This window comes from Bos mutus, chromosome 13 (genome assembly GCF_027580195.1).
Source record: "Bos mutus isolate GX-2022 chromosome 13, NWIPB_WYAK_1.1, whole genome shotgun sequence".
Taxonomy (NCBI): Eukaryota; Metazoa; Chordata; class Mammalia; order Artiodactyla; family Bovidae; genus Bos; species Bos mutus.
In genome coordinates, this window is record NC_091629.1 from 4080750 (window position 1) to 4152838 (window position 72089).

The following is a 72089-nucleotide window of genomic DNA, read 5'->3' on the forward strand; positions in this document are numbered from 1 at the left end:
CTTTTATCTTGTTACTTTCTTATTCATAAACCTCCCATGACTCTCTATTTTCTCCCACTCCTAAACTAAACCTTCTTCTTTTCAAGACACAGCGTTCATTGGTTTCACACTCCTTTCCAAATCTTAAATTCCCAACTACTCCCATCAGCGTTTCTCCTTTTATTTCTTCATTGATGTCTTAAATTGCTCCACTGCACCCCTCTTCTTCCCCTTAAATGCCCAATAAAGTAGATATAAAGGCACTGTCACCAAGCGCCCTTGTCTTAAAGTTCAGTATGGGATTTAAAACAGGCTGAAGTTAATGTTTAGATGACTCATCCTGCCAAGGAAATTATATGCTGTGTTTTTACGCTTGAGACAGAATGAAGAATACCCATGGAGGTGAAGGAAAGTTAACACCCATGTTCCCTGGAACCACCTTTGCATACCCGATTTTGCTGACCCAGCTGTGGTGATTCTTGTTAACTTCAAAGGCTGCTCATGCCAAGGACATACAAGGAACAGGAAACAGGGGAGAATGATGCTCTGGGAGAACTGAGCCCAGGGAAGGTGATGAATACTGAAAACACGATTTTTTAACAAATGACGAAAATTTTTCTGATTTTTATTGACCAAAAAAAAAAATTAACCAAAGTGCACCTCCCTTGCCTGAGTGGCCCCTCATCTCAGGGAAAGACAGCCAAGATCCATGAAATGTGTACTAATAATATCATGAAGCTCACCACTTGAGCACTTTGTGATCTGAACATTTCTCAGGAAAACAGAAGTGATGAGCTGTTGGGAATTCATTTTACAGATCACTACTATCCCACCGATTGCCTCTGGACTGCTCCTCCTAGGAGGAAGAAGTTTCCAGAATGGCAGTTCTCACTGAGTTTCTGCAGAAAGAAAACTCCTCCAGTAGGGATGGTACACCGCATGGTATGTGACGCCTAGCAACATGAAATTACACCTCAGCCCAGCGCCTTAGGAAAAGGGCACGGATCGCTCCCCAGGGTTGACTGACTGTATTTTCATTTTCAGTCTGGGGCCTGTCAGGGTGTGCAGCGCAGGCAAACGATGAACTCCTTGTCATGTCAGATCTTTGTAGAATGTTTGTTCCCTTTTGATATCAAATCATCCAGGGTTGTATGCGGCTGTTTCTATTAATAAAATGTCTTCTGCTGAGTTTGGGGATATATTTCTTTTCATTATTTTCAAAAGGAATATTGAATTGCTTTTCTGGAGCACGGTTTTCCATCCCCCCTGTGTTTTTCTCGTGTGCACACTATTGTCATTGAGGTTACAGAGCTGGGGAGAAAAAAAGCTAATTTCAAGAACAGAAGTGAGAGTCATGCTATGAACAAATATATACAGTGATTTTTTTTTTTTACCTCCAGAAAGCAGCTTTTCCTGTCACCTGCCACATTTTAGAGCCCACCCTCTCGGATGCTTTGCCACCTTCCCCAGCCCAGTCGTAGCTTCTTTTATGCCGTGTTGCCATGTCCATCCAGGTTGGTCTCTCTCCCATCAGATGTGTGTCTCCTTTAAGATACGCACTGTGTTGCTCGTCTCTGTGTCTTCATTGCCTAGGACAGTGCTCCATAAATATGTGGAATGAACCAGAGATGGAATCATGTGCTTTTAACACATAAAGAAATTGGAAGACATGTTTACATAAGGACTAAAGACAATATAGAACTATGGTAAAATGGAAAGAAGAGCCTGGAAATAGTTATAGGAAATTTAGAGAATTTTTTTAATGGCTCAGAAGGATCCATGCAAGAAAAACTGATACGAGGACTTCTCTGGTGGTCTAGTGGTTAAGCATCCACCTGCCAATACAGGGGACATGGATTTGATCCGTGGTCAGGGAAGATCCCACATGCCTCAGCAGCGAAGCCCATGCACCAGAATTGCTGAAGCGCATGCACCCTAGAGCCTGTGCTCACAACGAGAGAAGCCACCGCCATGAGGAGTCCAAGCTCGGCAACTAGAGCGTAGCCCCAGCCTACTGCAGCTAGAGAAAGCACACGCATGGCCACAAAGACCCAGCACAGCCAAAAATAAGTAAAAAGTTTCAAAGTAGTCTATATAAAAAAAGAAAAGAAAAACTGACAGCCTGTGGGACAGGCTCAGACCTGAGGCTGATGGATTTTGATGCATGCTTAGTGACCTTTCTCTGGAGGCACTTTGGGGACAACTGTGAAAAAAGACCTGAGTGTCTCCAATCATGGGAGGCAATTATTATAAGGAGTGAACTAGTGAAAACAATTGAAAAAGAAAAGTGGAAGGATTATGATTCTTATTGGAATATAATGTGCATGTTGAAGTTTGTCTATGGGCAAATTTGGGGTTTAACTGAGATGAAATAAAATAGACTAAATCTAATGAACTTTTTGGCACCAGAAATGAATACTGTGGTGGCATTTGAAAATAGGTATGGCTGGACACACTCAAATGGAGAGATGTTCCTTGCAAGAGCCACCTTAGAATGCCCCCTTCAGAATACTGGTTTGGAAGTATCTAGGATTAGCTTTGCATCATTTTTGAGGGTTACAAACTCTGGAGTCAGACAACTTACATTCTGGGCCAGATCTGTGTCTTACTAGCTGTGGGACTTTGTGACTTTCTTAACATTTCTGTACCCAGTTAATTCAAATGATATGTGTAGTTTTATCTCATTTACGAGATTTGGGTAAGGATTCCATAAGATGACACATAGCAAGCAGTCAATAGATATTGGTTCTTTTTTTAAGATTTTTTGGGGACCATTTTAAAGTCTTCATTAAATTGTATTACAACATTGCCTCTGTTGTTTATGTTGGCTGTGAAGCATCTGGGATCTCAGCGCCCCTAACAGGGATTGAACCTGCACGCCCTGCATTGGAAGGTGAAGTCTCAACCACTGGACTACCTGGCAAGTCCCGATATTGGTTCTCATTGTAACACTCTTCCTATTTAATGCTGTTGCAATTTATATTCTACAGAAGACCATGAGATACTATTTGATAGATCCATGACGAGACTATTGATAAAGAAGAAAATCTTGTCATCTGTGGCCCTTTAAGACTGACATGCATACAAGTCTCAGGTCTTCCCAAAGATGTCTTGGATGTTTGAAAGTAAGAGGTCTGATGGAGCATAAATCTGATTCATCTGATAACGAACTGGTTTCCTTAAGTACTCATATTATTTTTATGCAAAATGTAAAATTTCAGAACAATAAAGGAAAGTAAAGAATTAAAATGTAATAAACCAAATTAACTAATGTCATCTCTGGAGAGAGAAACAATATGTGACTTTTTCTTTATTCTTTATGCTTTTTAAATATTTGCCATTTTTGTCAAAATGTGATCTTGATAAGAAAATGAACTAACTTCAAACTATCTAGCTTATCTAATAGAAGTTTGATTATTCTTCTTCATTGATTATCCTTTTTCCCCCCATTACTTACTAGATTTTACAGCTGTTATTTTTATAAGAACAAATCCTCATACTTTATGTGTTAGACATCAAAATTCACCAACAATCAAATTGCCAACTTCATAAGGAAGATCTACTTAGAATACACCCCTAAAGTGTTCACTTATCCACTTGGAAAAATCATTGAGTTTCTCTATACAGCCTTGGAGCAGGTTGTGATATTCTTTGTGGTATCTGGACATGATCACATTTATATCTGGCTGGTACTTTGCAGGAAGAAACCTATCTGAGATAGTCAATTAAAAAGAGAGAAATTCAGATTGCATATTTGAGACTCAAAAATGTCATTGAGAACTTTTAAAGACCTGGTAAAAACCTATTAAGTCTTTTTATAAAGTTCTATATCAGGTAAGGAATACTTGTTGGTAGAATCATCTTAGGTTCCCATGCTCTGGATAGTAAAGACCACTTTCATAGTTCTGTTACCCAAGTAATTTGATCCATACAAGTCACAGCTCTCTTAGATGTCCTTGCCAGTCCTCCAGTAGTCCTTAGTTTTCTGTTTCACATGATTCACATTTGTAAAATGTGTCTCTATCATTGTTCTGATGTGCATCAATAACATACTTTTACACAATAAAAATTTAGGCATATTTAATTTCTAACTTAACAGCATTTATTCTATTTATTCGAGGAGCATTCCCCCCACCACCACTCCACCCCACACACACACACCCCAGTGAAAAGTACAAATGCATGTTTGTGAGTCCAAGATGAACTATGGGCACAAAAGGAAAACACATGAGGACTGCTGACATACAAAGAAACCCAACTGAAAGAGTTCATTTTTCTGTGATGGTGTGGCTCAATGGCAACCCACTCCAGTACTCTTGCCTGGAGAATCCCAGGGACGGGGGAGCCTGGTGGGCTTCAGTCTATGGGGTCGCACAGAGTCAGACACAACTGAAGTGACTTAGCAGCAGAAGCAGCAGCAGTGGCTCTAAAGAGTAATCAAACGGGAACTTTGGTATTTGAACTAACAGGTTCTCTCCAAGAAGGGTGGCAATTTTTCTAGCACCAGAAGCAGCCAGGACCAAGAATTAGACACACCACCTGAGGTGGAGCAGCCACTGGGGAAGCAGGGCCAAAATCAGGTGCTGGAAGAAAGTCTGATCCAACACGCACAACATGATGTATGGCGAGAGCTAGAATTAACCACAGATGGGAATTCATACTGTCATTCTTGGGGATCTAGAAGTAGGGAGAGTGGTGGCATATTCAGAGGGAGGGCAGGGAGAAAAGAATAACAGGAAGTGGAGGAAAGGACATGCAGATGGAGAACATCAGCAAGGAAAAGACATACTTGGAGGTGCCAATTTGGGCATTAATTGGAGTTGGGAGCAAGCAGCAAAAGCCATTAGCTTCACAGCTACATGTACTATTTAAAGAGTTACAATAAAAGCACAATTTTCTTGCAACATGTATCAGGCATAAGTGAATCCTGTGCATTAGCTCACAGACCCTTTGCAATAAGTTATTGAGTAGCTACTATTATTACCATTTTGCAGGTTGGAAAACCTGAGGTTCAGAGGGATTACTAGGTGATATGCCCTAGGTTAGCACCAGGGCTGGGAGAAGGCAACGGCACCACACTCCAGTACTCTTGCCTGGAAAATCCCATGGACGGAGGAGCCTGGTAGGCTGCAGTCCATGGGGTCACAAAGAGTCGGACACGACTGAGAGACTTCACTTTCACTTTTCACTTTCATGCATTGGAGAAGGAAATGGCAACCCACTCCAGTGTTCTTGCCTGATGAATCCCAGGGATGGCGGAGCCTGGTGGGCTGCCGTCTATGGGGTCACACAGAGTCAGACACAACTGAAGAGACTTAGCAGCAGCAGCAGCAGCAGCACCAGGGCCAGGCTTCAAAACCCCAGCATCTTGGCTTCTGAGTCCTGTTCTTGGCCACTTCGCTGCATTAGCTGGCTGGGGCTTGAGTACTGCCTGCCTATTTATGGAATATTTTCAAGAGAAATATTTTTCCTGAGAGCTGATGCCTCTCCTGCAACCCTGCTCCCGGCTCAGCAGGAAACAATCAGGTAGGTTTTCCCTTTCTAAGCTGCATTGAAAGGCACATCGCAGTTTCAGAATTGCATTTTGTTTCCACTATTTCAAGCATATAGAAGAAAGATAGAAGAGCACAAGGAAAGGAAGAAATGGGAAGAAACATCATCTTGCTTTCAATATTTCCTCTATGAATAAGATATTTTGACTGAATAAAAGAAAAAAACTGAAAGAGAACAGAAACAACCCAATGTGGTATGGAAATGCCAGTTTTGCTAAGTAAAGCTAAAATGAAAATAAAAAAGCCAAGTTAATCCAAGGAGAGAAGTAGGCAATAGTCCTAAAAACAGAGCCATCCTCCAAAGTAACAAAGAGTTTAACCTCTGAAGAAACTTTCCTTTTGCCAGTAGAGAAAAAGGCCAAACTCGAAAGTGAGAGAAAAAGAGGAAAAACAAAGCAAAACAATTTCTGATTTAAAAAAAAAAAACAAAACTAGGGTTGGGGAAGGTGAAGTAAGGCCAGGTTCAAGTAAGACACTGATGCATGACTCCAAAGAAAACTGAAACAATATAATGATGCTGAACTGGCTGCGTGTATGTTTAATCTGGGGGTTCCCAGGTGGCGCTAGTGGTAACAAACCTGCCTACCACAGCAGGAAAATGTAAGAGACGCGAGTTCGTTCTCTGGGTCAGGAAGATCCCCTGGAGGAAGACAGGACAACCTATTCCAGTACAGTCCATGGAGTCACAAAGAGTCGGACACGACTGACACAGAACATTATATATTTTATTGCATACATATGTATATAAATCCAGAGGTTTGCAACGATACCTGAATTTTTTAAAGGACCAGGACCATGTCTCAGCTGGACCAGCACTTTGAGCCATTTCAGATATCTGTATAGATCACCACAGATCGGTTCTACAAAGGCAATCAGCATCAAGACAAGTGACTGCACTGGTTCTGCGGGAACCTGCTATGGAAGTTAAATATATTGACAGGATATAGCCTGAATAATTAATTTACTGGATCAGTTATAATTTAGAAATATAGAGCAGGACGATAAACAGAAACCTCACAAGAATATACAAAGTACCATATTGAATCAGCCCAAGGATTCACTGAAGCCAGGAACAGCATTATCCCACCTCCTGAAACATGTCGGGTGGAGGGGACGCACTCTCCTTCCAAACCCCGTAACTAGCTCAGCGGTCCATGCTCCCATCTGGAGGCTCCATAAATCAGGCTGAGGAGCATCTCCACCTTACAGCAGCCACGTTGCACAGCATCGTACTTCTTGGCATACTGAGCCCAGAGACTCGTACTTAATCATGCTAAACAGATACTTTGTTCATAAACATGTGAGTGAAGGAAGCTTTTTAGTATCTCTTATGGATTCTCATCTACTAGGAGACAAGTTCCTCAGCCTCATCGGGAAAATAGCCAGTTCTTATTTCTCATAATAACAATTTTGTTTTTTCTTTTTGCATTTTGAGATCAGGAAGAGCATCAAAACCAGCTTCAAACAAAGAACCACTTCCCACAGCCTCTGATCATCTTCCAGCCCAATTTGCAGAAAGACAACCTGAGGCTCATAGAGGTCATACAAACCCAGAGGTCACCAATCTGAGATCCTCTTTGAAGCTCTTCAGATATAATCAATGATATGCTGACCATCAATTTACATTTGAACCAAGAACAAAGAAGATCAGCATATACAGCACAGGGAGCTCAGTTCAGTGACCTGTGAAGACCTAGAGGGGTGGAATGGAGAGGTGAGGGAAGAGGGAGGCTCAAAAGGATGGGATATATATACACACACATAACTGATTCACTTCATTGTACAGCAGAAACTAATACAACATTATAAAGCAATTATACTCCAATTAAAAAATAATTTTTTTTAATTTAGGAAGGTCTGTATATAAAATATAATTCATTGCTATAATTAGACCTCTCTAGAGAGGAATAATACTTTCCCCCAACTTTGCTATACACAGACTATATTCACTTATTTACTCTGCCTCATTACACAAACATTTTGACAAAGTTTATCGTTTGACAGTTTCCACAGATAGAACAAAAAAACAAACAAATAGTAAAATCTTACCAGCCCCAGAAATCCTCCCTAGGGTCCTGATGCCATGGATATTTATCCAGCTTGCCCTATTCATCCCAAATGACCCTGTTTGCAATGATGGAAATCCCCCTTAGCTTTTTTCTGCAGAAGTAAAGTTTCCATCCTTGTTCTCCTCAAACAGGTGAAGAAAGAGAGGGTGGGGGGAATTTCCATGGAAATACCTTGAGACATAATCAGAACCAGATGCCAAACTTTCTGAATCAGGTGGACTCATATGCCATAAAAATGAGTGATTTATTTATGATAGTCCTCTAATTAGTAAAATATGGTTGTAACATACAACCAACAGAGCATATTTCACTGTATCCCTGTAAAACACAGCTGGCAAATTGGAAGTAACATAATAGCTAAATCACTGCAATTTTCACCACGTGAAGAAGACCCAGCTTGTGCTTTGCACGACATCAACCTCACATCAACCATCCAAGGAGCCAAGTCCAACATTTATTCAACATTTAGTGCCTAAGTCACTGAACAAAAACTTTCAAGTCTATACCGTAGGCAAAACTAATGTAGAATCATTGGAAATAAAAACTAGACTCTACTCATAGAACAGATTTCAGCATATGGGATCTAATTCCCCAACAGGGATCAAACCTGTGCCCCCTGCATTGGAAGTATACAGTCTTAATGACTGGACCGCCAGGAATTCCCAGACATGCTTTTATATCTTAACAACTTTGTTTACAATTTTGTCAAATGACCGTTTTGTAAATTAACGTACTAGAATGACGGTTTGGGTTCAGAGGATAGACAGGATCTCCTGGGGCCACATGGTTCCTAAATTGTCCCTTTAGAGAGTCTGACTAATTATAACAAAGCAGAGCTGCTTAAATGCGGCTTCTATGCTCGTCATTCCCTTCTTAACACTGTCATCATTATGTTACCACTTACGGATGCTAAAGATGATTATGACAAGCATTGTAAATGCTACCAGTCCTTCATCTTCTGACTTCACTGATAACTGATTGATAGCTGGGCTTTTTAGTTTTTTCATGACTGGCAAGTGTATTTTCATAAAGCCCAGATCTAAAGAGAGAGGAAGGTCTTAACTGGGCACTGTGGTCCACAATCTCTCTACGCAGCATCAGAAGGGTAGCTCTGGGACCTGGCAGTGTCACCTCCTTCTCTGTGTCTTGGGGGCAGGGGGTAGCAGCTGCACCACCCACAAGCATAGTGAGAAACAGCTGCCTGCCTCTGCCGACCAAGCTGAACTGTGTGCTGACAAAGAATGAAAGATCACTGCCATTCAGCACAAGGACTGCCGCGCAGAGGACGGGCTCCCAGTATTGGAAAGGCCTGCAGCCCCAGGAAGATCGAGGCTGATGAACAGGTCAAATAAAATCGTGTTTCTGGGGTCACTCTTGGTTTTGAACCAGAAAATGTCCTGATTACATCAAATTAACCACCTGCAGGCCTGCTGCGTTTTCTCTGCTATGAAAATGCAGGTGTGACCACACCAAGAAGCTGGTTGCACGAGGAGGTTGCTCTCAAAGCCCTGTGTCTGGGACTAAGGCCCCACATATTTGCAGCCCCACACCCCTAGCATCGCCTCCCCCTGTTTCTCAAGCCCCTCGTGGTGTGTGGAGTGGAATAAACAAGGCTTGATTGGGAAGAAACCAAGTTCTCCTTGAGTACATTCACTCCTAGAGAGGGGTGAGCATCTCTCCTGAGATCAGCACTGACAATGCCCTTTATCACCCAACATGCCTGAAAGCAGAGCATGACTCTAGAAGGAGCTTCCTGGTGCTAAAGGCAACAAGGGTAAGAATTCTCTTAATCTGCAAAAATGCACTCATTCAAATGGGAGCTGTGGAAGGCTAGAAAACTCGTCAGGCTGTGCTAATACCACAGTCTAACCAACAGTAGGATGTGAACACTAAGTATCCATTAGTACTCAGATATGGACTTCCCTGGTGATCCAGTGGCTAATACTCGGTGCTCCTGATGCTAAGGGCTGGGGTTCAATCCCTGAATCAGGAAACTGGAACCTGCATGCCACAGCTAAGATCCCACATGCTGCAAATGGCTTCCTAGGTGACACAAGTGGTAAAGAACTTGCCTGCCAATGCAGGAGACGTAAGAGACGCAGGTTTGATCCCTGGATCGGGAAGATCCCTTGGAGGAGGCATGGGAAACCACTTCAGTGTTCTGGCCTAGAGAATCCCATGGACAGAGAAGCCTGGTGGGCAACAGTCCAAAGGGTAGCAAAGAATCAGACATGACTAAAGCAACTTAGCATGCATGCATGCTGCAACTAAGAGCTGGAGCAGCCAAATAAATAAATATTTAAAAAAAAATACTCCAAGAATCAATTAGTATCAACTGATCGATACTTATTAAGCGTCTATTCTGTGCCCAGAATATTATTTGGTGCCGGAAAGGGGTGAAAGATGAATGTAGACATATCCCTACACATTCTATAGTCAAAGAATACATAACTCACTTCCTGAAAACTGAAGTATATACTATAGGCAAAACTAACATATACAGGATCGTTGGAAATAAAAGCTGGATTCTATCTGCAGATCAAATTTCAGACATGCTTTTAAATCATCCTTTAAATCTCCAAACAAATGTAATCTCTTTTCCTTTTTTCCATATGAGACACATTCAAATATTTAAAGATAAAATGAGTATGTCTTATTTCTTCAGGCTAAAAATTTTTTTAACCACTCCCCACAGGACAAGATTTTTTAAATTATTCCCCATCTTAATTGCTTCTTTCTAAATACTCTCCCTTGTTAAGCATCTCGGCACATACACTCGATTACGAAATTTCGTCTTCTTATCTGCAAAATGGCAGAGCCGGGCTAGGTTAATACGATTGTGTCCTCCCACCATTAAAGGAGCTGACTTGAACTTCCTCGCCCATAGCTCTGTTCATCTAGGGGGCCTCCAGGGAATAGCCACAGAAAGAACAGCCATCAGATCAAACATGTAGAAAAGGGGCCAGGATTGTGTGGCAACCATGGCAAAGGATGTGCTTTCCAGGAGATCTGTCAAGGACCGAGGTCTTGGGTCATGGACTCTGACCTGGAGACTGGCTCAGCTACAAGGCCACCGAGGGTATGATCTTCGGAGCCTCTTAGAGCTTGGTCTTTTCAGGGAGTAGGAAACCGAGTCTAGGTGAGGAGGGAAGTGATGAGGAGCTACTGGGTGCGGCAGACTGCGTTTTTCAAAAATGTCAGCAGAGCACTTCTGACCCCAGCTGGTCATTCAGGACCTAGTCACATCTCCCTTAAGGAATAGGACCTATTTCCTGTCTCCTAGTGATGGCTTTGAGGTGGAGAATGCTCAAATGCTTCTGTACATTTCTCTGTGTGTGTGTGTGTGTGTGTGTGTGTGTCTCTATCCATCTATCTATCCATCTACCCTCACATATCTATCTTATCTACCTATTGTCTGTCTAATATGTCTATTTATCCAGCCATCACATCTATCAATCTATCTAACATCTATTTGTCTATCCACTACATCTATCTATCTATCTAGCAGGAGAAGAAGGGGACAACAGAGGATGAGATGGTTGAATGGCATCACCAACTCAATGGACATGAGTTTGAGCAAGCTCTGGGAGCTGGTGATGGACAGGGAAGCCTGGTGTGCTGCAATCTATGGGGTTGCAAAGAGTCGGACACGACTGAGCGACTGAACTGAACTGATCTATCTATCTCTATCTCCATCTCTCCAAACACCTTTGGAGGCCTGAACTACCACATAATAATTTTGGTTTTCCCAAAGCCAACACGCTGGAGAGACCAAAGAAAGACATCTGAGAATCTCCGCTGTCCAGCGGTTGTCTGTGTTGCCCCAGCTCAGAGTCAAACACAGAAGTGACAGAGCTTTCCCATGAGATTCTCCCAGGGGAGAGCCACCTAGCGGAGCCCAGAATCATCAGACATAATCCTAACGTAGTTATTTTATGCCATTAGGTTTGGAGCCAGTCTGTTACCCAGAGACAGGTAACTGGGACACTGTGTCCTTCAAGAGGGCAGGGAGACCCTGTCTTCCATCTGGGTAGCCCATTTCCTTTCCCTAGAGTTACCTCGATGTGTGATGATAATAGAGCTCAATCAGGCAGAGACTCCAAAGGAGAAATTCGCTTTGGAAAGTGATGAGATCAAATCCCTAATCCAGGTCCTTCACCACCTGTGGCTTCCCCCTTTCCCGACCACTTGTACGTGGAGTCCTGTTTCAGCAGACCTTAGGAAGAGGTGGTACATGTCACCAGGCACAACTGGGCAAAGCTGAGGATTGTACCACAAACAGTGAGCTCTTGAGCTCAGCAGAGAGAAACAGGGGCCAATGAACCTGGACTCCGCAGAGGGCTCTCTTTCCAGATGGATGGCCTTGGGCGACTGTGTAAATCTTTCAGTCTGTCTTTTCACCTATAGATGGGAATCATGCTTCCCTCTCAGTGTGTGTAAAAATGAGTGTGAATAATAGATGTAAAAACCTGCCACCACCTAGAGCTCCAACAAGCATCCTTGTCAATGTTTTCACTGTAACCAGTTTGTGTAATTCTGATACATTCATTCATTCCCAATAATGAGTGTTATGAAAAATGAAATCGAACATAATCCCCACACATTGAACTCATAATTTCAGTAGGAAGGGCAGGCAGAGTAATCATTAAGTGCTTATGCAAAAAAAGTGATGCTCTGAAGAAACTGTCCTAGATAATAATACGTAGTCCTTCAAAATGAAATTAGCTTTCTGGGGTTTCTGGGAAAACTTACTAGAGAAATTTTACAGATTTGATAAAATAATCTTGTCACCCTATTACTGATTGAAACCTAGCTAAAATCAGTACTTCCCTGGTGGCTCAGACAGTAAAGAATCTGCCTGCAATGCGAGAGACCCAGGTTTGATTCCTGGGTCAGGAAGATCCCCTGGAGAAGGGAATGGCTACCCACTCCAGTATTCTGGCCTGGAGAATCCCATGGACGGAAGAGCCTGGCAGACTAAAGGCCATGGGGTCACAAAGACATGGCTGAAGGACTAACACTTTAACTTTCACTTTTTTCAGGTAAAATCAAGCAAAAAATCAGAAGGAGCTTGAGCAAAAATAAGGAGTTTTTGTTCTTTTCATTTTTAAAGATTTCCTGGAAATGCTGGTTAGTGGGGAAATTGAGAGACAGTATTGATTGCTGATGGAATATTCTTAGCAGCCCATGTGGGTCATGATAGCTGCACACAATTGTCTGAGAGCAGAGGAAAAGGGTAGAAAAGGAGAAGCCAGTCTTCAGAGCAAATGATTGTGGTCCTAACCATCCTCAGTGGATAAATGTCTGGGGAGAAAGGGTAAAAAGTAATTCTGGGAAAACAGGAGCCTGATGATGGAGCTTATTAAAAGCTCATTTTTAACTGATTGCCAATAATTCTACACCAAAAAATTGTGGGAGATAATTTCTCTTTAATAAGATGACTAGACCTCCTTGCCCCCTAAATCTGGCACTAAGAAGATAATATTCTGGTGAACAGAGGTGTGTCCAGGACTAGAAAAGACAGTCCTTCATAAGCAACCCTGGTCTTGAGACACCACGCCTTGTGGTCCCTCTATTGAAACATGACTTGCAGTATTTATATTTCTGGGAAGGGACACGAGCCACAGGGACTTACCGGAGAACTTATTCTCTGGCTGCCAGACATACCAGTCTTCTGTTTCTCATTGAGAAACAGACTGAGGTTATGAGAAAAAAAAAAAGTCAGGAGACCTAGATCTTGTTTGTGACCGAACAAAATCAGCTATGTGACTCTGGGCTAGTCTTTCTGAATTCTTCATCTGAAAATGTCCTCACTGGGCTCAAAGACTCTCCAATTGTATCTGAAGCCTTCCGTGACATGAATTCAAGATGTCTTTTCCTTTTCTTTTAGCTTTAGTTTTCCTCAAATGTAAAATGTACTTGATTGTTGTCGTTTAGTGGCTGAGTTGTGTCTGACTCTTTGGTGACCCCATGGACTACAGCCTGCCAGGCTCCTCTGTCCATGGGATTCTCCAGGCAAGAATACTGGAGTGGGTTGTCATTCCCTTCTCCAGGGGATCTTCCTGACCCAGGGATCAAACCCACGTCTCCTGCGTTGGCAGGCAGATTCTTTACCACTGAGTCACCTAGGAAACCTAAAATTTACTTGGGAGCCCCCAGATCGCTCCAAGGAATATCCCTTTTAAATCTAAAGAGTGTCTGCTGGCTGCTGCATTTCTGAGAACTTTTCCCCTTTAGCACTCCGGGTCCTTCTCCACATGTGATCCATGAGCACCCTGGGTGGCTCCCTGCACTGCCCATGACCTTGAAAGGTGCTGCAGCCATGACCAAGTCGGCTGCCCCGCGTACACCTAAGTCCGTCCATACCGCAGCCAGCCGAGCAGAACAGTAGGCGGGAGTCTGACTTGAGACTGGGATTCCCTCTGGGGCTGGGGAGTTAACCAGCCCAGGAAGGGGTGACTTTCCCCAGCATGAGGCTGCACCCAAGCTCTGGAGTTGTCACACCACCAAGCTCCAGGAGGAGGAGCGCTGGAGGCTGGAGAGAGAGAGTCAGGGGCTTTGCAGTGAGGAAAGGAAAGATTACGAGAGTATTTTTAGGAGGAGGCAAAGAAGATTTGAGTGTGGTGAGGAGTGCATGGGAAGGAGGCTATCAGAAAAGGCAAAGTCAGAAAGTGATAATGAGGCAGAAAATTAAGAGATTAAAGACTTGACCCTGATCGGGAAAGCGAAACTAAAATAGAAAAGGAAAAGTGGAGCTGATGGGGAGAGAGAGGAGAGGAAGTGGACAGGGAAAGAAAAACAAGAGAAAGAAACAGATACAGTCTATCGTAAAAAGAAGGATGAACATGATGGAGAAAGAGAGAGACAGAGAGGAAGAGAGGAGGGAAAGGGAGACAGACAAAGAGGGACTTCCCTGGGGGTCCAGTGGTTAAGACTCTGCACTCCCACTGCAGAGAGCTACCAGTTCGATCCCTGGTTGGGGAACTAAGATCCCACATGCCACATATTGCGGCCTTAAAAAAGGTAGAAAGAAAGAAAGCATTGCTTAAAACAAAAAGTTAGAGACAAAGAGATACAGTCCAGGCTGGTGTTTGGCCAAACAACAGTCAGACAGTGAAAGTGTTAGTCACTCAGTTGGGTCCAACGCTTTGCCACCCCACAGACTGTAGTCTGCCAGGCTCCTCTGTCCATGAAACTCTCCAGGCAGGAATACTGGAGTGAGTAGCCATTCCCTTCTTCAAGGGATCTTCCCAACCCAGGGATCAAACCCAGGTCTCCTGCATTACAGGCAGATTCTTTGCCATCTGAGGCACCAGGGAAGCCCAGAGTCTATTCAAGTTGATACATAAAATTAACCATTAAATGTGCTGTGTGTGAAGATGCCTTAAACAGAGCAGGGACCGCACAGAGCTCTCACTCCCTCTGGCTCTTCATCTTCTCTCTCTCTTTCCTTTTAGATGTAATTAACACATTAATAAATCATAGAGTTTGAGTAAAGTAGATTATCCTCCCAAATGTAGGTGAGCCAGTTAGTAAAAAGTCTTAACAGCAAAGATGGAGGTGGCCCTGGGGAGAAGAAATCCTGCCTCCTGCTGGCAACCTGGAAACCCTGTCCAAGGTTCCATTCCAGCTTCCAGTCCTACCAGCTTCAGACTTGCCAGCCTCCATCTTCACATGAGCTAATGCCTTAAAATAAATGTCTCTACATGTGGGACTCCCTGTGGCTCAGATGGTAAAGAATCTGCCTGCAATGCAGGAGACCCCAGTTTGATCCCTGAGTAAGGAAGATTCCCTGGAGAAGGGAATGGATACCCACCCCAGTATTCTTGCCTGGAGAATCCCACGGACAGAGGAGCCTGGCAGTCTGTAGTCTATGGGGTCGCACAGAGCAAACAGCACCACTGAGCAACTGACACTTTCACATTTCAATTCACATGTACCACCTATCAGCTCTGTGTCTCTGGAGAATCCTGACTAATCCAGTACCCAAAGTACTGTTCACAACTGACCATTAAGAAAGGCATATTGGACTCCCATCTGACAGATAAGAAAGCTTCAGCAACTTTGGCATCCCCAGGGACGCCCCGGGGACTACTTACCTCTATAACTTCCCCCACGGACTTTCATCTAGAAAGGAATGGACACTTAATCAAATCTAGGTCATCTTTACCTCCAGATCCACTGAGTCCTAAGCCTGGCTGAGGCTTTTAGAAGCCATTTCATCTCCTCTGAAGCATCTGAAGTTTTGTAGGAATGTCATTTGGCAACATCTGACCAGAGGGGCCGACAGAATTCCTTTCTACAATTCCATGACACTGGTGATTATGTGGCCCTGTTTCTAAGGTGGCTTGGCCTGTGGGGTTCAGAAAGAAGCCTTGGCATGCAGGATCTTAATCACAAATGCCAAGACCTAGAAAAAAACTGCCTTTCTAATGATGGCTTACCCACACTCAGGCCATGCTGTAGCTAAAAGTCCATTTTCTCCTCCTCGTTTCCTGCTCCAACTGGTATGAATTCTTTCATTTGGTCCATCCTCAGCATCTCATACTCAGGGGCAAGCCAACTCGTATGCGGAGATGAATTCTAGATTTATATGCGGATGCAAAACCATCCCACCGGGGGTTTTGTTCTTTTCTCAACTTACTGGCTTATCCCAGAGGCTGTGCACCAAGCACAGTATTAGTGAACTTGAGCACATTTGCAACCCAAGGTATCAGCCAGGTGTCTCACAGGAACCAGGAGAAGGGCAGGAGGTTAACCACCAACGGAAGCTGGAGTTCAGCCTTTATTAACCCCACAAGTGAGTCTAACCACCACCCTCAGGATACAGCAAGGGACCCGGTTTCCCTCGCCTCTCAAGTACCACAGGGCTGATATTTAGGGAGGAAAAACTGTTAGGACACCTGTAGGTGTCTCGTGTGGCTTTTGCTACCTACCAGTGTAATCAAAGTAATCACTTTTTCTCTTGATTTTTTTTTTTCTGCCAGAAGTAAGTGATTTCTCTCTGCTCAGAGCTATTTCTTAAAATTTCAAGAGTCTATATTCAATCTTTTACCCATCAAGTTACCAACCAGCCTTTTTTTTTTTCAGACCTCCAAAGGATGAGAAGTGCAAAAATTTGATGAGGTAAACAAGCCTGGTACCCTGAAAAGATGGGGGATGGGCCTGGAAAGCAGGAGATGCAGCATAAGAAGTCAATTGCTTCGCCTCTTTAAGTTCCATTCAGCTTGGTCAATATTTAGGAGTTTGGTTGATGCAGATCAACTCTTTTCCATGCACTGGGCACTAAGTTGAGCACTAGAGATGGAAGGACAAATAAGCTACTGCCTTGCCTCCAGAGACCTAAGTTCTAGGCAGGAGATGGTTATGTACATTGCAATCCAGGGTGAGCCATACCTCAGCAGAGGGACGGATGGTGTATTAGCAAATACTAGATGGAATGACTCATCCTTCCAGGGTGAGTTTAGGGATCATTTCTCAAGGAACAGGACACCTCAGCAGAACCTCAGGCCAGGAATGAAGAAGCTTTCCACGTCTCTCCCAGACTTCTTGCAGTTCTGAAATTCAGTAATTTCATGGATAAATCCAAGAAATCCTGAAAGCCTGGAACATCCATGAGCAGGAGGCTTGTGAGGGGACTGGGAGTTCGTGGGACTGGGGAGCTCACAAGCCAATGCTCGCTGAGAGCCGAGCTGCATAGCAGAGCCCCAAGATGGGGAGCTGTCCCTCTCAAACCCTGGCTCTCCCCAAAGACAGGAGTCCACATCCACCTCTGACCAGGGTACAGAGACCTCCCTGCAGACTATGTGCAGGAGGAGAAAGCAGGGCAAATTCTCTCTGCAACCGAGGAGCCCATAGCCTGACGGAGGAGAAAGGGCCAAGAGAAAGACGGAGAAGCTCTGACCACAATCCCAGACACAAAATAGGGGGCAGCGAGAGGGGCAGACAAGGCATTAATGAAAGGGAGGAAAATGTTTGTTTTCAGAAGAATCAGAAAAAGACTTCATGACATACAAACTTCCAACATAAAAGACTATCAAAGGGCAGAGAGAGAAAGGGCATTCTACACAGAACATACTACATGAGAAAATGTGGGGAAAAGGCATTTCAGAAAATGATAAGCTGAATCAGACTGGAGCAATGAATTTAATAATACTTGTTATTATATTATTATAAATATTACTTGCTGAGTGCCTAGTGTGCCAAGAATTCAAATGTCCTGGTACAGCAGTCCCCAACCCTTTTGGCACCAGGGACCAGTTTTGTGGAAGACAATTTTTCTGTGGACCTAGGGTAGGGGTGATGTTTTGGGGATGATCCAGCACATTTATTGTGCATTTTATTTCTATTATCACACCAGCTCTACCTCAGATCATTAGGCATTAGATCCCAGAGTTTGGGGACCCCTGTCCTAATCTACCCTTTACTGCCAGCAGAGGTATGAGAATCATCCCCATTTTACAGATGAGAAAACTGAGGCTTAACTGGCCAAGCTGGGATTTTTAACACTGGTCATTTCAGATTCCTCAGTCCACATCCTTAACAACTCTGCTTGTTTGGGATGTGACATTTGACACCTTGTTTGGAAACAGATGCTTCGTCTAAGAGGCAAGAGAAATGGTGTCACTTTTAAGGAAAGGACAAATAGAAAACAGCAGGTAAGTGTGACTGCCATGTGGAAAGTGATCAAGAGCAGGGAGAGACTGGAAAAAAAGGAGATCTTTGACCTGAATGCCATTGGAATGACATTTATGCAAGAGTCACAAAGTGTCCTGGAGTGACGCAATAGCAGGTTGAAAAAGAAAGAAGAGAAAGATACATAAGAAACACATGATGAAGATAGAATCGCCAGGACCCAGCTAGTAGTTAGAAAGAGATGATAAAGAGAAGGCAGAATAAGGAGCTTGGAGAGTGTTTGATCCCTGGGGACCACTCCTAGGTCAGAGTTCATCCAGCTTCCCAGATCCACAAGAAAGGGAAGGTGAGTTTTCTTGGTATACAGGCAACAGTCAATTACTATTTTTGTAAAGTCCCAAACATTTTGCGAAAGAAGGTTTATTATCTGAAATGTGGATAGGCAAAATTTTCCTTTATAGAAAGTCTGTCCCGATCACCTATTTCTGGAGAACATTGCATATAACAGATGCTTATGTTTTAAAAAGTAAAAGTGTTAGTTGTTCAGTTGTGTCTGACTTTTTGCAACCCCAAGGACTGTAGCCCACCAGGCTCCTCTGTTCATGGAATTCTCCAGGCAGGAATAGTGGGTAGCCATTCCTTTCTCCAGGGGTTCTTCCCGACCCAGGGATCAAACCTGGGTCTCCCACATGGCAGGCAGACTCTTTACCATCTGCGCCACCAGGGAAGCCCATATTTTAAATAAATAAGTAAATAAACCAGAAGGAGTTTCAACTTCTTTCTCCTTGTGAGGATTTTCCCTATACTCTTCTTTTACATCAGAACTCCAGAATCAACAGTTAAGAAAAGCAATAAAAGGACCCCTCATAGTCCAGGGGTCTAAGACTTCACCTTCCTATATAGGAGGCTTCCCTGATAGCTCAGTTTGTAAAGAATCGGCCTGCAATGCAGGAGACCCCAGTTCAACTCCTGGGTCGGGAGGATCCACTGGAGAAGGGAAGGGCTACCTGTTCCAATATTCTGGCCTGGAGAATTCCATGAACTGTATAATCCATGGGGTCGCAAAGAGTCAGACACGACTGAGCGACTTTCACTTTCTCTTTCCTATGCCGGGGATGGTGCAGGTTCAATCTCTGGTCGGCAAGCTAAGCTTCCACATGCGTTTAGGACAAAAAAAGAGAAAAATGTGAAACAGAATCAATATTATAACAAATTCAATAAAGACTTTAAAAATGGTTCACGTTTAAAAAAAAAAAAAACACACACAGAAAGAAAAGCAATAAGGGACCTGAGGACATAGGAAGGGAGTAATGCAGGATGTGAGGTCAGTGATCTAAGAAGAGGGTTCTGTCTTCTGATACTTGCAGCGGCTCCTGACTCATGGTAAGACTTCCATAAGCCTTTGTTGAATGAGTAGAGGAAGGAATGAATCAGATCATCTAAACTGAGAGATCTTCGTAGCACATTTTTGAATGCGGGAGTTTGTGCAGCCACCAGTCCCATTAACCTTAGCTGCCGATGTGATTAATGTGACTTTTTCCAGAAGTCTTTGGCCTGAAAAACTCAAAGCTGAACACCTGAAGAAAAAAAAAAAAAAGCCCATTGGCAAACTTTCTTTTCACAGTGGGAGACTCCCAGTCACCTTGCCAATATCCTGGGGCCCAATACCTTTCTGACTTTGCAGTAACTCCCGAGCCAAACAAATTGCCAAAGAGTTATAAGCTTCTTATTAGTTGGATGGGTTCCTGCAGTCGTTCTGCTGGCTTCACTTTCCCCGCACACATGTTGGTGAGTTGCATGGGTAATTCGTGTGCCTGCAAGTCTGCTCTTCGACGGAGGAGCGCTGGCATTTCTGGGTGAGCATCTGCTCTGTGATCTATGATCTACAATCTCCACTCCCTCCTGCCTTTGCTTTGAACTGAAGTGAAGCAACCCCACTACCCACCACCGAGCAAGCCGAGACCTGAGCCTCGATGAGTGTTACGACACTTGCGTGTTATCCCAGGCCAGCCAGTCACACCAGTATTCAAACTGCGGTGTGATGACAATCACCGTGAACTGAATGAGATGACCGTGGTGGCCAGGGTTGGGCTAGACACTGGAAATCACAGAGGTTTTGAAGAGGAGAGGCACTGGGGAAACCCCATGAAAACCTAAACTAGAGAATTAACATTTTGCTTGTGGCCCTGAACTTATATAGCAGACACTAAACTAGAGAGCTGGCAGCGAAACAGTACTTGTCACCCAGGTCAAGATCAATTGGATCCTTTAGGGTAATTTATTCATGACTACTGTATACCACATAGTAGCCAAAACTTTACTGATTTTTATGGACAGGATCTCTATTAGGGTAAAAGCCCACTTTAGAAATCAAACTGTCCTTCTCAGTTAACAGCCTTAATTCACAAGTTCATACCCAATCCTCATCTCATTGTGTTGTTGTTCAGTCATCAAGCCATGTCCGACTCTTTACAACCCCCTAGACTGCAGCATGCCAGGCTTCCCCATCTTTCACTATGTCTCAGAGTTTGCTCAAACTCATGTCCATCGAGTCAGTGATGCTATCTCATTTTGAGTTGAGCAAAAGTTTGCTACCGTACCAACTTCTGTTTTTGTATGGATTTCTATAGGATATGAGACGGGTGTGATAATTACATGACACAGTGTGAAATGAGAATGCTCTGTCAAAATGTATTCAATGAAAGCTCCTTGAAAGGAATGGTAAGTTGAGATTTCTGTTTTGTTTTCCTTTGAAAAACATGCAAGTCTACAGTACACTGGTTCCGCTCTTCTCCTGGATGAGACACAGTTTGTGATGAGGGACCACAAGGTTGATTTCCATACTCTATTCCTATTGATTTAAGCCTCCTCCCCAGGATTAGAAGAGACAATCATTTTATTAACTACAGCCAAGCAGTTATGGGGACTTTCCTGGTGGTTCAGATGGTAAAGCATCTGTCTGCAATGCAGGAGACCCAGGTTTGATCCTTGGGTCAGGAAAAGATCCCCCAGAGAAGGAAATGGCAACCCACTCCAGTACTCTTGCCTGGAAAATTCCATGGACAGAGGAGCCTGGTAGGCTACAGTCCACGGGGTCACAAAGAGTCGGACACAACTGAGCAACTTCCCTTTCACTATTTTCAAGCAGTTATGGAGAAAATCTGAGCCCACTGGACATCCATGATTCCATCTTTCCTCCCTAGTGGCGTTCTCTTATTGCACCTAGAGTTTTTCACTTAGACATACAAAAAAGATCTTTCAGAGGGAAGCGCTGAGGAGTGGAAAGGCAGAAGAAGAGGAGAGAAAGGGGAGGGACAATGCATCTGCACAAAGTGTGAACAAGCTGGCAAATCCCACCCCCAGGTCTCTGACACACAGGACCTGGGTCTGAAACAGAGAAGGACCTCATGGTGAAATGGAGCATGCTCATGACCCAAGCGCTTCCTGAAAACTTTTCTCTTCTGGTCCTAAAAAGCAGTATCACGTGGTGAAAGAGACAATTCTTTGACAACGGCCATCTCTCGCCTGTGCCTTTATTTCAGCAGCTTCAAGATGACCAAGAGGGACTTCCCTGGTGGTCAAGGGTATAAGACTCCACACTTCCATTGCAGTGTCCCCAGGTCCAATCCAAGGTTGGAACTAAGATCCCACATGTCTCAGGGCCAAAAAGAAGACAACAACCGAGACATGCATGACTTTCTTATCTAATCACAGCAGAGAGGACCTTCCCAGTTCAGTCCTTTCCAATTCCTTGTAATCACTTTATTAGCCGAATAAATCTGCCACCCAGGGTTTTCTAAAGGCTTCATGACTGATACTTCCTCATCAAGAAATAGATCATGATAAACCAATATTATTTATAAGCATTGTGTACTAGACTTCTCGGGTAGCATTAGTGGTAAAGAACCCGCCTGCCAATGCAGGAAATGTTAAGAGAAGTGGGTTCGATCCCTGGGTTGAGAAGATCCCCTGGAGGAGGGCATGGCAACCCCCTCTAGTATTCTTGCCTGGAGAATCCCATGGACAGAGGAGCCTGGCAGTCTGTAGTCTATGGGGTCACAAAGAGTCGGACACAACTGACTAACACACACACACACTGAAGAAAATCACTGAAGATTTTTCAGAAAGTAGAGATGACTTAATCCATCAATGTTACCCTAGATCTAAAAGCAGGAGAGGCCTTCCCAGTGGCTCAGTGGTAAAGTATCTGCCTGCCAATGCAGGAGACCCAAGAGATATGGGTTCAGTCCCTGGGTCAGGAAGATCCTCTGGAGAAGGAAACGGCAACCCACTTCAGTATTCTTGCCTGGGAAACCCCATGGACAGAGGAGCCTGGCAAGCTCCCACAACAATAAAAGCAGAGAGGCAGATAAGGTTTGGTCTAATTCCTACTTGCTCTTCTTTAAGAAAATCATCTCCTTGTTATACACCAGTTTGGCCATATGAAAATAAACTTGAATACAGAATTTTACTTCTTAAAATGATGCAGAGAAAACTCTAGTTGGAAATGATTAAGCAATTGATGAAATACTAAGTATCTTATTTATTCTCAACATTACTGTGATCAGAAAGCAAATCTGTGGTTCCCTTTGGAGTAGAAAGGGAAATGAACTCTGAAAACGGGGTAAAAGTTCCAAAGTCATGTAATATGCTGATACCAGAGGAAACTCGGTGAAGGTTAGACCAGAACCCTGCATTATCCACTCACCTTTTCCCTAAACCTAAACTGTTTTCACAATAATAATGTATTGAAAAGGAATGGGGTGAACTGGGGAGACAAGAAGACTAAACTCAGAGCTGCAGATGCATCAAGGAGCTTGTTCATAAATTCTGGTCTTAAATGGCTGATAAAAACCAGAGCAAGCCCCACCTGAGATGTGCAGAGGACCCATCCTTTTGGTAACATAGATCACCCATCTCTAGATTGTTCTGATCTCCAGAGAACAGAATCCTCAACACCTTCTCTGGGCAGAGAACACCACAGTCATTTTGCACCTAGCAGCCAGTCTCCAGCATCTGCAAGGTATCATTTTATTCAGATATTTTCCTGAGCTTTTTCATGTGTACACGGTGCTTTGACAAACCATTTCTTCCTTCAACAAACACAGCTTGGGTGTGGAATCAAGTCCCAGAAGTTCCAGTGAGCAAAGATACACAATATTTATTAATCTCCTGAGTATATGTGCATGTATTTTAACCTGCTATTTAAATTGTAAGGCTTTCTGGGGAGATGAAAAAAAAAAAAAAGACTAAAAGTGGGAAAGGCAGTGATATCAGTTCTATGCAAACAAAGTTAATGTGGTTAGTGCACGCCAAGATTAAATGTGATCAAGTGCTTCTGTACAAGGGGAAAAGCCCAGACTGAAAAATAGAAAACTGCCTCCGTCCTTCTTTGCCAGCTTTCTTAAAATAACTACCATTGTGTTGGATTAACAGGCATTTGCTGAAGATTTGGTGAAGAATTAAGCGTATTTGTTATTCTTTCAAAACAGAAACAAGAATAAAAGGAAAGCTGTTAGCCAACATTCTCTTAGAAGATAAAGCTTTCAAGATAGCAGAGTATCTGGGTCAGTGGGGAACCTCTGCAAATGTTCTCTTGATTGGCAGCTCTTCAGACTTTGAGCTGCACACTTGACACTTCCTCCTCCACCCCCAGTCCAGAGGCTCGGCAGACTTGATCACTGAGAAGTGGTCTGTTCAAGTGTCCTGTGGATGAGGGTGTCAACCCTGCCCAATGGTTAAACCTTCATCTCGCCAGTATAGAACTTGGGGACCAGAGAGAAAAAAAAGTCACATTTGACAAGCAGAGAGAAAGGAACTCCAGAATGTCACTCTTAATAGCTTTGTTGCTATGTTTGATGGCTCTTCTTCCATGCCTCCGTGACAAAAGAAAATAAAATTTCAGGATATTTTCCTAGAGATGAGCCCCAGTCCAGACACCCAACATAGGTATGGAAAAAGCAGCCTGTTCTGGAACAAGCCAGAGGTTCTGCAGTCAGGGGAGCCTGGGAAAGCAGCTTCGACAACACCCCGAACATGTGGGTCTGATCTGGAGCCCTCGATAGCGCCCCCTTGAGATGAAAGGAAGAAGGAGGGCAGCGTAGACACAGCTACACTTTGGGGGTTCATTCTGCCCCTCGACTGGGATTCATGAAGACTGGGAGCGCTTTCCTCAAATATCAGCAACACGGCGTGGCACCAACAATCTCTGTGCTTTCAACTGACTCTTTGTATCAAAGACAATCCCAGTGTGGACATCACTCTTGAACAGTGATTCTCCAGTGGGGTGACTCCCCCACACCCCCCACCCCACAGGACATGTGCCAGTGTCAACAAACATTTCTGGTTGTCACATCTGCCACTGGCATCTCACGGATAAATTCCTATGGCGCACAGACCACCCTTCTCAACCAGGAATGATCTGGACGGAAGGGCAATTTTTCCGACGTTGAGAAACTCTGCCCTAGAGGATGGAATGAAAATTAGTTTCTACCTTTTTTTTTTTCCCCATAAAAGAATGTTTTTGGTAAGTTTTTAAAACTCCACAAGAGAGCGTCCCAGGGTTTACACTTTTCCTATTTCTGTTCTCCTACCATATACACCAAGATTTTCACAAGCTGCTCAAACAAAACGACTAGGAAACAATCTCTGGTGGCAAGAAAAAGATATTCTGAATATACAGCACAACTTGTTTCTCTGCATATGCTTATCAGTGGACCCAGAAAACATATTGGATGCCTATCACATTCAAGCCACTGCTGGTTACAATAGGCACGCATATACACTCAGTCATGTCCGACTCTGTAACCCCATGGACTGTAGCCTGCCAGGCTCCTCTGTTCATGGGATTTCCCAGGCAAGAATACTGGAATGGGTTGCCATTTCTTTCTCCAGGGGATCTTCCTGACTCAGGGACTGAACCCACGTCTCCCTAATCGGCAGACAGATTCTTTACCACTGAGCCACCTGGGAAGCTCTTTCAATAGGTATGACAGGTAAAGAGGTGTCAGAAGCAATTAGAATAAAAACAGAGAGAGGAACATACTTGTAGAAGATTAAACTACAATATAGAAAGCATTAATAAGAAAACCTAATAAAGCATACATCTAGCTAAGTATTAAAATTAGAAGTTAATATTGATGTTCTATGTAACTATGTTAAGGAAATTAAAACTTTAATGACATATAACAAGTTTAATACCTGCTGACTAATTTGCTTTGGGGGAGGATTATTAAGCCAGTGAATGCCTATCAGTATTATTTTTAACTTTCAAATTCTATAAATGAGATTCTTTTTTCAACACCACTAGAAAGCCACTAGGAGATTGAATTGGCCCAACATTGCTTAAAAACAAAGTGCTTATTCCAGGGCAAGACTGGGAAAAAGAACTGACCGAGCTCAGGCTAAATTGGCATACATCATTCTTCATGAAATCAAAGATTGGTAATTTCACAAGAAAGAAGTATAGAGCGAGGCGACAAAAAGGGAAGTCTTTCAAAGTAAACACACAAAACCCTCTTTTTAGCTTCATTTTGCTCAAGAAATGAAAAAGGAAACTTTGGATCACCTGAATTTAAAATAGTGAGAGAAGTCAAAAATAAAAATAAGAGGAGAACATCCATTTGAGTGAAAAGGAATTTCCCACGGCCTAAGAAACGCACTGAACACACTAAACACTCAGCTAGAACAGCACTTAGCAATTTACAACTGACTCTTTTCCTTCTGGGTTATTAAATCCAGACCTACAGTGACTCTGTGCTTCCAAGGTGGCGCAGCAGGTAAAGAATCAGCCTGCCACACGGGAGATCTGGGTTTGATCCCTGGGCTGGGAAGACCCTCTGGAGAAGGGCATGGCAACCCACTCCAGTATTCTTGCCTGGAGAATCCCAAGGACTACAATCCAGAGGGACACAAAAAGTCGGACACAACTGAAATGACTGAGCACACACAAGCACATAAGGACTATGCGATCAGAAGTAAGAACTTCACAGCAGATAGAGCCTGCAGTCAGGTGGCATGGAGCTGCTCCCTCCCTTGGGAAAACCTCTGAGCCAGCAAAGACAAGCCCGGCTGCCCCACAGAGGCTCCACTTCAGATGTGACGCTGAAGGACAGGATCGGGGAGTCAGTTTGTGACTCCCCATTTGTCCCAGCACTCAGCAGTTGAGTGAAAGAGATACATCACACCCAAGTTCTAGGAGCTATACAACCATGTTGGAACAACGAAAGGGATTTGGGGTCCATCATCCATGGGTCCCCATCCATCAGGCAGATTTGGGGGTCCATCATCCATGGGTCCCCATCCATCAGGCAGAAGAGGATTAAAAACTTGACGACTCTGGGAAGAGTAAGTCTTGAGGCTGAAGTTAGCACCCCTTCTTTTGCTTCTTAAATTGTCTACTGTTGGTTCAAGTCGAGAGGGGTCCTTATACTGCATCTCCACCAAATCAGCATCTCACAGGCGGATGTCAGCATCTCACTGCTGTCTGGAGCAATGTTCCTTCTTGTTTGCACATTTACACTTTGCTTGAAATCTAGAATGTCATGACCTGGCATGACAACCAATGCTGTGAGTAGCTGCACTGTTTATTGCAGTTTACTGGTCAATTTTGATACCCACTGCTGCCTGCTTCCACAAAATCTTTCATCGGTTGCAAGGGGCACAAGTCAGGGCCTTAATAAAAATACTTTTAACTACTTAATGTTCCACTTACCAAAATTTTACATCTTTCAGATCAGTTCATCAGCATTGAGAAAAAAAAAAAAAAAATGCTCTGACCCACATAGAGAATCAGATATACAAGCCTTGATCTCCTAAACTTGAACCTCTCACCCTCAAAACCAACCAGCTAGAAACTTCAGACAACTATTACCCCTTCGTTAAGACCCCTTCGTTAAGGAATATGCATACCCTCATATTCCTTGGAGCACGTGGAAATGTGTTGACTAGACAGCACACTGCACTTTTGCCTTTGAAGGATGCCTAATGGTCCTACCGTCAATTCTGTGATGACCATATAGACAAACTAACATACTTCCTTCTGCTTAGAAGCACTGAACCTTAGAAAGGAAGCCCTTTACAAGGCTGGTGAATATCACCCTCCGTGGAATACGTGAATTCTCATGACAACACCCCAAAGTATTGACCTGAGAATCTGCTGGAGTACCTGCAGGTGATGAGGACTTCAAAGACTTAAACTGGCACCTAATCTGTACGTGGACATGGCTAGTATTTACTCAGTTATTTCTACCATCAAGCTAAGCTAAAATAGGTTTTCCTAATAGTTCTTCCTATTAGTCATAGTTTTAGCCTCTGGATATCCTCAGAGGTGCTGGGCTCCAGTGAAAGTTCTTGCAATTCCATCTCCGCAGGATGCCACGCCTGTTATCAAGAAGTGGCCACTGGGAACAAGGAATATCTTTGGATCCCAGTCCTGAAAAAAGTGAAAGTGTTAGTCGCTCAATCCTACCTGGAGCAAACTCTTGTTGAGACCTGCAAAGAATGACTCTTCAAAGCAAACCCAGAGTCCCTAACAACTTATAAGCCATAGTTTGTTTAGCGATAAGAACAAAGTTGAGTGATGAGCCACAGCATTTTTAAAAGAGCAAGAAAAAAAAAAAAAGAGAGACTGATTACATATAATCACATATGTTGAACTCTTTCTAGCCTAGATATAATCTGAATATAATGAGTATTGTTACAAGAGATCAAGATAACAATAATAACAATAATTTTATTTATAAACCATTTTCCAGCCAACGTGCTTCAGGCATTGCATGATCATTTACAATGATTAAAACGCTATTAAAAACACAAGTGAATAAAACACAAGCTCTTCTTCAGATACAAAATGAAGTAATGTTAAGAGAATAAGAGGGTAATCCTAGAAGTACAGAAAAATGACACCAGGTCATGGGAAATATCACAGAATGATCTTTATGTTTTTCCACTCTACTTACTCAGGGAAAAAAAATCTTTTAATTTTCTTCACCATGTCTTCTAATATGTTTGTTTCTTAAGTACCACCTTCCTCTTAGTTCCTGTTCTTTATATTAAAATGTCTCTTTCCTTAGGTCAACATCTAGTTTCTACATCCATTCAATCAAATTTACGTAACTAATGGGTTTATTTTTTTAAGTAAATAAATAAAAACAAAAATATTAGAGTGATTTGGCCATTTTTTAAAAATATTGGCCTTTTTTGGGTGTCCGTCACGTATTTTGGGCAGATGACCAACGCCATTTAAAAATGAAACATGGTCAGTGACTGAGAGCAAAGCCCACATGACTAATTTCCAACATTTTAGCCATCATGACACGCTTTCATTCTGAGTTTTGCAATAACCACTAACTCCCTCCTCCCTTCAAAAAAGATGAGGATGGTGTGAAAACACTGCTGGTGACCTACACCACAATCGTTTCCTCCCTCTCCCCACTTTCTTCCTTGCCAAAAGAACACTATTTTTGTCCAAGTATCAGGGGGTCATATGGAAAGTGGTCCCCTCCCCAAGTCCAGGGAGAAAATGTGGGCTCTAAGAGTTCAATGACCTCTTTGCCAGCAGCAAGCTTGGTACCAACTATGCCCATGAAGCTCTGGTCAAAGGACACAACAGAAAGCCTGATTGGAGCATCCCAAGAGAGGTTGTCCTCCCTGCGTGCCTCAAACTCTGTGTAGATGTGATCTTTACAACCAGAGCAACTATTGTGGGACCACAAGATGCAGAACCGAAAGACCAAGATAGCACAGTGGAGTGGAAAGATGGAAAGACACTCGTCCCTGAGGAATTCATGAAACCAAAGTGGCAACCACCCTACACTGCATTTTTTCTTATATAAGATAATCTTTCCTCTTTGTGTGTGTGTGTGTATGCTAAATTGCTTCAGTCATGTCTGACTCTTTGTGACCCTAAGGACTTGTTTAAATCCATTTAATTGAGCATCCTCCCACTTGCAGCTAAACAGTTTAACCAACTCAAAAGGCATCATTTTTTTTAATATAATTGAAGTAAATTAAATACTACAGGGATTCATAATTTTAGGAGACACTATCACACAACTGAAAGCACCTGGAATCTTTTAAAACAATTTGAATATCCACAGGCAACATATACATGCTGTAAGGTAGGTATTAATCTACCAAGCATATTAACAGATATTGTATTTTTTAATTCTTATAATTCAATGTCATATAAGTATCATTTCTTTGTACAGATAAGAAGAAACAGAGAGGCCAAATAATTTGCCAAAGATCACACAATTTGGAAGTGTTAGAGCCGGAATTCAGAGTCAGATTTTCAGAGTCAAAGCCCAGATCACTTTCCACGACATTTTCTGCTACGTTGACTGGATTCTCATGTTCTTAGACTGACTCTGGACAATGATCTTAACCAACTTTAGGTTACCGTTGACTGACTGTGAAGTCATATCAGAACCTTGGTTGAAATACTCTACTTAACGTGAAGTGCTTTTTGTTTTGTTTTGTTTTGTTTTTGTTTTTATCTTTGATGAACTTCAGGATCCTGTAACAATTTGGGTTCAACTTTTACTGACAAAAGCTAAAAACGCATTGCCCACAGTTGATACACTTTTCACTAACCAAAAAAATTAAAAAGGCAACTCAAGGAGATGCCAAGGGTCAAGACATATAGATCCATGCTCTTGTGAACCTTATATGATTCTAAGGTAAGTGGACAGCAAACAAGTAAGTAGGTAAATAAAAAATGGTTTCGATTAAGAAAACAAAATAGGAGAAACAACATTGTAAGTCAACTATACTTCAATTAAAAAAAAGAGAGAGAGAGAAAGAAGGAAGAAAAGAAGAAAAGAAAGAAAGGAAAAAGAAAACAGGAGAAAGAAGGACCAACCTTAGATAAGGTGATTGTGAAAGACCTCTTACTTCAAAAGCTGACGTTTGAACTATTACATTCATGAAACAGGTGACTTTGAAGATATGGGAGAAAATATTTGGCTCAGAGGGAACAAGAAGGGCAAAAGGTCCAAAGCATCAATAAGATGCCCATCTTCTAGGATGAGCATTGACGTCACTAATCCAACCTGCTCTATCCAGTTGCTCCTCAGCCTCTCCACTAGATGTATAAGATATATTTTTTTAACTCATTAGATTTTTTTTTCTGGGTGCCTGATGTCCTCTGCCAGCATTCAGAAGTTGTTCTGTGGATTTTACTCAGCGTTGATGAATTTGTGGGGGAGAAAGTGGTCTCCCCGTCCTATTCGTCTGCCATCTTAGGACCCTAGATTTTTTTAAATTCATTTTATCTAGTTATTTATTTGGATGTGTGAGATCTTAGTTACAGCACACAGGATACTTGTTGCAGCCTAAGGAATCTTTCCTTGTGGCACATAGACTCTCTAGTTGCAGCAAACGGGTTTAGTTAACTCCACGGCATGCGGGATTTTAATTCCCCAAATAGGGATCAAACCCACATCCCCTGAACTCCAAGGCACAGTCTTAACCACTGGACCACCAGGGAAGTCCCTAAGGTATTTCAAATGTTATGTGTCAAAACCTGAACTCCTCCCCTCCACACCGGACCCTGACATCTTCTCCTCTGCAGTCATCTCTCTCCCAGATCTCAGCAACTCCATGATTTCTCAGGTCAAAGCCCTGAAAGTCATCTTTGATGCCTCTTTCTCCCACTCACCTCCTGTGATCAGTCCAGATCTGTTCTCACCACCTCCAGGGCTGCTACCCAGTGGAAACAACTGCTTTACCTGTAACCCAGATTATTACAAAGGACTGGGAGGAGGATACGGCCAGTTCTGCATGTAGGGTACAAAATTTAAGGAAGTACTTAGTCTCAGGGTCATTCGTCTGTTAATGGACTGAGTAAGAGAGAAAAGCAGATTCTGAGTAGATTAGTATCTTAGTCCAGGTAATATGTGATATACTTGGATTGAGTGCCAACTTGCTTCAGTCGTGTCCAACTCTGCTCTATGGACAGTAGCTTGCCAAGCTCCTCTGTCCAAAGGGATTCTCCCGGCAAGAATATTGGAGTGGGTTGCCAGGCCCCCTTCCAGGGAATCTTCCTGAGTCAGGGATCAAACCTGCATCTCTTACATTTCCTGCACTGGCAAGCCGGTTCTTTACCACTAGTGCCACCTGGGAAGCCATGCTTGGATTTTTTAAAAGATGGATATTTAAAAAGTTGAGCCAACAGAGTTGCTGGTGAATTATAGGTAGAAATTGCCTCAAAGGGAGGAAGGCTGATGTGGTAGGAAATGGTAGAAGGTTTGTGGGAGACTGGGTTAAACAAGTTTTCAATGAAGATGGAACAAAAAGATCTATTTTTGTAAATGTTAACATGTTTATTTGAACATTCACTGGAATGAGTGAAACTGAAGCCCCAGTATTTTGATCATCGGATACGCACAGGCAACTCATTGGAAAAGTCCCTGATGCTGGGAACGATCAAGGGCAGAAGGAGAAGAGGGCGTCAGAGGATGAGATGGCTGGACGGCATCCGTGAGGCAGAGAACATGAACTTGGGCAAACTTCGGGAGATGGTGAGGGATAGGAGGTCTGACACACTGCGGTCCATGGGGTCGCAAAGAGTTGGACACGACTGAGTGATTGAAACAATAACAAGATGTTTATTAGATATCCAAGTGGAAATATAAGAGAATAGTTCAAGAAGCATGGAGTACAGGAAAGAGACCAAACTGGAGGCAAAAAGTCATGAGTCCTCAGCATAAAGAAGCCGTGAGCCCAGGTGAGTTCACCGGAGAAAACTACATGTGGCGAAGAGAAATGCCGATACCCAGCAGCGAAGGTGGAAAACATAAACACCAGTCTGGGAGACCCCCTCACAGAGAAGGCTTCCCACTCTCTGACACCTTTGGGTTCCACCTACTTCCAAAAATCTACATCTCTCTGGCCTCTTTCTATATATTTGCAGTCATTTTTCATTCCCTCCCTTGACGATTATTTCCTCCAGTACCTCCACTAATCCGCAGCCTTGGCTTTCTAGACCTAAAACCATTCTCAAAAGTCTTTAAACTCAGACAATTTGTCCGTAACTTCATTGTGACATATACATGAAAATAATTATGTAAATTGAAAGAGGATTTATTGGCTAAACTCAAAATTATGTTTTATCTCCTTTTCTTTCTGACTGAAGACAATGGTGCTTGTGCCAGTGAGAGACAAGGAAAACCACCAGCAGTTTACTCTTTTAAAATTATCCTGGGTGCTTGATGACTCACTGGCACACGCAGGCTATCTTTTTTAATTGAAGTATAGTTGATTTACAATGTTGTAAATTTCAAGTGTACAGCTAAGTGATTCAATTATATATATTCTTTTTTCAGATTCTTTAGTATAGATTATTACATGGTATTGAATAGAGTTCCCCATGCTCTAGAGTAGGACTTTGCTGTTAATCTATTTTATATATAATAGTGTGTACTGTTAATCCCAAACTCCTAATTTAGCCCTCCTCTCCCTTCACCTTTGGTAACCATAAGATTATTTTGCAAATAAGTTCATTTGTATCGTTTTTTGAGCTTTCACAAATAAGTGATATTATATGATATTTATCTTTGCATTTTAACCTCACATCACAGAAGTGGCCCCGAATCCTATTCCTAGAACAGCCAAGCAGTGTTTTGGTGACCTCTGATAGTTTGTTTCTACAAAACAGAAATAGACTCACAGACAGAGAACACAACTGTGGTTACCCAGGGGGAGGCGAGGAGGGGGAGGGATGGATTGGGAGTTTGAGATTAGCAGATGCAGACTACTGTATCAATACATAGGATGGATAAACAACAAGGTCTTACCATATGGCGCAGGGAACTAAACTCAACAGCCTGTAACTGAAAAGAATATGAAAAAGAATGTATATATGTATAACTGAATCACTTTGCTGTATAGCAGAACATCACATTGTAAATCAATTATATTTCAATAAAAAAATTTTTTAAAAAGGAAAACAAAAGAAGATGGAAGAGGAGGTGAAGGTGAGTGATTCCAAGGGGGAAGGTGGACTTGTTAACTCACTTTATTTATCCATCAACTATATCTCACACAACCTACATGTGCCCAGAGGAAGCCTAGAATTCTGCTCCAAAGTTCTAACCCCTGAGCCACACGCTGTTTCCTCCTGAATGGTCGGAAGCCCTCGGGGTCATCCACAGACCCCTCTCCCGGGGCGTGGCTCCTCCAGCCAACGGCAGGTCATCTGCTCCTAAAGGGTCTTTCCACTGTTTGTTTTCTCTCGCCCTTATCACAGAGGTGGATGGTATTAGATATGTTTCTTTTTAGCAAGTATGAGGTAAGCAGAGGTCACCTCAGTGTCAAACAGAGATGTAGAAAAGCAGATATCGTTACAGTGCAAACCCGCCAGCCCGAAGTACAAACAAAAGAATTCTTTCAGCGACACTTCAAAACCAATTGAAACCATAGTGAGGCTCTGGGGGCCACTTTCTAGACAGAAGTAAAGCCAAAACCTTCAGGCTCAAGGGCTCTTCTGTCCTGAGCTGATACAGGGAGGCAGACATGTCCCTTCATTTTCTCCAGCTCAGACCCAGTGATGGGGGTCACCCTGGTGACTGTTTTAGCAGGCAATTCAAAGTGACAGAGACTGCAAACAAAACCTAGAAAACCCTATGCTGTACAGCCTGTAATCCTTTAGTGCTCAGTCTATGCCAACCCCTAAGGTGGGAGAAAGCCCACTTCCTCAGAGCTGCCATCGACTCAAGCCAAGAGGAGAACGCGAGAACACAGGATGTTACTCTGCATTGATCACCTCACCTCTGAGCTCCAAGATAGCAATTACCTTACCTTTCTTTTCTTCAACATTCAAACTTTCAGGGCTTTGCACAGAGTAGGAACTCAGTAGCTCCTTGGGGATCAAATTCCCTGTCTTTTAAATCTCAGGATCTAAAGTCTTTGTATTTTCTTCTCCACCTTTTTTTTTTTTTTTTTTTAACAGATTTTCTTTTGATGTGGACCATTTTTAAAGTCTTTATTGAATTTGTTAGAATGCTGTTTCTGTTTTACGTTTTGGATTTTTGACCATGAGGCACGTAGGATCTTAAGCTCCCTGACCGGGGATCAAACCCACACTCACTGCATTGGAAGGTGAAGTCTTAGCTTCTGGATCACCAGGGAAGTCCCTGTATTTTCAAGTTACAGTTCAGGATGCCTCTAGATCCAAAAGAATCTCTCGCTCTATTCTCATTTACTTTCCATCCATTTAATTTTGGTTAATCCTAATCTTACTAGTTATCCCTTTCTGTTTTCTGTTTTTTCACAAGCCCTGAGTCTTTTTAAGGATCCTTTTCCCCCAGATCAAGCCCGCAACTTGCTCTTTTCTTCCTCCTGCACACCCACCGCCTTTTTCGCTGGCTATTCCTCCTGCTCTGTCATATATTTTATTTTGTTATCACCCCCACCAGTTGCTGTCAGGCTCAAGCTTCTCTACCTCCGCAAGGTGACCCGTGAAGAAATCAAATCATCCATCAGTCTTTGAGTCATAACATGATAAAAGGTGCTGTATGAGCTACTCTGAGAAACAATATAATCCAACCATTGCTCAGGGGCTATTTCCAGTCTGTCACAAGTTTTTACTGGTTTACAACACTCTACCACCAAAAGCACTCATGCCCTATACTCTAAGAATTTAATAAGCTTAATGTTGGCAGACTGAATTACAGCCTCAGAGTGAACAATACAATTTGTTCTTCATTTCACTGTTATAATAAATGGATGAGAACATGTAACCAAAATTATTATTAATTATTTCATAAACACACTTTATAAAGCTTAAATACACTGTAGAAATTTTAGGTACTTTACTGTTAAGAGTTAAGTAGTACTGGTTCCATGATAAAGCATTAACTAGCTCTGCAACTTTGGGCTCATTGTTTAATGTCCTGGGTCTTAGGTTTGTGCTCAGTCACTCAATCATGTTCGACTCTTTGTGACCTCATGGACTGTAGCCTGCCAGGATCCCCTGTCCCCGGGATTTTCTAGGCAAGAATACTGGAATGGGTTGCCATTTCTTCCTTCAAGGGATTTTCCCCACCCAGGGATAGAACCTGAGTCTTCTGCGTCTCCTACATTGGCAGGCAGATTCTTTACCACTGAGCCACCAGGGAAGCCCTGGGTCTTAGGTAGTATATGCAAAAAAAAAGAAACAAAAAACTCAGGATAACAATATTTTCACCTGAGACTCCTACCTACCTATCTTTCTAATTTGGTCTTAAGTGAAACCACTTCCAAGATATAAGCATCAATCTGATAAGTCGACAGCAAACCCAGCCCATTTCATGGCCTGTGAATGTTAATTATTCACAGTGAAACCCACCATCTCTCATTACTTTCGTGAAGGTTCAACACACTAAGAAATGTAAAAGCACTTTGAAAAATTATAAAGCAGTATGCAAATGTAATGGATTATTTTTTTTTAAGTTTTTTTGATGTCACCATTTTTTTTAAAGTCTTTATTGAATTTGTTACAATATTGCTTCTGTTCTATGTTTTGATTTTTTGGCCCAGAGGCATGTGGCATCTTAGCTCCCTGACCAGGGACTGAGCCCACATCCCCTGCATTGGAAGTCTAAGTCTAAACCACTGGGCCATCAGCGAAGTTCCTCAAATGTAATGGATTAGTATTACAGAATATGAAGAACTCCTTCAACGTGCTGGCTAATTACATAAAGAACTAAGTAAGGTTCAAACAAGAAGTGCTATAGAATTTCAGCAGAGACCAACATGGATCAAAATTGAGGGGAGAACATGGATTCATTTGTGTAAAGATCTATTGTGGCATAACAAAGCAGACTATAGTATCTGCTATATCTCCATCAAATTCAATGACATTTGTATTCAAGAACCAATTTTACATAACTAAAATAAAAGCCTTAGTTACAGTGGGAGAAAAAAAAATCAATAATGCAGGGGTTTAAGTAACAGAGAGGTTGATGTCTCTCTCATGTTATAACCCAGAGCAGCAGGGAGAACAGGTCTACTGTACCTGGTCATTCATGGACTCAACTTTCTTCTAGAAGATGTCTTTGTAATCTTAGAGGAGATTGGCGTCATCTCTAGGATCAAAGCTGGTGATCAGCTTATCAGTGCTCCAGCTCAAAGGAAAACAGCATGAAAAGCATGTTTTCTGGCTTAAGCCGGAGGTGGTAGACATCACTAGGAGTTATATTCCACCGGCCAGAACTTAGTTCCATGACTTAACAGATTTTGGTGGAATATCAGCCATCGAACTAGAAGACTTTGTAAAGAATATGGAACTTGAGACAAGCATTGAAAGATATTTACGGTAACAGCAGAAAGTCTAGAAAGACCTATAATTATAAATGGTAATTTCCTAGGTCCCTTCTTTGCTGCTACCCAAGATCCTATTTCTTACCTTAGTCCATGAAATTTTTTCAAACAAATTCTGGAGAAAGAATAAGGGAGCACTGTTTCCCCCTACCTAAAAAAAAAAAAAAAATATATATATATATATATATACACATTAGCAGGCACAGTGGTAAAGAATCTGCCTGCCAATGCAGGAGACATTGGAAACTCGGGTTTGATCCCCGGGTTTGGAAGATCCCCTGGAGGAGGAAATGGCAACCCACTCCAATATTCTTGCTTGGAAAATTTCATGGACAGTAGAGCCTAGAGGGCTATAGTCCAGGGGGGTGCAAACAGTTGGAAACAACTTAATGCACACATATGTAATGTAACACACACACACATATGTATAGTAGACCTTTGAAACAATGTGTAAGACCTTTATAATAATGTTTAAAACAATAATGTGCACAGCACAATTTCCCCTCAGAATAATCAGGCATATAAGAATGCACCTATGAACAAAATTTACCAATATTACAAATGTTTATAGAGATAAAGATTAATTTATAGGAAAAAAAATGAGCAGTGGTTTTTCACTGTAACAATTTCTAACCAAGGCTCTCTAAACGGTAAATATAATTCAGGTGACAAAAGCAACACCAATTTAAAAAAAATTAAGAAAGTGAATTTTCAAAATTTTAAAAATGACAGGCGGAGTTGGAAGGGGTGCAGCAGGAAGTCTAAATATTCTGTAATTAGAGAAGATATCACAGAGGTTGTAATGAGCTAGCTCGGAAGGATCGCTTGGAGCTCTCCAGATGGGAAAGAGCAGAAAGGTTTCCTCTCCATTTTTCTCTTACAGTTGGGTAAATCCTCAAGCAAATGTTCATTCGCCTCTGGCTCAGCTTAGATTCTCATCCCGTTTAGAACCCGTTGGACCCAGGTTCTCCACCCAGGGAAGTAGAATATTTAACTCAATTATTGTTGTGAAAGCAATAATAAGATGAGAAATCTCCCTTCTGGCATTAGGAGATGAATACCTGTCAGCTCTCACCTCTGGGGCCAAAGTGATCTTCAGATGGAATTTACCCACAGCCACCCATAATGGCTCACTCAATCTGAAGGCTTCTGTTTGTAAATGCAGCCTCCCTTGAAGGAACACAGTCTTCATTTACAGGAGCCTGGGCCTGGGAAGCCCTTATTTATGCTACTGCAGGACAAACAAAACATCACACGGCAAAAGAGGGGGAAAAAAAAGTAAATAAAGTTCCTAATAGTATCTCCCAAGATTTGGCCCCATTTTGACAAAGGATGGTGTCCTTGTTTCTACAAGCTTTGTTCTAACACCAGGACTGGGCTGAGATCTTGGGTTTAGATGAAAGATCAAAACTGATAGCATTTGGCTTGTCTGCCTCCAGGGCAGCTTAGAAAAGGGACCTGGTGGGTTGTTAAGTTGTTGACATTTTCAATACTAACTGTGCTATTGACTAAACAAGAAGTAATTACTCCAGCTACTTGGAGCATACATTGTCAAAAAATCACCCAGCTTGGTGGCAGTTCTCAGAGTTAGGGGTGGGGCTTTGAAATCCAGAGGAACACATGCCATTCTGGAAATTAAAAATCACAGCCGAGAAAATAGTGAGCACTTCTCAGAGAGTAATAGCAACAGTTTCTAACGATAGAGTAGCAATCAAACGCTTTGTCTCAAGTCATTCAGCACCAAAAGCTTTGTTCTAGAACCTCAAAACGATGTAAGCTTCATGTTATAAAGAAGCAAAATATAACCCAGAGAAGTAAAATGCCACAGAAATAAAACATAGCTTGGAAATGATAGGATAGATTTTTCTGACTGTTCCTTGGGGGCTGTAAGTGACCGTGGCCTTAATTTAAGATCAAGATGTGATTCTGACATAGTCAAGAGTTCTGCATAGAGCTGATGGAACACAATATTTAGGACTGGGATGGTCCCAGTAATCCTGCATCACCAAAACTCGACCTTATACTTTGCTGTAAAAACTTGGAACCAAGCCCGGGACACAGTGCCCTTCCAGAAGCTTTTCCTCTGGGACACACAGAGTTGTGTTCCACACCCAGTCCCTCTTTTGGAAGCACCCCCTGATCCTAGTCTAGCCCCTCAGCTTCATACTTTTCCCAAATCTAATTTTGGTTCAGAGCTTGCTTTTGCCACAAAACCCTTGTCTTAACCCTTCTAAATGAAGAAGTCTCCTAGGTTGGAATGACAAAAGTTCTTTGCTTATTTTTGTGCTGGTTTTGTTCTTGAGCCCATTGCCTAAAATAACCAGCAGGAAGTCACCGCTGTGCTTCTGCATGTGAACACATTTGTCACCATCAGAACCCTTGACCCATAAGAAACAATGATTCCTTTATTACAATAGCTATGATGCTTGGTAACATTTTCCCCTGAAAGAGGTCTATGTATTTAGTTAGCTTCACTGGCCATCTAAAGACCTCTGCCTCTTCCATGAAGGGCACCTCATTTCTATAGTTTAATTTTTATTTCTCTAGGCTGGGTAAATAAGTTAGACTGATGTGCAAAAATTGGGTAAGAATTAGATACTTACTTTAGGTATGTTCAGATCAGATCAGTCGCTCAGTCGTGTCCTACTCTTTGTGACCCCATGAATCGCAGCACACCAGGCCTCCCCGTCCATCACCAACTCCCAGAGTTCACTGAGACTCACGTCCATCAAGTCAGTGATGCCATCCAGCCATTTCATCCTCTGTCGTCCCCTTCTCCTCTTGCCCCCAATCCCTCCCAGCATCAGAGTCTTTTCCAATGAGTCAACTCTTTGCATGAGGTGGCCAAAGTACTGCTGTTTCAGCTTTAGCATCATTCCTTCCAAAGAAATCCCAGGGCTGATCTCCTTCAGAATGGACTGGTTGGATCTCCTTGCAGTCCAAGGGACTCTCAAGAGTCTTCTCCGACACCACAGTTCAAAAGCATCAATTCTTCGGTGCTCAGCCTTCTTCACAGTCCAACTCTCACATCCATACATGACCACAGGAAAAACCATAGCCTTGACTAAACGAACCTTTGTTGGCAAAGTAATGTCTCTGCTTTTGAATATGCTATCTAGGTTGGTCATAACTTTCCTTCCAAGGAGTAAGCGTCTTTTAATTTCATGGCTGCAGTCACCATCTGTAGTGATTTTGGAGCCCAGAAAAATAAAGTCTGACACTGTTTCCACTGTTTCCCCATCTATTTCCCATGAAGTGATGGGACCGGATGCCATGATCTTCGTTTTCTGAATGTTGAGCTTTAAGCCAACTTTTTCACTAATAAACCAATAATTCTACAAGAAGGAAGGGGAAAATGTGAAAACACATCACATTATCAGATGGTCTTATAGCATGGTCCCTTGTGTTTCTCAAGCTGACAAAATTTTGGTATAAATTGTGGGATTTATATATTACATAGCTATATAATCAGACTTCCTTGGTGGCTCAGCAGTAAAGAATCCACTTGCTAATGCAGGAGAGTCACGTTCAGTCCCTGGGTTGGGAAGATCCCCTAGAGAAGGAAGTAACAACCCCCTCCAGTATTCTTGCCTGGGAAATCCTATGGACAGAGGAACCTGGCAGGCTACAGTCTATGGGGTCGCAAAGAGTTGGCCATGACTGAGAGACTAAAGAACAAGAGGCTATGTAATTAACTCTACTGAAGGTTAGTACAAACTTCTGTAATTACTGGAGGACAAGGGTTAAAAATCACATTGGTTCATCATTTTCCCAAGTGTGCTACAAGGAACATTAATGAAGTGGAAAGATGGTTTCCCTGGACAAATAATTCGGGTAAGTAATAGATCAAAGAAAATAAATAGATTTCTTAAGTATTCTTCTCAGGGCTTTATTATGTGAATATTGTTATAATATTCACCAAGAGGTAGACCAACACCCACTGTCTTCCCATCTTAGCTGCCCACGACTTTCTTTTTCAGTGACTATCTATCTCACGGGACTAATGCTCTTCAGATTAATAATAATAATAAACACTGCTGACCACATTTGCATGCTCACTCTGTATCAGGCATTGTGCTAAGCTCATCATATCCCATCTCATGTAACTTTGCAGGGACTCTCAATCATAGGTCACATTAAATCCTCATTTTACAGAAGACATGAGTTCAGAGAAGTCAAGCAGCAAGTCTAAACTCACACAGCTGGCAAGCTGCAGAACCAGAACTCATGTCATTCTGACCCCAGAATGTATCCCCTTGATGCAGATCCCCTTATTGTGAATCTGTCCTCCTACATCAAATGAGGGAGATAACTCCCTCCCTTGCTGTTTCCTGCTGAACTTGGATGAGCATAACTGCTTTGGGGGAAGAGGGGAAGAGAGAAAAGGAAAGAAGTTGGGGGAGGGGGGCATGATTTGGTTTAGATTAAAATAAAGTGATCAGATAAGTCATTGCTATTATTTTGAGGGTTTTGAGGGAGTGGAGACCCGGACAGGAAAGACCATTCCTTATTGACAGGATGGGCAAGAGAACAGGTTTCTGGTTTTGACAGGTATATATTAAATTCATCTTTTTTTCAACAAGGTGCAAAGGAAAGCAAGAGGCTTGTTTTATTTTTCACAAATATTTCACATTGCCAAGGTGACCGGAGTAACATCCCAGCCACAAAACTAGTACAAACCACAGGCAGCCAAGGGAAACCAACGCAGCTCTAAAGGTAGATTCCAAAACGAAACTAAAAATTTGAAAATTAAACAGGGCGGGGTGGGGGGGGGGAGCCTGCATCACAGATTTTAAAAGACTGTCATTTTCTTTAAAAAGTGTTTAACTGCAAATGAAGCACAAGGTTTTTGCTAGTACCCATGTTCTTATAGGGCCAGTTCTTCCACAGTAAGCCCACAAATTTAAAAAACAGGGAGGTGGGGGAAAACTGCCCGTGCAATTTAATTGAGTTTCCTGGAGAGACAAGCTGAAACCAACCAACTTTTCCAGACTCTGGGAAGGAATTTGAATCTCACATGCCCAGTGGGAGCAAGTCTTCATCCGCATTTTAAGATCCCTGGGGTTTCTCAAAAGCTTTGGAAGTTTCTTGGGGAGGCCAGGAGCATTCAGAAACTTAAAAATAGGGAGTGCTTCCCTGGTCACATTTTTTTTTTCCACCTGATTTAAATTCATTCTATGGCTCACCCGAAGTTCAGAATCCCTGGCCCAGAAAATAGAGTTACAATGTCCTTTAAAAGTCAGGGATGGACAAGGAAAGGAGAAACCACCCAAGGCAAAAGCCCCAAGGATCCCCTGAGACCAGAACCTCTTCCCCCACCCCCACCTTCTCCATCGCATCAACCACCCACGGTTTATGGCCCAGCTGCCCCCCCTCCCCGAGCAGCCAGGAAAGGCCCAACCACTCCAGGCTCTGAAGGGTCTAACCAGGCAGAGGGTCATTTGTGATGCGAGCAGTTTCTCAAAGGGATCTTCTGCCTGCTGATTTTGTGGTCAGAAGTCCATTTGATTCTCATCCCTGCAAGTCCTGCTTTACCAAGACCAGAGAAAGGCCAGATTTCTTAGCCATTAACAGTCAGGCTTCCCTGGTGGCTCAAATGGTAAAGAATCTGCCTACAGTGCAGGAGACCCGGCTTCGATTCCTGGATTGGGAAGAGAATGGCAACCCACTCCAGTTATTCCTGCCTAGAGAATTCCACAGACAGAGGAGCCGGGCGGGCTACAGTCCATGGGATCACAAAGAGTCAGACACAGCTGAGTGACTAGCACAACAACAGTCAGGAAAACCAAGAAAAGCTCACCCTAAGGAACTTCCCCGTGGTCCAGCAGTTAAGAATTTGCACTTCCACGGCAAAGGGTGTGGGTTCAATCCCTGGTTGGGGAAGTAAGATCCCACATGCCCCTAGTGTGTGGGTGCTTAGCTGCTCAGTCGTGTCTGACTCTTTTGCAACCCCATGGACCATAGTCTGCCAGGCTCCTCAGTCCATGGAATTTTCCAGGCAAGAATATTGGAGTGGGTAGCCATTTCCTTCTCCAACTGTCACTGAAGGCCTATCTTGGAAAAGATGCTGTGCTAGGTCCTAGGAGATAGAAAACTAAAAACCCCACAATTTCTTTCACCCTCCTGCAACGGGAGCTCATGATACAGTCAAGGAGGTAGAGGATGGTAGTGTTGAAAAGAAAAGGCCTTCAGTAGAAACATAGAACCTGGATGCAGAGAAATCACAAAAGGTCTTGCTCAGAAATACTGGGTGTTACAAACCATTTTCTGAAGGTTAGAGAATTTTCCGTGCAAACATTCAAGTATAAAGTAAGCCCAATGCTGAAACCCTAAGAAGATTATATCTGTCAAAAATGTATCTATTCTCTCTCTATTTGGTGTTTCAGACATCTGATCAAAGAGACATGAAGAGATGAGAGAGGGTTCAGTATAAAGACTCTAGAAATGGACTCAAAAACCTTTGGTGACCTTTTCAAATCATAATCATGATCAGTTTCTGAGAAGTCTCTTGGTCCCATTTCTGAATCCATAAAGTGATAATAAATTATCCTTGGCACCACCCTCCTCTCTAGGATGTTGAAAGAATTAATGAGATGGCATCTATAAGATGCTTTGAGTTCACTGAGAGATGTCATGGAAGCAAAATAAGAAATACAGTTATCATTGCAGCTCTTTTAATCCAGTGAGCTTCAGTGGAGTTTAGAAATATCTCCATTCTTTCTTCACAGCTTTCTCTCCCTAACGTTTAAAGGTTGGCATGACTGATTCACGGAACATGACTGAGAGCAACCAACAAAACGGAAAAGAAAAGCTGAATGCAAATCCTGTGTTTCTGCACAGGAGGTCAAGCGGAGCAAAGAATACAGCCTACTTCCTGTCCCCCCAATAGCTCAGGGCTCCCTCTGGCTATGTGGCTGTAACTTATCCACACTCAGAAAAAAATTATTCACTTTCCACTCTGAGTCAGAACCTTTTGGTCTCCAAACATACTGACAAAAATGCATCCATTTGAGTCATTTTATGTTTGGGATGTTTTTCCCCTAAGCACACATTTTTATCTCCTCTACTTGGCCTCCCTTCAGAAATAATGGACTTCATTTGCATCTCATTGATTTGTATATATTTGTATACTAATCCATTAGAAATGTAAACTTTTTTCCCCCTTTGCAGACAAGGTATACTGGATCCTCATTAATTTCAAGCTCCTTGATCCTTTCCCTTGATCCTGATTTTTGGTTTGTTACCTGTATTTGTCTGTTTTGCTATATTCTTTGACCAGTCTCTCTGTCTGGGGAGATGGAGGAGAATACCGAGACCTTTTGGAGATGCTCCTGATGGGATGACTTTGGGCACCTGGGAGAGGTGGGTTTGCCCTTTGCATTACCTCTGTCCATGTCGCAAATTCACACATTCGACATGGGAGGTGAAGACTGCTCCAAGACAGTTTCACAAGTTAAGAATGTGGAAAATACCCACATCCTACTGCAAACACTGACCAAATGAACTCTTCAACTGAGGCAGCCATTCAATAACAACAGCAGCAAAAAAAAAAAAAAATAGCAAGAAGTCAAACGAAAGGAAATATGCTTAAAGATTTTTGTAAAAAAGCATCACAGACTCAATAGACATGAATTTGAGCAAACTTCGGGAGATAGTGGAAGATAGGGAAGCCTGATGTGCTGCAGTCCATGGGGCCTCAAAGAGTCAGACATGACTGAGCAAATGAACAGCAACAATTTTAGTAAAACACTTAAATGAACGCAACAACCTTCAAGGCAAAGACATTGCCATTCTCACCCTCAGTGGAGCAGCAACTTCTAGTCTCTCTAGCAATAGCCATGATCTCCAACAGCCTTCCAACCAAACCTAGAATCATGCCAGCTCCAAATAGTAAACAAGATGGCTATGGTAGTTGATCTCATCCCACGGTAGACCTTCAACAGAAAGAAAAAATAATTACAATTTTCTTGAGCCAAATGGTACTTACTATTCAGGGTGTTTATTTATTTATTTTGTAATCCCTATCCCTCCAGCACAAACTCTCTCAAGCTCACACTGGTCCGTTCTCAGTTTGCCCATCATTTCCCAGCCCCAGAGAACATGCCTTTTAACCTTTTTCTTCTGCCAGAACTAGGTCAGATATTCTGGGAAGCCTTGTCTGTCCAATCACCACACAGGGATTACTTCCTTTTTCTGGAGCATCTTTAGAAGGCATCTCTCCCTGGCACCGAGCACAGATGGTTCTCCTACTGTGTTTGCCAATCACTCTATATTGAATTGCTTAGCAGGTGCGGGAACACAAAGCTCAGTAAGCACATACCCTGGCTTGAGCGGTCCCCAGTCTGTTGTGGTAGACAGCTTGGCTTCTCAGAGTCTGTACAGTCCTAAGGCAGAGGTCTTTGTGATTTTTTCTATTTTCTTTTCAGCAGCTTCCTGACTCAGGTAAGAAGCACTCAGTGAATAAGGGTTGATTCAGATATGCAACCAAAGAAGACTCTCCCAAAGACTGATGCTTGAAAATGCTTCCTTTTTAACTCAAAATTTCTAACACACACCAAAATTTAGCCCTCTGAACAAGAGCTATACTGCTCCATTCCTTTAAGCATTTTCTAACTACCATTTACCAGCTCTCTAATTTAGGAATTCTGGAGGGGTCTGGAAAGGACAGTGGCAGGGTGGGGGTCGGGGAAGGGTGGGGTGGGGGTGAGGTGGTGATGCATTTGCATAACAAAATATGTTTCTAGTAAGACATTCCAGTCCCTTGAAATTAAAAAGAAACCCAAACAAATTTGCAAGGATCAGGGGCAGTTCTTAACCTGCCTCTTACCTCCAGCAAACAGCTCAGTCGTTCAGAAGGTCTTTAGAAGGTCCCTCCGCCCCCCTCCCCTCGCCCCCGCAGGCGACATTAGCTAAGCACAATTATTTACTTCTAACCAAAAAGCACAAAAGGGAGTACGTGGACCACTGCCCCCAAGAGTGTGGAGCAAAAGGCATACATTTTTCGGGGGAGATGGCAGGACTCCGCTGCCCTGTCATTCCTTCTGGGGCACTGGAATTCATCTTCAGGACAGCCCCAGACCAAGGAGTGGCTGCCGCAGCCAAGTGACCCCACCCTGCCTCCTCTGCACGCAAGCCCCGCCCCACCCTCTCGTTGCGGCCCCTCCCAGCCCTTCCTGTACCTGCCCCGCCTCAAGCTCAGGGCAGCAAAGCACGGAGACCCAAGGCCTTGTATTCTGACCCTTGTCCTTTCCCTCCAAAGCAAATTTCCATTGGACCGTCTCGTCAAGATAAAAAGAATCAGAAAATAAGAGGGGTTGGAGAAAAGGGAAGAGAGGAGATGGGTAGGATCGTTTCATTTTATTTATTTTTTTTAACTTTTTGTTTTAGGCAGTTATCCCAACATCTTCTGTTGTCATCATTTCAGGTGGACAGCAAAGGGACTCAGCCATACATATACATGCATCCATTTATCCCCCAAACTCCCCTCCCATCCAAAGATTATTTTCACTATGAATTGATAGCATAAAATTCTATGCAGCCTCAATATTTGTTCATCAGGTTTGATTTAGAGCCACATTCTAAATGCATGGTCTCTGTTCTCCTAGAGTTTATTGACAGGAGTGAGTTGGTCTCAGCTGGATTCAGCTTTCTGGTATGAAACCCATGACTTATTTTGTGACAACACATGCTGCTGGTCATGGGTTTCATTACTTATTTCCAGGTAAAAGGGGGAAAAGAAGAAGGAGAAGAAAATAGCATCTGTGATGTAATTATTTTCAAGAGGGATTTTTACAAACAGCTTCATGTAAAAGCTCAGACATATTAGGAAGGCTTGTTCAGAGCTTCAGAAGGACCTGAATTTCAACCCAGCTCTGCATCTCACTAGCTGGGTGACCACGCAGACTATTTCAGCATTCTAAACCTGAAAAATGTGAGGGCCAGACATGTGTGAGCAATATGATTAGATAGTACAGTATAAAGGACAGAATAGAATGCCTGGCATTTAATAAACCCAAGTGGCTTCCCAGATGGCACAGTGGTAAAGAATGCACCTGCCAACACAGAAGACACAGAAGGGACATTTTGATCCCTGGTTCGGAAAGATCCCCTGGAGAAGGGCATGGCAACCCACTCCAGTATTCTTGCCTGGAGAATCCCATGGCCAGAGGGGCCTGGTGGGCTACAGTCCATGGGGTCACAAAGAGTCAGACACGACTGAGCAGGAGCGAGAAGAGCTTTTTATGCCAAAGCTGGGGCTGCAAGTGGGAGATGTATTGAAAGCACAAAGTCAAGAGAAGGATCAGAATGAGAGCGCAAGATGCTTCCCAGGGCAGGGCAGGAGAATCTGAATTTCAAAGATGAGACCAAAGAGGTAGGCAAGCCCAGGGCAACTCATGAAGGACCCTTAAGGAGTCTGGATTATTTCCTGAAAACTAGATACCTTTAAGCAATGGAGCGACAGAATCAAGCACCAGCTGATTCTGAGGACAGAATCACACACTCTGATCACAGTGTGAAGAGATTAAAGGTGGGAAGTGGGGTGAAGGGTAACATAAAATTGAAATGCAGTCATGACCGTTTACTCAAAAACCCAATCATGTGCACCACGATTTCATTCCCTGAATGAGAATAATACAGGTCAACGCCTTTAGGGGTTTCTCAGCTGCACTTTATCTGCTTTCTAATTGGAGGATTTTTAAGCAGATGACGATTAGCAAAATTGCTAACTGAAATAACGAAGATGTTAAGAGAGACTACAGATTCCTGCTTGGGAAATGGATAGAACATGATGCCATTCACCAAGGAAGGAAGAGAGGAGAGGAAGACAGGGAAGGAATGGAAGGGTGATGACTTCAGCTTGACCTTCCAGATTTGGGTTCCCAAAGCAGCCAGAGGCACAGATGCCCATCCAGTGGGCAATTATGTATCTTTCATTTGGAGCTCAGGAGAGGAATCTGAGCTAGAAACAGAGTCGAAATGCATCTACTCCCGGGAAAGACTCACCTGGGAAATGTGTGCAGTGACAAGAAGACCACGATTAGAATCTGGGCACCATCATCATTATATTCATCTTATATTTTTCATCTGTTGCAAGGTTTATTTAACAATATGATACAAGAAACGAGGTGGTAGTGGTTTAGTTGCTGAGTCATGTCAGACCGCATGGATTATAGCCTACCAGGTTCCTCTGTCCATACTTTACCGTTCTATACAGTGATTGAATCTTCTTGAATTTTCTTAGTTATAGTAATTATAATGCTTGCATGACTTACGCTAGAATTGCTTTTCCTCATTTCAAGTTTCACATAGAAGAAAGAAAAGAATGCTTCTTTTCTATTAATATGAGCATGGTCCAAAAGAGGCGTCATCCCTATTTTTTGTCTAAAACCAGTTTTATCAGAGAAACAAAGCAACAATTTCTGCATCTGCAAGACAAGAGTTTGACTTAAGCCAGTATGTACAGATAGATGTGTGTGTGGGTGTGGATGTGTGTGCACACAGGGGCCCATTCCTATTGTCCAGGGTAACACTTAGAGACACCCACACAATTCAGTATAGAAAAAGAAAATCTTTCCACTATGTCAGAAAGTTATCAGGATACATTAAAAGCTTGTATTATTTCAGGAATCGGTTTCTGAATATTATTTTGCTTCTCACTTTCAAACAGAAATGCTCAAAGTCTTGAAATACAAATAAAAAATATGAATATACTTTAAGGATGATTAGTGGAAGGAGAGTCTAGAGAGGAGACCCAGGAGGAGCAGCCAGAGATGAGAAAGGTAAATAGTGCTGAATGCAGGAGGAAACGTCAAGGAGGTAATGGAAAATGCCCAGGGGACTTAGTAACTCAGATGACCTCCAGGAAGTTAGTTCAGAGGCTTGGTGTGGGCGGAGGGCATTCTCCTTCTATTTCACTGTGACATTTGACTCACCAGTACTTCAACTTACAAGTTTTCTGTTGGTGTAAAAAGCAGGTGAGGAGCAGCTTGGGCCCGAATGCAAAGTGTCTTGACTCAGCAGAGATAAAAAGTCAACTACCAACTGCTCAGAAGGTCAGCGGTGGTAACCAGGAGACACATGTGGAGGCATTATGCTGGGTGGGCTAAAGAACCTTCAGAAAAACTTCTTTCTGATCGTGGTCATGTGCTCTATAGAGTTCAGCAAGGAAATAAAAACGTTCATTTTAGTTACAATGCCTTTGAGTTGCAGAGTTCCAGCCAATAGTTGAATTTTGATTGTCTTTCTCTGCTTGCACATCTTCCAAACCCAAGTGAGGATCTGTGCACTTTTTATTTGCCCCGTGGGGTCTTTCAGAATTCAGTGCTTCAGACCTGAAACTCCAGTGCATCGGTGTCTTGAATACCAGTGGGTATCACGCAGGCATCCTGCCTGGGGCCACCCTGGGGAGCGAGCCCCAGGGGCAGGATGACGGCCCCTGCGAGGTCTCTGGCTCTTCCGTGGGGTCCCGGGCAGCACCTCATGTGCGAGCATGTAAAAGACCACAAGGAGGTGCTCGCCACAGTCAAGGCCATCCCGGTGCAGGTGGATGGGGACCCAAGCCAGCTGGCCATCTCAGGCTCTCGCACCTTCCTGTGCAAGCGGCCCACCAGGGTGCAGAAGACCTAGCAGAGGCAGGGGCCGTCCCTGGAGAGCGACAGCAGTGGGTGCCTGAGCAGCTGTGGGTGGATCCAGGTTAGCAGGCAGCACGCACAACCACGACGCCCAGTTTAAGAAGGTGCAGCTTACAGAGGCCTCTGTGCAGCCAGGCGGGGTGCTGGTCCTGGGAGACAGTGATCTAGAGCCTCTGCTGAGCCCACATCCAGAAGCTCCAGCAGGAGCTCAACGGTCAGGAAGTCACATCCTTGATTAAGGCCCTGAACTGGCCCCCAGGTGGTACTTCCTGGATGCAACCACTGCCAGCCACTTCTACAGGATGGACCTAAACCAGGAACCCCTCAGCTGCATGACTGAGATGGCACCCGAGGAGGCTTGTATCCTGGACCAAGAGCCCTGGGGGGCACGGCCCAGCCTGACCTCATACTTCCCCTCTCCCCACCTCACCTTGCCCTCCTATGCCCCTGACCTGGCCAGAGGCGGGTGCCGCACTACTGAAAATGATAAACTGCTTGAGGCTGCCAAGAGGAACAACTTCTGAAAGAGACAGACGCTGCATCTAGCTGTAGGAGCCTCCGGTTCTTGCTCCCCGTGGTCAGTACCAACAGCAAGGAATCTGCTACGTGCTGGACCACCCAGCCCCCACCCCGCACCCGTCCCCCAACCCTTGATGCTGGGGAGGAAGGAGCCCAGTCTACACCAGGTGGCAGCCTGGACCAGTGCACCAGCTGCCTTTACATCGTGGAGAGCGGGGGAGCCTCCATTATGAAGACAAAGCAGCGGGGGTCTGAGAAGGCTCAGGACACCAAGCTGCCACCTACCTGGGTATCGGCAGCATGACCCTCTGAAGCACCCGGAGGACTAGGAGATGGCTGTGGAGCGGTGAAGCCAGTACAGGGCAGTAGGGGACAGAGTCACCCAGACATGACCCATCCCCCTTTTGGTTCAGCCTTACTGCCATGTGCCAGCTGGACAGCCACCAGGGGACCCACGCCCCAGGGAAGGAGCAGGGCGTGCCCCCCCGAGGAGTCGCCCTACCGAGGGATGGACTCCGAGAAGCCAGAGGGTCTCACCTGTTCCCCGGAGGCCCCAACTTGATTCAGAGGCTCACAGGGGAAGAGGAAACTGAAGTGGGGATTAACTTCTGAACACAGATATTATGTGAAAAGAATAAACTTGTGTATGGGATTTCTTGAGATTTCTTGATGAATAAATAATTAAATGGATGGTTTACTTATTGCCAACATAGTGATAAATTAGATATGAGAACTAAGGTATGTGTCAGCTTCATTTTTTTTTTCATGGACAAAGTAATTTGTTATATATCAAATATAAAGGTCACAAAATAAATGTACTCAATTCTAGTCAGTATCTGGAACGTACAGAATTAATTAGAAAAAAAAATCAACCAACTTTCCCACATTAAAAGACACAGAACTCATTTGTCACCTTCTCCAGCATCCCCCATTCCAGCCATAATCATTAAAACAGTGGTGAGCTTGTAATTCTTCCATTTTGCTTTTTGACATTGTGATCTCATTATTTCTTTTCCTCTGAGTTGTTTCAGCAAATGTTGGCACGAGAGATTCTGTACATAATGAAGGCACAATCATCTTCTTTCAGTTTTCTTGACACAGAGTGTTGAACCAGATTGACCATCTCGCATGGATTCAAAGTATTTGAAGATGTGGCTAATATGATCTGTGGTTACATAGTTTTCCTGGCTTGTACATAACCACATTCTAAAAGCCACTCCTAATCCCGGGAAAGAAGCACGTCCAGCTCCGATAGAATATTGCTGTCCAATGGAAAAACAATGTGAAACTTAGATGCAATTTAAAATTTTCTAATTTGGGAATAGTAACATCTCTCTTAGCTCTGTCATTAGAAAAGCCCCTAACGCTGGGAAAAATCAAAGGCAACAGGAGAAGGATGTGGCTGAGGATAAGACGGTTAGATAGTCTCCCAGACTCAATGGCCATGAATCTGAGGAAACTTTGGAATATAGTGGAGGGCAGAGGAGCCTGGAGTGCTGTAGTCCATGGGGTCACAAAGAGCTGGACACGACTTAGACAACAAAATCAAATTGTTCATTATATACAGTACCTATTATTATTACCAATTTGACTTCAGTCTCAACTGACATTTGTTGAGTATCTAGTGTGTTGCAAGCAGCTTCAGTTCAGTTCAGTTTAGTCACTCAGTCACATCTGACTCTTTGCAACCCCATGGACTGCAGTACACCAGGCCTCCCTGTCCATCACCAACTCCCAGAGTTTACCCAAACTCATGTCCATAGAATCGGTGATGCCATTCAACCCATCCTCTGTCATCCCCTTCTGCTTCTGCCTTCAATCTTTCCCAGCATCAGGGTCTTTCCAAATGAGTCACTTATTCATAACAGGTGACCAAAGCATTGGAGTTTCAGCATAAGCATCAGTCCTTCCAATGAATTACAGGACTAATTTCCTTTAGGATGGACTAGTTGGATCTCCTTGCAGTCCAAGAGGCTCTCAAGAGTCTTCTCTACAGTTCAAAAGCATCTGTTCTTCAGTGCTCAGCTTTCTTTATAGCCCAACTCTCACATCCATACATGACTACTGGAAAAACCATAGCTTTGACTACATGGACCTTTGTTGGCAAAGTAATGTCTCTGCTTTTTAATATGCTATCTAGGGTGCTCATAACTTTTCTTCCAAGGAGCAAGCATCTCTTAATTTCATGGCTGCAGTCATCATCTGCAGTAATTTTGGAGCCCAAGAAAATAAAGTCTGTCACTGTTTCCACTGTTTCCCCATCTATTTGTCATGAAGTGATGGGACCAGGTGCCATGATCTTAGTTTTCTGAATGTTGAGTTTTAAGCCCACTTTTTCACTCTCCTCATTCACTTTCACCAACAGGCTCTTTAGTTCTTCACTTTCTGCCATAAGGGTGGTGTCATCTGCGTATTTGAGGTTATTGATATTTCTCCTGACAATACTTATTCCAGCTTGTGCTTCATCCAGCCCCAATATTTCTCATGATGTACTCTGCATACAAGTTAAATAAGTAGAGTGACAATATACAGCCTTGACATACTCCTTTCCCATTTTGGAACCAGTCTGTTGTTCCATGTCTGGTTCTAACTGTTGCTTCTTGACTTGCATACAAATTTCTCAGGAGGCATGTAAGGTGGTCTGGTATTCCCATCTATTGAATAATTTTCCACAGTTTGTTGTGATGCACACAGTCAAAGGCTTTGGCATAGTCAATAGAGCAGAAGTAGATGTTTTTCTGGAACTCTCTTGCTTTTTCGATGATCCACTGGATGTTGGCAATTTGATCTCTGGTTCCTCTGCCTTTTCTAAATCCAGCTTGAACATCTAAAAGTTCTCTGTCCATGTACTGTTGAAGCCTGGCTTGGACAATTCTGAGCACTGCTTTGCTAGCATGTGAGATGAGTGCAATTGTGCAATAGTTTGAACATTCTTTGGCATTGCCTTTCTTTGGGATTGGAATGAAAACTGACCTTTTCAAGTCCTGTGGCCATTACTGAGTTTTCCAAATTTGCTGGCGTTGAGTGCAGCACTTTAACAGCATCATCTTTTAGGACTTGAAATAACTCAACTGGAATTCCATCACCTCCACTAGGTTTGTTTGTAGTGATGCTTCCACTTGACTTTGCATTCCACGATGTCTGGCTCTAGGTGGGTGATCACACCATCATGATTATCTGGGTCATGAAGATCTTTTTTGTATAGTTCTTCTGTGTATTCTTGCCACCTCTTCTTAATATATTCTGCTTCTGTTAGGTCCATACCATTTCTGTCCTTTATTGTGCCTATCTTTGCATGAAATATTCCCTTGGTATCTAATTTTCTTGAAGAGATCTCTACTCTTTCCCATTTTATTGTTTTCCTCTATTTCTTTGCATTGATCACTATGGAAGGCTTTCTTATCTTTCCTTGCTATTCTTTGAAACTCTTCATTCAAATAGGTATATCTCTCCTTTTCTCCTTTGCCTTTCACATCTCTTCTTTTCTCAGCTATTTTTAAAGCCTCCTCAGACAACCATTTTGCCTTTTTGCATTTCTTTTTCTTGGAGATGGTCTTGATCACTGCCTCCTGTATGATGTCACAAACCTCTGTCCATAGTTCCTCAGGCACTCTGTCTATCAGATCTAATCCCTTGAATCTATTTGTCACTTCCACTGTATAATCATAAGGCATTTGATTTAGATCATACCTGAATGGTCTAGTGGTTTTCCCTACTTTCTTCAGTTTAAGTCTGAATTTGCAAATAAGGAGTTCATGATCCAAGCCACAGTCAGCCCTTGGTCTTGTTTTTGCTGACTGTATAGAGCTTCTCCTTCTTTGGCTGCAAAGAATATAATTAATCTGATTTCAGTATTGACCATCTGGTGATGTCCATGTGTAGATTCTTCTCTTGTGTTGTTGGAAGAGGGTGTTTGCTATGACAAGTGCATTCTCTTGGCCAAACTCTGTTAGCCTTTGCCCTGCTTCATTTTTTACTTCAAGGCCAAATTTGCCTGTTACTCCAGGTATCTCTTGACTTCTTGCTTTTGCATTCCAGTCCCCTATAATGAAAAGGACATCTTTTTTGGGTGTTAGTTCTAGAAGGCCTTGGAGATCTTTGTAGAACTGTTCAACTTCAGTTTCTTCAGCATTACTGATCGTGACATAGACTTGGAATACTGTGATATTGAATGGTTAGCCTTGGAAATGAACAGAGATCATTCTGTCATTTTTGAGATTGTATCCGAGTACTGCATTTTGGACTCTTTTGTTGACTATGATGGCTACTCCATTTCTTCTAAGGGCTTGCTGCCCACAATAGTAGATATAATGGTCATCTGAGTTAAATTCATCCATTCCAGTCCATCTTAGTTCACTGATTCCTAAAATGTCAATGTTCACTCTTGTCATCTCCTGTTGACCTTGATTCATGGACCTAACATTCCAGGTTCCTATGCAATATTGCTCTTTACAGCATCGGACTTTATGTCCATCATCAGTCCCATCCACAACTGGGTATTGTTTTTGCTTTGGCTCCATCTCTTCATTCTTTCTGGAGTTATTTCTCCACTGATCTCCAGTAGCATATTGGGCACCTACCGACCTGGGGAGTTCATCTTTCAGTGTCCTATCTTTTTGCCTTTTCATACTGTTTATGGGGTTCTCAAGGCAAGAATACTGAAGTGGTTTGTCATTCCCTTCTCCAGTGGACCACATTTTGTCAGAACTCTCCACCATGACCCGTCCATCTTGGGTGGCCCTATATGGCATGGCTCATAGTTTCATTGAGTTAGACAAGGCTGTGGTCCATGTGATCAGATTGGTTAGTTTTCTGTGGTTGTGGTTTTCAGTCTCTCTGCCCTCTGATGGAGAAGGATAAGAGGCTTTTGGAAGCTTCCTGATGGGAGAGATTGACTGAGGAGGAAACCGGGTCTTGTTCTGATGGGCGGGGCCATGCTCAGTAAATCTTTAATCCAATTTTCTGTTGATGGGTGGAGCTGTGTTCTCTCTCTGTTGTTTGACCTAAGACCAAACTATAGTGGAGGTAATGAAGATAATGAAGACCTCCTTCAACAGGCCCTGCTGCACTCAGTGCCCCCCACCCTGCAGCAGGCCACCTCCATCCCACGCCTCCACTGGAGACTCCTGGACACTCATGGGCAAGTCTGGCTCAGTCTCTTGTGGGGTCATTGCTGCTTTCTCCCAGGTCCTGGTGCACACAAGGTTTTGTTCCTGCCCTCCAAGAGTCTGTTTCTCCAGTCCTGTGTAAGTTCTGCTGGCTCTATGGTGGGGTTAATGGTGACCTCCTCCAAGAGGGCTTATGCCATACCCAGGTCTACTGCACCCAGAGCCCCTGGCCCTGCGGCAGTCCACTGCAGACCTGTACCTCCACAGGAGATGCTCAAACACAGTTCTGCCTCAGTCTCTGTGGGTCTCTGGGTCCTGGTGCACACAAGGTTTGTTGGAGCCCTCTGAGTGTCTCTGGCGGGTATGGGGTTTGATTCTAAACATGATTTTGTCCCTTCTACCATCTTGCTGGGGCTTCTCCTTTGCCCCTGGACGTCAGATATATTTTTTTGGTGGGATCCTACATTCTCCTGTCAACGGTTGTTCAGCAGCGAGTTATAATTTTGGAGTTCTCAAGGGAGAAGATGAGCGCACATCCTTCTACTCCACCACCTTGGAGAAAAGATCTTAGAGGCTTTTATACCCATCACCCTCCCCTGTATCCCGAACTGACCTCCAATCCAGCCTGATATTTCATCTCCCATAAACTCATTCACATCAGCCTTGTGTCTTCTTCACCATCCCAAGAACTGCTGGCCTTCACCAATGATTTCCAAATGCCACTACGTTGGTGAGTGCAAGACTATGAAAAAGTTTTCACGGGTCCAGGTCAAAATAATAATAGTGATAATAATAGTCACAGCAATGTAGATTTTCTTCATAAAGACAAAATGATTAAATCTAAGTAATTTCCCTTATTCTAAGGTTATCCTTCTTTTTTTTTTCTTCTTTTTTGCTAAAGTGTCTCCTTTTTTAAAATTAAAGGATGATAGTGGCTGTGGTGGAGGTGATAATGGTGATGATGACAGACTATTTTGTTGTTGTTTTTGTTAATGTCCTTTTTGGGGAAAATCTTTTAAATGACAATATTGTATTTATCCCCACTATTTTGGATTAGGTCCTTGAAGTCCACAGTCTATGCCTCCACTCCCTTCTGATGTCAGTAATTTGAGGAGGGGGTCTTGCCTCACTATTGTTTAGCCAGATTTTCTGCTGAAGAATCAGCTTCTCATTGTTGTTGGGTTAATATCAGTAAAGAACCCTCTTGCAATGTAGGAGACTTGGGTTCCATCCCCAGGTCAGGAAGATCCCCTGGAGAAGGGAATGGCTGTAAACTTCAGTATTCTTGCCTGGAGAATCCCATGGACAGAGGAGCCCGGCAAGCTATAGTCCATGGGGTCACAAAGAGTCTAACATGACTAATTGACTAACACTAATATGAAAATCCTGAAAATACTCATACAAGCAACCTTTGATCTGGTTTCTGTCTCCATTGTCTGCTTCAGCCTTACTGCTCTCCAGCCCCTCCACAGGTTCCCACCCAAGGTCTAGGTATGAAGACCTCTCCTTTTTCCCATTACAGCTCTTCTCTTCAGAGCCATTGCATACATGCCCTTCTTCCTGGAACACCCATTCCTTGCCCATTCCCCTTCTCTCCCCATTTCCCAGGGCCAACGCTCAGCCATCCTTCAGGGCTGGCTGAAACAGCACACCTCCACCTCCCAAGAACCCTCTGAGGTCCCCCCAAGAGATCTTTCTCCTGCTTCAGGAGCAGAAGTGTTGCCCCACACAGAGAGAGGGTAAATGGATTCCCAGAGCTAGTGCCTGAGCCAGGTCCAAAACCCAGGCTTCCTGGTGACAGAACAGAGAGGCCTTGACAAAACATCTGTGCCCTAACGAGGTCTTGGTGTTGGTAGAATGGGGATGGGAGGATAAAATGTGGAAAAACAAGGGCGGAGGGACTGAAATGGAAGGACCCAAGACAGAACTAGCAGGTTCCACCCTCTGCCAAACTCAAAGCCCAGTCCCATAAGGAGACAAGGTCATTAGAAATCCTGTGTTACCCTGGGTGGATGAGATGTAAACTGGTAAATCCCTTGCACCCTTAAGAACAAACAAAGGAAATGCCTTTCTGAAAGTGACATGTCTCCTCTTTACACATATCACAATGCCTTTAAAATGTCCATTTTCTCATTCCCTTCCACCTCCACTTCCTATAGAAGCACCTCCCTTGCAGAGCATCCAGGCAAGCAGCAGGCTCTGGTCACCTCCATGCCAGCTGCCCTGGGCCAACCCACCGTCGTATGACACTAGCAATGCCATCTCAGGGAGCTCCTCAACCATTCTGTCAGCAGGGCCTTTGTTCAAACCTGCTGCCTCTCAGGAATGGAGGTGTGCAGGGAGCTGCGACACCCAGGGGCCCCAGAGCACACTCTGAGGATGCCACTGCCTTCCTTGGTGATGACAGCACTCACCTAAGGAGGCTGAAAAGCTGTTTTTCACAATGGATGTTTTGCGAGGACTGCCCTCTCCTCCCACAGTGTAAACTAAATATCCCCAGACATCTTGCTTGGAGTCCTGAACAACATGGGGATTCAGATCGGCACTTCTGAGCTCTTTGCCAGCAAAAAAGCCAAAAAAAAAAAAAAAAGACCCATGAAGCTCTTTCCTTCAGACACTCCTCTGTAAGAAATGATACAAACAAAACCCAACCTATAGATCAAAACCCCAAACAAAACTCCTGCCCCAGCTGCTGTTCAGATCTCTGATGGGGCTGGTCCTGGAATGACCCTCAGGAGGGAAGTCGCTCAAGCACGTGACATGACTCATTGGTTTATGAAGTGGGACAAACAAGAGGAAGCTAGTGCCTGGAGAAACAATGGGAAGTGGGAATGATTTGTCTTCTGGAGAGCATGAGAACGGGGAATACTGCTGGATGGCAGGACGTGGTTTCCCTGACCAGGTCTCTGCAAGTACCCGGCATGACATCACAGCCCCTCTGTCCCGGTGTCCTGCTGGGGAAGCCCCTGAATTTCTTGACCTCTCCTCCAGTGAACCGACAGGATGGAAACTGCGAGACTGGGGGGAAGGCCAGGCAAAGAGATCCCATGCTGAGTCTACTCCACCTCAGTTGTCCAGGGTTAAAGCAGAGAGAAATCCAATGCTGACATGGCATCAATAGGGTCCCCCATTCCTGTACTTGTGTCATGACCATAAATGGCAACCAAGTGGAGCAAAGATGAGGGGTTCATGGTTACCTTAGTGAACAGGAGAAAAAGGGAGGTGAGGGCTGTGAAAACAGGCCACTGATTGAGTAATTGCAACATTTTTCTGTTGGTGAAAATTGGAAATATTGGCAGGGGATGAAGCAGCGGAGCTGGAACTTAGAGCTGACTCTCCTTTGCCTGCCTAGAAGAAGGGCCACATCGGGGTGATAAACTCCTTGAACTGTGTCTAAGTAGCAGTGCTGTTTACTTGGAGGAAGGAAGCTGTCAGTTTTGTTTCTTCACAATGAGCCAACCACAATGTGCCTGATGGATCCAGGATGAGTGAAAGAGGGACCCGTCAAGTGTAGGAAACAAGATTTATCTCTGGATTAGATTTAGGAAGACAAAAGTCACCAGGAGACGGCCGGACAGGTATTGTTTGCTGTGAAACATCAAGCATGGAGTTGTTTTTCTTGAGGGTTCCCTCCACATCCTGGGTGGGGGCAGGAGGCAAAGACCTAAAATACTCATTCTATCATTCACCATTTTTTAAAAAATGTAGATTTTGCCCTACTCCACTATTTTTTATTATTGATTTTTATTGGAATAGGGCAGGTGGTAAAGAATCCACCTGCCAATGCAGGAGACATAAGAGACGCAGGTTCGATTCCTTAATCGGGAAGATCCCCTGGGGGAGGGCATAGCAACCCACTCCAATATTCTTGCCTGGAGAATGCCATGGACAGAGGAGCCTGACTGGCTACAGTCCATAAGAGTCGGGTTCGACTGAAGTGACTTAGCACGCGCACCAGGCACACACACCAGGCACGCCATGCATGCACGCACAGCTGCTTTACAATGCTGTATTAGTTTCTGAGGTACGGCAAAGTGAACCAGCTATATACATGCATATCTGCCCTCTCTTTTGGATTTCCTTCCCATTTAGGTCACCACGGAGCACTGAGCTTCCTGTGTAATACGATAGGCTGTGGTTAGTTATCTATTTCATACACAGTATCACTAGCGCGTACATGTCAATCCCCATCTCCCACTCCAATATTTCAGATGATACATTCTTTCTCCTTGTGCATGTGTGCTCAGTTGTGTCTGACTCTTTGTGACCCCGTGGACTGTAGACCACCAGGCTCTCTGTCCAAGGAATTTTCCAGGTAAAAATACTGGGTTGCAAGTTCCTCCTTAAGGAGATCTTCCCAAAGAACCTGCATCTCCTGCGTCTCCTGCATTGGCAGGCTAATTCTTTACCACTGAGCCATCTAGGAAGTCCCTTTCTTTCTCCTTGCCAGAATACTATTCCATCTTAACTGAGAGTAACACCAAAACTTTATGATCAGAGGGTTATTAATAATCAGTGTGGGAAGAGTTCTGTTCCACCAAGGCATTCCACTTGAAATATTTTGAATGTTGATAACTACTGAGGCAGGAAGCAGATTTTGAAAGTCTACCTTTCCTGTTTCTGAAAGCAAATGTAAAGTGAAGACTATAGGCCCAAGCATAAAACAGAGAAAGCTCTCATGGGCCAAGTCGCAATGTGTGTGGACTTGAGATCTGGGAAAGTTCTTTCCAGAGCATTCCATGGCACAACCATGTGCAACCTGAAAAATGAAGTTTCACCTAAGGTTGAACACACTTGAATCACTGGCAAGCACTGCACAAAAAAAAAAAAAAAAAATCAGAATTCAAAGAAGAGGCCAAAACATTCTTTATCTGAAAAACACTTCTGCTGTGCAACTCTCACCATCATCCTCTTCTGAATTTTTCATCTTTCTAAACCGAAACTCGAGTACTTTGGCCACCTCATGAGAAGAGTTGGCTCATTGGAAAAGACTCTGATGCTGGGAGGGATTGGGGGCAGGAGGAGAAGGGGACGACAGAGGATGAGATGGCTGGATGGCATCACTGACTCGATGGTCGTGAGTCTGAGTGAACTCCGGGAGATGGTGATGGACAGGGAGGCCTGGCGTGCAGCGATTCATGGGGTCACAAAGAGTTGGACACGACTGAGCGACTGAACTGAACTGAAACTGAAACAGTGTCCCAATTAAACACTAACTCCCCATTCCATTCTATTGTTTTCTATTGAGGAAAACAACAGAATGGGAAAGACTAGAGATCTCTTCAGGAAAATTAGCGATGTCAAGGGAATATTTCATGTAAAGATGGGCACAATAAGGGACAGACTGGTATGGACCTAACAGAAGCAGAAGATATTAAGAAGATGTGGCAAGAATACACAGAAGAACTATTCAAAAAAGATCTTCATGACCCGGATAATCATGAGGGTATGATCACTCACCTAGAGCCAGGCATCCTGGAATGTGAAGTCAAGTGGGCCTTAGGAAGCATCATTATAAACAAATCTAGTGGAGGTGAAGGACTTCCAGTTGAGTTATTTCAAGTCCTAAAAGATGATGCTGTTAAAGTGCTGCACTCAATGCCAGGAAATTTGGAAAATTCAGCAGTGGCCACAGCACTTGAAAAGGTCAGTTTTCATTCCAATGCCAAAGAATGTTCAAACTATTGCACAATTGCACTGATCTCACGTGCTAACAAAGTAATGCTCAAAACTGTCCAAGCCAGGCTTCAACAGTACATGGACAGAGAACTTTCAGATGTTCAAGCTGGATTTAGAAAAGGCAGAGGAACCAGAGATCAAATTGCCAACATCCACTGTGTCATTGAAAAAACAAGAGAGTTCCAGAAAAACATCTACTTCTGCTCTATTGACTATGTCAAAGCCTTTGACTGTGTGCATCACAACAAACTGGAAAATTCTTAAAGAGGAATATCAGACCACCCTACATGCCTCCTGAGAAATCTGTATGCAGGTCAAGAAGCAACAGTTAGAACCGGACATGGAACAACAGACTGGTTCCAAATTGGGAAAGGAGTATGTCAAGGCTGTATATTGTCACTCTGCTTATTTAACTTGCATGCAGAGTACATCATGAGAAACACTGGGCTGGAGGAAGCACAAGCTGCAATAAAGATTGCCGGGAGAAATATCAATAACCTCAGATATACAGATGACACCACCCTATGGCAGAAAGTGAAGAAGAACTAAAGAGCCTGTTGGTGAAAGTGAATGAGGAGAGTGAAAAATGGGCTTAAAACTCAACATTCAAAAAAGTAGGATCATGGCATCTGGTCCCATCACTTCATGACAAATAGATGGGGAAACAGCAGAAACAGTGACAGATTTTATATTTTTGGGCTCCAAAGTCACTGCAGATGGTGACTGCAGCCATGAAATTAAAAGACGCTTGCTCTTTGGAAGAAAAGTTATGAGCACCCTAAACAGCATATTAAAAAGCAGAGATATTACTTTACTGACAAAGGTCCATGTAGTCAAAGCTATGGTTTTTCCAGTAGTCATGTGTGGATGTGAGAGTTGGACCTTAAAGAAAGCTGAGCACTGAAGAATTGATGCTTTTGAACTGTGGTGTTGGAGAAGACTCTTGAGAGTCCCTTGGACTGCAAGGACATCAAATCAGTCAATCCTAAAGGAAATCAGTCCTGAATATTCATCGGAAGGACAGATGCTGAAGTTGAAGCTTCAATACTTTGGCCACCTGATACGAAGAACTGACTCGTTGGAAAAGACCCTGATGCTGAGAAAGATTGAAGGCAGGAGGAGAAGGGGACAACAGAGGATAAAATGGTTGGATGGCATCACTGACTCAATGTACATGAGTTTGAGCAAGCTCCAGGCATTGGTGATGGACAGGGAAGCTTGGCATGCTGCAGTCCGTGGGGCTACAGTGAGTCAGACATGACTGCAGTTAGACATGAGACAGAACTGACTTAACTGACCCCATCCCTCTCCCCAGCCCTGGCCCCTGGCATCTACCAATGCACTTTATGACTCTGTGAATTTGACTGTTCTAGGTGCCTCATATAAATGGAACAGCATGGGAAATATAGCTAGTATTTTATAGTGGCTATAAAAGAAGTGTAACCTTTACAAATTATGAATCACTATATTGTACACCTGTAACATATAGTAGTGTACACCAACTACACTTCAATAAATTTTTTTTAAAAAGAAGAAAAACACTTTTTCCAACCAGCCCATGAAGTAAATCTTATGCTCTTGAAAGAATTCAGTGTCTTCAAAGTTGCTCACAAACGGACCGAGTATGCCAGTCATAATGATTTACTCTACTCTCAGAAAATGTTCAGGCTTTGATATTGCTATTTTTCTGGAGACTGAAAACTGACCTGCTGCCACTTCCTCTTACCAGTAAGCAAGACAGACTACTCCTTTTTTTTTTTTTTTAGAAGACTTAAATATTCTGTTGGGAAACTTTGTTATGCCTTAGATCCATTTTGCTTAGCTTTTTTTCTTTTTTTTGGTAAACTCCTTCCCCCTTTCTATAAAGATGAAAATCTCATACCTTTCTGCTAAAATTCCAATAATCCCCTCTGTTGAGATTATGTCATCAAGATGGGAACCAGTTCTTCAAATCCTCACAGCAAATTTTGTGAAGGTTTTCTGTGTTCTTTGCACTATGAAAACAATATTTGTCCTATTCTTTTCAAATAAGAGATCATGTGTGAAGAATAAAGGCTTTTCCAAACCATCTCCAAATGGAATATCCCTATATGACACCATTACATATATCCCACAACCCAATTCGAGTTGGGAAATCTTTCTTGGATTGTTACTTTTCCAAAGGCACTGACACTTGGTAGGGTCATCTTTAGGACTCTAACCCTAGTTTGTGCGTGTGCGTGCTCAGTCATGCCCGACTCTGCAACCCCAATGGACTACAGCCTACCAGGCTCCTCTGTCCATGGCATTCTCCAAGCAAGCATACTGGAATAGGTTTCCATTCCCTTCTGCAGGGGATCTTCCCTACCCAAGGATCAAGCCAACATCTCCTGTATCTCCTGCACTGGCAGGCAGATTTTTACCACCGAAACACCTGGGAAGCCCAACCATACTTTTGAACTATTCAAATTCATGATGGGCCACGAGGAAGCACAAATGATTGATTTTGGTGACAAACTGAAAGACCAAAAGAACTGTAGTTCCCACCCCTGCCCCCCACACCCTTGTGTGGGCGTCTTATTTATTTTAATTACACCACAGAGATTCCCTAACTGGGTTCTTTGAATCCCAAAAATTTTAATGGAAATTTGATAACTCTTCAACAGTTCAAAGAACCTCTTAGAAATAGTGGGGTTGTTTCTGCAGTAGACACGTGATGTAACACAAGCCACCACCATGTTACTAAATAAATCACTTTGCTATTCTTATCATTTGCTGTTTGCTCTCATTATGCCCCCTTCAATTTTTTTTGCTGTGAATAATAAAAATGAGGAAATGAATCATAACTTCCTGAAAATGAATTTTAAAAGTTTAAATGAATTTTCAGCCACTTCAAGATCCTTGAACCAAGAATGGTCTTCTGGTCTCTGGGAAATTGGTTCTGCAGCACCAAGCTTTAGAGGTAACACCGTTGATGACGTAAGAGAGGAAGATGGTTTCCCCAAGCCCTACCCTTAACCCAGGCCGGCAGTTCAGATCACTCAGTTCTGGAGTTGCATGGGGCAAAATGTGATGTTTATTTAACTGGACAGACAAAATTCTTTCAAAAGTTGGAGGTAAGTGAGATGTCATTTAAAGAGTGCTTCTAGGGGCTTCCTTGGTGGTCCGGTGATTAACATTTCACCTTCCAATGCAGGGAGTGCAGGCTGGGGAGCTGGTTGGGGAGCTAAGATCTCACATGCCTCATGACCAAAAAACCAAAACATGAAACAGAAGCAATTTGTAACAAATTCAATAAATATTTTTTTAAATGGTCCACACAGGAAAAGTATTTTTTCAAAAAAGAAGAATGCTTCTGACGCAACGGTGGGTCTTCCCAGATGGCTCAGTGGTAAAGAACATACCTGCCAGTGCAGGAGACACAGGAGATAAGGGTTCAGTCCCTGGGTCGGGAAGATCCCCTGGAGAAGGGCATGGCAACCCACTCCAGTATTCTTGCCTGGAGAATCCCATGGACAGAGGAGCCTGGGAAGCTACAGTCCACGGAGTTGCAGAGTCTGACACAACTTAGGGACTAAGCACACACACTGCACACATACACTGCACACACTACACACACGTGGTGCAAAGGTGGGAAAATATATTGTGGGTCATGTAAGATGCTCTGAAGGAGCGGGACTCAGACTAGCTCACCTTCCTCAGCTCAGTGCGTCTCCCACCCAACTGTACCTGGGAACCTGATGTGTGCTCAAAGCTGGAGGAAGCAATGATTGACCTACCACAGGCTTATGGACTCACAGAGGATGGAGAAACGAGCATTTGTCTAAAAGCCGAAAGTTAAAGCATCCCATGCATGCCAGTGTCAGCAGGAATCAAGTGAGTGCCCCTGGGCTGGGACAGGACGCGCTGCCTCCAGGACTCCAGGTGTCCATCTAAAGAAACCACCAGGAGTCGGGTGGAGACCTCGGAATCCTCCATGTGCCTAGAAACTGTCCCTGGGAAGGTGGAGGAAGGACCTTGGGGAAATTTTGCTCTGAGCCTGGGAGTTTAAGTCTGAGGACAAGTCTCCTCATCTCAGTAGCTTCTGTCTTTGGGGCTCAAACAAAAGACAAGACAGCACAGCTTCCTGAGTCTCCTCTGCATTCAAGACATGTTAACAAGAGGAGAAAAAGACAGAGAAAGGTCAAGAGTTGAGGGCTTTGTGTGTCTGGACATACAAGAAGGCAAAAGAAATCACTACAGTGAGGTACGCATCTGGACAGAACTCAGAGACAGTCTGTCTGGCCCACTCAGCCCACTTACCAGGCATGTTCTAAGGGAAGAGTCAAGGGGTGCCATACAGGGCTTCTGGCAGATTTTAAAGCATTTAACGCTATATTTTATTCTTATAAACCTCCATAAATTTTTCCTGTTGGGCCATTGCTTCTCTTTCTGGGTCTATCTATCTCTCTTGGTATTTTTTGAGAAACTTACACAAAGAGTACAGCACTGGTGAAACTATGTCCACTGACTTGATTGAGGATGTGTGTTTTGACAAACACATTAATACTGGTCCATCTCTTTGGGGATCTAGTCCATAATTTTTCTCCTGAGGGAGATGGTAACTTACACCCACAAAAACTATACTCTGTTCTATGGACGGATCATGGATACAGGCATCCCCCCCGGTTCTGAACTTGAAATTCCGACTAGGGGAAGTTGTAGAATTTAATCCAACAAACACGATAACATTTACGTTTTAGTCGCTTGTATGTATAAAGCTGTAGAAGTATGATAAAGCAGAGAAAAACAAATTTCTGGATGTTAGACCCCTTGGATTTGAATCTCAACTCCGATAGCATGAATATTGTGTGACCTTGGGTGGCTTCCTTCTCCCCAACCTGACAGCTGGGGAGTTAAACCTGTCTGTGGCTTAGATACAGTGGAGTGAGGACATGTGTCAGACACAGAAAGCACTTGGAAAAGGGCCTGCTGTTTGCTATTCTTTTTTTTCTGTGTATTTTATGATAACTTGCATGTTTTTAAAATAACAATGACCCACTCTAAAGACTTCAGTTTAACTTTGTAATCTCTTTAAATACCAAGTATCTCCAAATACAGGCCTTCCCAGATGGCACAGTAGTAAAGAATCCACCTGCCAATGCAGGAGACCCAGGAGACTCAAGTTTGATCCCTGGGTTGGGAAGACCTCCTGGAGAAGGAAATGGCAACCCACTCCAGTATTCTTGCCTAGAGAATCCCACGGACAGAGGCACTACAGTCCATGGGGTTGCAAAGAGTAAGCACAGTCTCCAAATATGGGCACATTCTGAGGTTCTAGGGGTGAGGACTTCAGCACATGAATTGGCAGAGGGTGGGTGGACGGTGATACAGTTCAGCCCACAACAATGACAAATGTTGCATTGTAGAAAATGTCTTTCATTTTGCATTAAAGTTGATTGAATTGTTAAGAGCATTTTCTAAAGCATGTTCAGTTGAGCATTAAGATACCAAGATACTTCTGATTAGCCTTGTTCCTTTTTTAACACTGAAAATATTTTATTTGCTTGCCCTGGTTCAGTTTGCCATTCATATTTAATCTACTAATGATATCAAGTTGCCGGGGAGTTAACTATCTAGAAGCCTAGTGATTCCATGATTCTTTCAACCATCTTCTGCATAAATATATGTATGTACACAAACACACACACGCATCCATGTACATATGTGTGTGCATGCATGCACATACACAGCTTTTTCCAAGTTTCTGACAGCTTTAGAATACATCGTCTAAAAGTATGGGTAAATTGCTTAACCACAATAATCTAATTGCATCCAGGAAAATCTATAATAATTCCATAATTATTCCATCTGAGCCAGCAGGGAGCTTAATTTCATAATATAATCTATTAAAATATCTAATCCATATCTAAATGTTCCCAATTATACCAATAATTAAAAAAATAATTTTTTTGATTTTTGGCTGTGCTGAGTCTTCATTGCTGCATGGACTTTTCTCTAGTTGCAGAGAATGAGGGATACTTTTTAACTGTCGTGCTTCTCATTGTGGTGGCTTCTCTTGTTGCAGGGCTTCTCTGGTAGCTTAGATGGTAAAGAGTCTGCCTGCAATGCAGGAGACCCAGGTTCAGTCCCTGGGTCAGGAAGATCCCTTGGAGAAGGGAATGGCTCCCCACTCCAGTATTCTTGCCTGGAGAATTCCATGGACAGAGGAGCCTGGCAGACTACAATCCACAGGATCATAAACAGTCGGACATGACTGAGCGACTAACACTTTCACACTTTCTCTTGCTGTGGATTTGGGCCCTAGGGTGCACAGGCTTCAGTAGTCGTGGCACATGGGTTCAGTATTTGTGATTCCTGGACTCGAGAGCATAGGCTCACTAGTTGTGCATGGGGGCTTAGGTGATCCTCAGCATGTGGGATCTTCCTGGATCAGGGATCGAACCCATGTCTTCTGCATTGGCAGGCGGATTCTTTATCACTGAGCCACCAGGGAAGCCCCTATACCAAGAATATTTTTGATAGCTGTTATTTTCCAAATAAGATTCAGTCAAAGTCCAAGCATCGCATTTGGTTCTGATAACTCCTAAAGCCCCCGCCCCCATACCTTTCCAAACAGAATTCCTTAACCAGAGCAATTAGGGAACCCCTTCTCAGAGCCCTTTCTGTGGACTTCAGCCACTCCTCACACAGCTCGGACAGACATCTGCTGTGGTTTACAGTTCTTATATTTCCATTAAGTGAAATCTTCACTGAGAACAGTAACCTCTGAAGACCAGTCACCTCCAGTCTCTGTGCTGAAGTTTCTGAGAGTTTTATATCCCTTTGTGTTATCAGTATACCTGCTTTCTTTGAAAGTGAAGTGAAGTGAAAGTGAAAGTGGCTCAGTTGTGTCCGACTCTTTGCAACCCTATGGACTACACAGTCCATGGAATTCTCCTGGCCAGAATACTGGAGTGGGTAGCCTTTCCCTTCTCCAGGGGATCTTCCCAACCCAGGGATGGAACCTAGGGCTTCCGCATTGCAGGCGGATTCTTTTACCAGCTGGACCACAAGGAAGCCCAAGAATACTGGGGTGGGCAGCCTATCCTTTCTCCATGGGATCCTCCCGACTCAGGAATCGAACCGGGGTCTCCTACATCGCAGGCAGATACTTTACCAGCTGAGCTATGAGGGGAGCCTGCTTTCTTTGTTTAACTGTCCTTTTAGACATCTTTGCCCCCTCTTCATTTTCCCTGCCCTTCTTACCATTAGGTCTGGCACCTGACATCTCACAGGTAAGACCTGAACTCCTGTTACATTGGCCTCTGCCTGATCCTGCCGCACTGGCTGCCAACCTTCCAACAGAGCCAATGAGACAGGAGACAAAGCAGAGTTCAGCCACCCCTCCTTCTTTTAAGCTGTCTGATGGCTTGATCTACTTCTCGGTCATTTGGCCTGTATCCTTTTTCTTTCCCGTTTTATTGAAGTAGAGTTGGTTTACAATGTTGTGTTCATTTCTTCTGTACAGCAACATGACTCAGTTACACATATACATATACATTCTTTTCTTAATTTTTTTAATTGTGGCAAAAGTCGCATAATATAAAACATTTTATCCATATGTAACTGTACAGTTCAGTGGCACTAAGTACATTTCTTTCACATTGTTATGCAGCTCTCACCATCATCCATCTCCCAAATTTTTCCCCTTCCTAAACTGAAACTCTGTCCCTATTAAACTGTCACGCGTCCCCATCTCCTATTCCCCAGGCCCTGGTATCTACCAATGTACTTTCCGACTCCATGAATTTGACTATTCTAGGTACAGCGTATAAATGAAATCAAACAGTATTTTGCATGCATTTTTAAAGTTAATATATGTCCTACAAATATTGAGTTGTGTATTCTCCAAACTCTTCTGAGCCATTTTGAAAGCAAAGTTGGCATTTCCTCCTCTGAATGAAAATCTCCAGGAGTAACTGGCTGAGGCTTCCCAGAGGAAAGGGTTTGATTTGCCCCTTCCTAGAGGGTCACTGTGCTATCTATTGACACATTCCAAAGCCTCATAAAAGCTGTTGGAGACTGCCTGAGAGTAACACCCATTAAGCATTATGGGTCCTGATTTTTACAGCTTCTAATAACTTTTACCTTTGAGTTTGCCCAGAACTCCACACATAATTAAAACAAATAAACAAACCGACCTCATTTCTGCCTTGCCTACAAGTTTGCTGTGTGACCTCAGGAAAGTCACTTAACCTTTCTGGTTCATATTTTCTTCTTCTGTCAGAACAAAAAATAATTAGCATGAATAGAGAACTCACTAAAGAATAAAGCTCCATCATAATCACTGAGCCAATTTTTAAAAAAAAAACTTTAATTCATTACTTCAAAAATACATCTAATATCAGAGACAACTTATAGTTACTTCTAAAAGAGTAAGTTTTGAAAGACTGAATTTCCAAAACTCAGTCACTCATCTAAATATATAAAACTCTCCTTAAAGGTCTAAGGTCACACAAAACAAAATAGGAATAATTTGAAAGGAAGAGAAATTTCTTTTAAATGTTCTGGAATCATCATTGTGTGGTCAAAGTAAGTGTCTTCATGTGAATCTTAGTGCCTTAAGTATATCAATAACACTTAAGCTCTGATACAAAAGTTTCCCTTGGTCTCCCAAAGGGACCTCATTTTCTCAGGATAAATTTATATATTAATAGCTTTTGTCCAATAGAAGTATTATCAGCTAAAATGTTTTCCTCCCAAGCTTCTAACATTGGAAAGCTCTGTCTCCGCTGAGTACCCATTTATCCCTCATTTTTCATAGCTTTTTGGCAAACGCTTCCCTACTGCTTTTTGGTTTTAGCAAAATACGAATGCTTCACCTTAGCTTACAGAGTTCAGCCACCCCTCCTTCTGTGCTCTTGGAGTTGCCGTGAGATTCACAGTGTTATGTATTATTTTGAGGGTGTCACCATGCTGTGATTATTTTCTGGTCTTACATCATCCCTATGGGCCTTTCCTCTCCCACTTCCCAACAGTAGTCTTTATTTCTACTGTTTGGGAAAAGCTCAGAGAATCTAAACAGACTCTCAGAGTCCAAAAAGTTTAAAAATACGCACAGGGCGTATTTTCTAAATAGAGAACTTGAAACCCTGAATTCTAAATGCCTAGCTTACTTCCAGCTATTTCCCAAAGCAAAGAACAATATTTTATCTTGAAATTAAAGTTAACATAAATAACAATGTTTGGAGAAAACTTTCTGCAAACGTCTGAAGCCAAAGGGACAGGCTGGGTCCTTGCTGGGGCCTGAAAGAGAATTAGGGGAAAGTCAGCAATTTCCTGTCTTTGTAATGAGTTTACTAATTAAATCTTAATTGTAAACCAAGCTGAGCAAAATTTAAATGAACCTCTGCTGCCAGAAGTCAGGTTATGATGGTGGAATTGTTTATAAGGACAGGAAAGTGACTTTCTAAACATTAGATTCCTGTGTGTTAGCCAAGAACCGTAGAAAGTCCCCATGAGGGGAAGCCCAGAAAGAGGTGGGATAAGTGACTTGGGCCTTAAGATAATTAAATGACGTGGAGATGCCCAAGTCCCCTGAACTCAGTCATTGCCGGGGGCCAGCATCTTTCTGTTTGGACAGGCAGGAAGCAACTTCATCTGCTATAACTAATGCATTCCCCCCTCAACCCATTTTACAGTCATTTCAGCAGCAACCTAACAGTAATGGAAATGAAAATTCCTTTACTCTGTAAACCCTGACTGTTCTGTTGAAAAATAAGCCTTGCATGTACACAGAAGTCCAAGCACCCGAGAGAAACAAAGCCGCCATACTAAGAGAGTGAAAAAGAAAGTTGGTTTTATTTTGTCCTGGTACAATGGGAGAGAGATGAAAGGCAGGCAGTAACGTAAATAAAAATAAGAATCTCGTGGCTATGTACATGGCTTAACATAATTATTATTGAAAGATTAAAAAGTGAATTATCCAAATGTTCCTGATGCTGGAAAAGATTGAAGGCAAAAGGAGAAGGAGGTGGCACAGGATGAAGTGGTTAGGTAGCCTTATGGACTCAGTGGACATGAATCTGAGCAAACACCAGAGATAGTGAAGGACAGGGAAGCCTGGCATGCTGCAGTCCATGGGGTCGCAGAGAATCAGACATGACTTAGCAACTTAACAGCAACAGCAACAAAGACTCCTTCTAGTTCAAGTGTCATAATCTACATTCTTGGATCCTCACAGTAAATACAGGTGGCTTGGAGGAAGTCGTAATTCCAATAGGAATCATATTGAACATGAATGCTACCAATCTTCACTCTTCACAAGGCTACTAAAAGGTTAAGAGAAGGCACTGGGAGTGTAGAATTTATCATTAGTGCTATTGTTATTTGACCTTTTAATCCAGAAAGAAAGAACTTCCCCTGGAAAGCTGTATTTTTTTAAAAAACTCTTCTATCTCTATTTCTTGGAGTCACTTTCTCAACAATCCCCAAAGAGAATCTTAAACTACTATTTACTTACTCAGTAAACTTAAATTGTTTTTATGGCTCTTTTCCAAAATCCTCAATTATTTTGTTTGTTTTGATTTTAATAGGAGCCAGAACCTGCATAGGCATTTACATAATAAAATCTCATTTTATCCTCGAAATCTTTGGAGGCTATTTTGAATTCTGGTGCAGCCCATATTTCAGAAACATGACTTATTCTTAGTGTTTGCCGTCTTCCAGTCATCAAAAGATAGAAATTGGTGCTGTGACCTTGGATGCCTCCAACAGAGTAGTCTGACTTGCTTCCTTTGGTTCATCGAGTATTGTTCAAGAAAGAGGATAAGCCATTTCAGTTTTAGTTATGGAGTCAGAATTTTGGGGAGGACATGAGCCTGAACCATGAATAAATACTGAAAGCTAAGTTAAAAATAACTTTTCAGGCTTTGCTTTACAAAGATATCATAAATTATCCACAATTAAAATCATAGTGGTAAAGGACATCTAATATTAAATCAAATAAACCAATATTTTGTTTGGAAGTTGCTGGTGTACTTTTTCATTTGTTCTGCAAAGTCTTTTCTCACTTCCTCCATCGTTACCAATGTTACACCAAGAACAAAGCTGGTCTCCAGAAGCCTTTCTTAGGGAGGGAATCAGCCAATTCCAGGAACTCTTAGAACCATTTGTTGTTGTTGTTCAGTCACTAAGTCATGTCTGACTCTTTGCAACCCTATGGACTGCAGCACACCAGGCTTCCCTGTCTTTCACAGTCTCCCAGAGTTTGCTCAAACCCATGTCCATTGAGTCAGTGATGCCATCCAACCATCTCATCTTCTGTCACCCCCTTCTCCTCCTGCCCTCAATCTTTCCCACAACCAGGGTCTTTTCCAATGAGTCGGCTCTTCACATCAGGTGACTGAAGTATTGGAGCTTCAGCAACAGTCCTTCCAAAGAATATTCAGGGTCGATTTCCTTTAGGATTGACTGGTTTGATTTCCTTGCAGCCCAAGGGACTCTCAAGAGTCTTCTCCAGCACACAGTTCAAAAGCATCAATTCTTTGGTGCTCAGCCTTATTCTTTATGGTCCAATGCTCATATCTGTACATGACTACTGGAAAAACCATAGTTCTGACTATACGGACCTTAGAACCATGGATGCCTAAG

The 72089-nt window shown here is 43.1% G+C and overlaps 1 long non-coding RNA gene across 2 annotated transcripts; it reads right to left on the reverse strand.

Annotated features, from left to right (window-relative positions):
• Positions 1-18579: 18579 nt before the first annotated feature.
• LOC138990495 (uncharacterized) lies at positions 18580-44975 on the reverse strand. 2 transcript variants are annotated; one of them, XR_011466636.1, is made up of 4 exons: positions 44859-44975; positions 44336-44472; positions 39142-39873; positions 18580-19812 (listed from the first exon to the last, which is right to left on the reverse strand). It is a non-coding gene; the product is annotated as an uncharacterized lncRNA (long non-coding RNA). The 2 variants fall into 2 exon arrangements; XR_011466637.1 differs by lacking the exon at positions 39142-39873.
• Between the last annotated feature and the right edge of the window lie 27114 nt (positions 44976-72089).